The sequence below is a fragment of the Chamaea fasciata genome, unplaced genomic scaffold, assembly GCF_029207755.1.
Source record: "Chamaea fasciata isolate MVZ Bird 193981 ecotype frontalis unplaced genomic scaffold, bChaFas1.0.hap1 SCAF_5, whole genome shotgun sequence".
In the NCBI taxonomy this organism is placed as follows: Eukaryota; Metazoa; Chordata; class Aves; order Passeriformes; family Sylviidae; genus Chamaea; species Chamaea fasciata.
In genome coordinates, this window is record NW_027094090.1 from 41,138,735 (window position 1) to 41,210,823 (window position 72,089).

The window sequence follows — 72,089 nt, forward strand, 5'->3', positions numbered from 1 at the left end:
TGTCTAATTTTCAGCTACCTGACAACTGCAAATTAGTAAAACCCTTAAGAGGCTGGATACTTTTGCTATTGTTTATTTGTTCATAACGTAGTTTTAAGAGAGAGTACTGAATATTTCTAAAGCTGAAAGCAAAATTCCATGTTTCTCTCTTCGGGTGCAGTGCAGGTTTAAGCAATTTCTGCTCTTAGCCCTTCCTTCCTGTCTCCACACCACCACATTCATTGTGCCAGCACAGCTGTTTGTGCAGCTTGTGGTGAAAATGGGAACCATCTGAGAAATCTTGGGGCAGCAGAGAGGAATCAAAATCAAAAGGAAGCTTATAACAATGTGTGAATTAAGATGTATGAGAGGCTAACCTAGCGTTGTGACATCTATGAGGTCTATGGAGGCCTTGTTGAACCTAAAGGATCTGAGGTCTAGGGAAACTTTTAGAGTCTCTTATGAAATTTCAAAATATGTCCAAAGAACCCTCTTACTTATCTAATTCAAAACATCCTTCTCTGTCTAGTGACCTTAATTTTTAGCTGTTTGTTGCTTTGAAGGTTCTTTATGGAGCAATATTAAACTTATTCAAAAATAAACCTTCCCGAGGAGTTAAGACAGACCCTTAAGTGACAACTGTTCCCCCTCCTTTTTGCTCTTCTCTCAGAAAGTAACAAGAAATGTAGCTAGATACATGCTTATGTAAACATATAGGTAAAGGGAATGTGTACACATAGTCTTTGCAACATTTTTGAAAGCCTTTTTTTGTGTCAGGGAAGCAGTTTGTCTGGTTTTGCTGCCTGTGGGGGAGCAAAACATTCATGACAGCTTTCTTAAATACAATATCCATATAATCAATCACAGTTTTATTCAAAATATTTCATACTTGAACAAAGTTGAACATTTAATTTCTGCAGTGACCCATAGACACTGATGTCTCACCCGTCTGCTGGGCAGCTTCTCTAGAGTGCCTCAGTTCCTTCTTTTTCTGATAACCAGGGGTTCTGTCACACTTAAGTCTCACACCAAAGTTGCCCATTTATAGGCATATAATTTTGGAGCACTTCACTGTCCAGATGCTTTGCATATGGGAGGCTGGGTATCTGGTTTCCATTCCAGGGACCAGGCAGTAAAATGCATATCATTTAGGTGCTTTGAGATTTTGGCTAATTTCAAGTCTGTGAATAATGTTTGGAACTATTCACATCCTTGATGCTAGGCAAATGCCCAAGAGATTTACTAAAATGTTAAATCACAGTAACACAATGGTCTCCAACTCAGAGCTTTTAGTCACAAACTCATTTCTCTTTACCTCATATTCTCATACATTGAGTTTGCTGTGCTTTTAAGTAATTATTTTTCTCCTTAAGCCTTAAATGCGTGGCAAAATTTCACTGCTATTTTACCCTGATAGTTTTGTCTTCAGATCAGACAGCTAAAATGAAGTAATTTTGGAAGGCTGCATTTCCTTAACATCTTTCCCCAGAACATCTCAAAATGCATTATGAAATATAATCAAGCTCTTCAGTATGTCAGAGACACTTGAACACTTGAAGGGAAATTAATTCTGGCACAGCTCAAGTCTTTCTTCCCAGCCTAGAATTCTCCTGTCCTGATTCATTCCTCATCTCTCCTTCTCCTCCTATGCTAACGGAACTTCAACTCCCTTTGATTCATACCTGATTAACAGCTGTATCTTACTGCAGACTGTTGCTGCTAAAGGCTTGATTACACCATATGTCACCGCCATCAAAATTTGTTTTCCTTCTGAAGTCTTTTTTTTCCCCCCATACCCCTTTATCTTTGTGATCAACTACTACCTGTCCAATTTACACTTTGTCATTTTTTGAATGAGTCTTATTCCCTCAGTATCTTTTTCCTTTCTCTTTTAATGTGGTCCATTTCAGTTCCACCCCTTTCATCAATCTTTTGACATGCTTCTTAATTCTTTATTTGCAGGATTGCAAAACTGACTCTTTCTTTGTATGTTTCCTTTTTGCTTGAATCAAAAACCTGAAAATCAACTAGACTTGCTTTGAAGGAAATTTCTTCTGCCTTTTCACACCATTCTTATTTCCACTAATCAGTTCATCTCCTTTCAGTTATGAGAGTATCTCACATCTTTGAACTTCTAATATTGGAAAACACTCTTCTTTTTTCACCTGTTGAGTTTGGGTTGGACATGAAAGATTCAGAGGGCATCACAAAATCAGAAAATGACATGGGACTGAATAAAAAAGGAACAATATCTACATTTGTTTTTTCACCAAATATATTCTTTATCTTAATGCCCTAATTTAAAGGCTATGCCATAGGAGTTCTCACTGCCATTCTGTGCACTTCGCTGGATAAAAATCACTTAAGACACGTACTGATGCTGATTTCAGACAAGGTGGTTTTGTTTAGTCTTTTTCACTCATTTAGTTGTCAGTAATGATGAATACAGTATAAATGGAGGACACAATGGTTTTGTCAGAGCTACTGAGAAATGCTTTACGCCTTCCTTACCAAAAGGGTTAAACAGATGCCCAGGGCACCTTCACCAGCTGCACTACTCTTAAAATGGTACCAGATATCTCAGCAGCTGCCTTCCTCAGAAGCAATATTGCAGGGTAGAGTCACTCCTTCAGCTGCTGCCTCTTTCAGTGTTCCTTGCTACCTCCCCAACACCTTTCATCTACCTCCTGGCAACTTTAATCGTTTACTGATGATGATGGCAGTAAGCATTGAAGTTCTCAATATAATTATCGGTCTTTGTTGTAATATTAGTCAGAGATTATCTTAATCCACTAATTTGTCAGCTGATTACTTTGCTAATTTAAAAAATAAAAATAGCAAGTAATAAGATATTTTTAAAAATAATAAAGCATTTTAGAAAGTACTGTTTCAAAATATTGGATCAAGAACCTACTGCTTACTCTCAAGACCCAAAAGTGTATTACCTGGCAATGGGATACTGGCAGCTTGGTTTCACTTTTGATAGCATTAAAAATTTGGGGGGTTTGAAAACGAAAAACCCAAATATGTATGAAAGCTTTTGAAGGAACAGATTAACAAAGTTCTGAGGTTTAGCAACACTATGATCATTCAGAAGTCTTGTCTGGATAGAAAATAAAAAAATTTTGCCCTGTTCAAAAATCCCAAGCATTCCATTTCACCAACAGACATGACATACGAGCACCATCAAGTGGCAAGGCACATAAATTACAGCTAGTATTTCGACTTCTTCCTCAAACCACAGAATAGGCATTTAGATGCTTGTATCATTTTTTTTAATTTGCACAACTGCCTTTCTGCTAACTTCTCAAAGATGTGATAGAAGTAAAAAGCTTTTTTGGAATACTGTGCATGTCACCTGAACAGGACATTTGAGTGTTCCATGGTGGTTAATATAGGCAAGTATTTTCAGTGTCTAAAATTCTTTTACAAACACACCCTTTTTTGTCCTCTGTTACTGCTATCACAACCATAACTATTTCCTCCCTAGTGTGACAAGACTCCTGTTCCCCTTACGGCAGGATAAGGATTTATCAACTAAACTGTATCTGCTGCTTCCTGAGAATAGGGTTACGATTGTTCAACTTTTTCCCCCTTTTCTCATGCTTACATATATTTCTTCCCACCCTCCCCCCCCCATTCTTTTCCTTTTCTTCAATGCATGATACTAAGGTACCAATAAAATTATGATCCATCAAAAAAGACTAAAAACAGGCATCCAGACTGCATGTCTATCCTGCACTTCACTGAATTTGGGAACCTCCACTGAAGAGTATGGAGGTAATTATGTGGCTTTCATTTGTGCCATATTAATGGTGACGGATTCTTTTAAATTTCTGCAGCAAAATCAGATCCCAAAAATAATATTGGTTAGAGGAACCTTATGCCTTCTGCAATAATTATACTGGTAATCTATTTTCACTTTCCACATGCATGATTCTGTTCTTAGGCCATTTCCTAAGAACAAAATTATCTAAGACTCTATTAGGATTTTCTTTAATTTTAAGCATGACTGACTTTTGCAACGGTCTCTTCCTTAAACCACCCCCCCCCCCCCCCCGATTAACTGTAGCTATGACTCACATGACACACAGACATTCTGGCTTTTAAGTAGATAAATATGAAACCTCTCTCTTCTGCTTTCTTTTACTACTTTGATCCCAAAGGTGAAGTACCAAAGCAGTGTAAACTACCTTGGCTTTAACAGCAAATGCATGTACAATTTCTTTCTTCACTTCCGTAATTCTCTCATTAATATGTAAGAACCTGGATGTCACACTTCACAGTAATTACTTAGAGATTTTTTATAATCTTCACATCTGGATATTTTTTTTTGGTTTTGATCAATACTGCTTTTTTATGCTGGACAGAGTGTGCCTTTTTAAGAGACCATCATACTAAATCAGAGCTAAAGAACTTTTGCACTTGATTGTGTTCAATTATAGTTATTATAAAATTATGAACTGAACATCTGACAGTAGACAGGACATGCATTCTGCGCTTTCTCAAGACTGAGACATTTCATGAAGCCAAGATGATGTGCTAACTGAAGTTGACAGGAAGCAACCAATAGAGAACCAGTGGTTTAAATGAGTGGAAAATCTTAATACTTATTGAAAGTGTTGAAGTAAAGAGCAAAAGGGCAGACATAGTCCCCAGCAGAACAATCTTCAGCGCCCAGCTAAAGCAGCATTAGCCCCCTTTGTGATGCAAATAACAGAAGCAGCTATTGCACTTTAACAGAAAGATCTTGCTCACATTCATTTTAAGAGCTCTTCTGTAGCAACAAACATTTGACCATGACTCCACATTCAAAACTATGGTTTATATAAGTGTCAGTACAGGTAACTCATCTCTAACTACAGAATTCTTCACTCTGTGGACTGGGCACAGAGGGATACCTGGCAACTACCCCTAACAGTCACTTTAGAAGCCTGATGTGGTATGACAGCGGAAATTTGCTGGTGCTCTGCCACAGCAGGAGTATTTTGTACATGCTTGCTCTGTCTCCAATGGTGAGCCATTACATACAAGCTAATATTGCCAATACATCATTTACAAAAGAAGCTGCTTAAATTATGCCAGCTCTACCCCACATGTTCCAATAAGGGCATTTTAGAGGAGTTGTTTAAATGCTCTTTTAGGTGCACAATTTCTACCACATGTGAAATAAGCCTGATAATTAAATACAGCTTTTTGTCAACTAATGCTACTAGTTCAACTTTCTGATGATTGGAAGTTATTTCAAAAACCCTCAGGTTAAAAGTGGAAAATTACCCGAAATTATTCTCCTGCGACAAAAGTTATCCATAACAAATTTTATCAAGTTGCTAAAGAGCTTTGGCTTAAGATTCTGCTCCTTTCCATTTATTTGACATAGCTTTTCCATACTGACATGCTCAAAATTGCAGTCTTGAGCCACAAGGCTTCAGAGACTTGTATTTACCTCAAATAAATTAATCTGGTTCATTGATGCTGGGACAATGTAAGCAGGTTCTGCCCCTTTGCTTATTAGAGGTAGAAAAGTCAGAATTGATGCCTAATTATAAAACACTTTAAGGTAAGGAGTAGATCACGTACAGCTTCCAGAGTATCCTGCCAGTTTACAATGCTACATCACCTCCTTTATTAAGAGTAAATGGTCCTGTCCAATAGTTTAAGGTGACTGATTTTTTGTTTTCAAGTTCTTTTAGCATCTCTATTGATCTAGTAAATGTCTTTCTTTCAGGTAGTCCAGATGAGGCAAAAGCAGGGTGTGTTAGAATAAGTGTATTACGATATCACAAAGAAAAACTTTATCAATCTCTTTATTCATAGGTTAAAATGTAATGCCATACAGTTCTTAACAATTACTGACTGAAAAAAATTATCTGCATGAAACAGAAGCAAAACTGAATGAGACTAATTTAAAAAGCCATCTTGCTTCAACTTTTGAAACCATTACATACAGAATAATATACATATTTACATTACAAGTATATTATATAAATATAATATATATGTAATCTTGTAACCACAATAAATATCAAGGTCTTTTTTAGGCACACAGCATAGAAAAAAATGCAGAATCTGCACAATCCTTAAGATTCTTGGAGTGACTCACTCTAACATTGTTTTCACACTGAAAAAGCAAATATTTTACACAAAATATACAGCCACAATTTATGCAGTCCCCAGTGAACAGGGAATCTTTGATCGCTTTCCTATACGTCTACTCCTTGATTTTCCAATACTATTGCTCTCTACAGCTATTACATAAGAAAATAGTTTGCAGGTTTGTTTTTTATTCAGCTAATAGCCTAAGTAATTATCAGTGCTAATAAAGTAAGTACAGCATATCTACATAAGGTATATACAAGTGTTTACACAAACACAGGTTTGGTGAACTACTACGGAGCTCACCATTAATACTTGGGAGTTAACCTGAAATTCAGCAGAAAAAAAATGGATTTTCAATGATATAATCTCAGAAATATCATCTGAGCAAGACCTGGGCTTCAGAAATAGAAAGGTTTTAATTTAGAAGTTAATTAAAAAATCAAATTCTTGGCTATGCTGGCAGATGTAGGCTGCCATTGAATTTGAATGTTTCCTTCAGTGCAAGTAAAAACTCAGAGAAACAATCCAAAGGGAATTTTCTCAACCAACACGTTCAGTCGTGCCATTTTACAGACTGTCACTATGGAGCACCTGAGATCGCACCCTAGTAAGTGACGCTGACCACTTCTCATAGCAGGGCCGTGATCAGTGAGAGAAGAAACGAACAGCACTTTTTTCCTGTGGTTACAAATCAGACTCTGGCATGTCAGGCATATCTGCCATCAGGTAGCCAATACCATAACGTCCGTTTGGAGCCGTGTCCAGGGTCGGCGATCCAGTTTGTTTCCGATATATGTTTTTGCCAAAATTTGGAGATGGCATTTCACTTGGACTCTTCCCATGAATCAGACTTGTATTATCTCCCTCCAGATTAACAGGTTCCTTTATTATCCGCCCTCTTTTGTAGGACACAGATGCCAAACTACCAGAACTGTCATCAATAAGGTTGCAATGGCGTACCATGAAGACTATTGGGACTGGCAGTATGGCCAACACCATCAAAGATATACAGACAATCATTCCCCATGTTGGATAGCTGTGGAACTCTTCCATAGCCTGAGAAATACAATAGAAAAACTATTAATACATCTTTATCAGAAAAATAACAAAAACCTGCAGTCCTCACTGCAGTCAGTAGTTTTCAAGCACATACTCCACTGCACTCACAGTGTAGGCACCACTACAGATTTCAAATTTGAAGAGTCATGGAGATGTAGGATTGCTATCTTGCCGCCAGTGGAGCAGGACCAAAACACTGTTTGAACAGTTTCTGAGAGCACTTCAGCTGCACACAAATCAAGATTTTCCCTTTCGGCTTTCTGTTACATTCCTCTGTAGTTGCTCCCTGATCCTTTAAAGGGTGTCCAGAACAGACAAGTGTGCAGTGTTATCTGTAACTATGCCTGGAAAATTGTTCTGTAGGCTAATAGCTGGTCTAGACCGGGACCATCTCAGTTATTGCACTTTGCATAAACTTCAGGTAAACTATAATGCTGGGGCACTGACTATACCCCACACCTGTACTGCATCCATGTATCAATGGCCAGCAGGTTCCACTTGACTAATTTTGTACATAGGAAGGAATGGCATGTTTGGTATTCTATGGTATTTCTCTTTCCAATTTTTGAGGGCAAGAATCAAATATAACAAAAGCATTTTTCTGAGAATCATGTAACTGTCTGGACAGAGGCAGGCATACTACCTACCTATAGTAAAGCCAGCCTCTTGTGTTTATCCTTTACCTGTCTTTGCTGTGATTTCCCCTCGCCTCCCCAGCTAGTTTGGGAAAGTTTCGTTAGATGAATTTCTCTGACATTTTCTCTCTCTCTCCATTTTGCATTAAAAGCCTGTAGAAAGAGCTGAAGGCTCATGAGCCTACAACTAGCCAAAGTCTTCGGAGTTACCTTGACTGGATCTCTTTTTGAAGTGAAAGCTCAGAACCGTCTTGCCACTTTCCCTGACAAGTTCTTATCAGAGACAGCTGCAACCTACATTGTGGTATGTGTTCCCAAAGGGAAAAAGTTATGACATGGCTAAATCTCAGTATTTAATTCCACAAAAAAACTTGATGTGATATCTGAAATTATGGAGTTATCACCTGTTTTCTGCAGTAAAATAAGACTTAATGAACGTGCACAACCTCTCCCATCATTAAGAATTTCTTTAGCATACATTACAAAATAAAAGTCACCCAGAGCACAAAGGTTTGTGTCAGTTATAAGTTAAAGTAGAACTACTCTAAAACTAAAAAATTGTTGGTTTTACATCACTTGAGATAAAAGCAACCATGTCATTATTTATACTGATTTTGAATTTCTAATGGTAATTCTTTTGTCTGTTCATGTGTTTCTCAAATGCTTCCGGTACAATCACTATGATGATGATGATCATCATCATAGTGATATCACATCATCACTATGACGATGATGATGGTATCATATACACATACAAACCCTACAAACCCTACATCATATACACATACATACTATATACATACCGTGTCTTCAATCCAAGCATTGTAACCAGGAGGACTTAATCCCATTTGGACAATGCTAGCTACCAGTAAACACAACAATACAAATGGTGAAACATACTTCCACATGTAGTAATAATACTTGCTTGGAGAAAACCCCAGCATATCCTTCAGATCCTCCATAAATCTGTGAAGAGATTAAAATGTTACTGTTAGTGTAGACACTGAGATTTTGAGCGCTATAGCGCCTAACCTGAGGGAATCAACAGAATGGAAAAAATGCATATAATAGAAATAGCTGTAGTTTAAGTTACTTGTTGGGCTGAAAAATACAGTTTACACTAGTAGTGCAGACCAGATGAACAAAAGGAATCCCTGCACAGTGCAGTGACTTAGTAAGCTGCTTGCTGGACTGTGCTGGAAGATATTTAAACTCACTTTTATTTTATAAGACTCTTTTTTACATTTTCTTGTATTGTCTACAAGGTTTTTTACTGGCACATCTTATAGATTGTGCATTATTAGTTTTGAAACCACACACGTGCTGCAGTCTAAAAAACTAACTTATGCATAAGCTATGGTTCGCATCATATAAGCTGCTAAAATAAAACTTTGCCAAGCTATAAAACTGCCTCAAAATCATAATTTAAGACTTGAATAAAACTCCTATTTCTGCACTCATGATGGTTCCAGAGCCAGTAGAAACAGAGAATGCTTCTAGAAATAATTCTTTTGGAGTGTGCACAAGCAATGGTTGTTTTAAGTCCCTTGCGGTCCCACTCCCTTTTGAAATGTGAATCTCAGAAATGCTCTTATAAAAGGATGTTTTCCAAGCAGTTACACATGTGAAGCTTCTGTCCTGTAAACTATCAGGAAAAAAAAATTAACTGCACAGCTTAAGGCATTCTATTGTTTGTTTACACTGAAATAAAATACATCATTAAAAGAAGATGAATTTACAAATGGACTGTGCCCTCTATAGATAGCCTTCTCTTTCTGAGATCTCCAGTTCTTATTCCAGTTGAACATGAATCTGTTATCTTTACTTTAAAATCTTCCATTGTCTCCATCCTACTTATCTTCTTCTAAAAGTCTCCGTTAGCTCAAGCTCCTTATAGCACTGATTCCAGCATGGGAGATTTTCCTTCCTGACTACAGAGATTCACAGATTGTCTCTTCTACAGCACCCTTTGGATGCTATGCTTTGATGTTCTACTATCAGATCAAAAACTTTGTGCCTAATAAGACATTTATATGGAATTTCATCTACAAGGAACCCTTGGTACTATCACAGCCAATGGCAACCTGAGGCTGTTGATATTAACAGTTTTTGCAAACTGAATTGCTAGGTTCCTGAAGGATATTCTGAAGAAACATACATCAGAAGAAATAATAGGAATACTCCAGAGGGAATACTGAGGTGGTCATTACAAATGAGAAACTTGGCTGTTTACTTTTCACTGTATCCTGTTAGAACCCCTTCTGAAAACATGAACTGCCTGCACTGAGAATCATAAGCAAAGGATTACCATCTTTTAGCTATGCCTAAATATCAACTTCCTCACAGGTAAGGTGCTGACTTTTGGCATGTACATTCACAGTGGAACCTGGACATTAGCAACCTTATAACTAGGTCATCTGTTTTACCTTTTGGTTGCATGTGTAAAATAATCTACGTGGTGTTTTTGTATCTAAATGATCAATTATAGGATTATACATGTGGTCCAAGTCAGAATTCTCCCTTAATGAGCAAGCAGACAAAGTACTACATGCATAAACCAGAAACAAGGTCTGGAAACCAAAAAATTAAATATTCTTCTTATATTTTTGTTTAATTGTGACAAGGGATTGGTTGATTACTCAGATAAAACAAGTGAAAAGTCAAATGAAACCCCACCCATTCTATGTCACACTTTTTCTTCATGCAAAGGAATTACAGACATTTTAATTACTGCAACACATTAATACAGCATGCTCTTTTTGACCAGTGCATGGCATAAGTTATTTTTGATACAAACTCTTCCATTCCTTAAGCGTGGCACATATTAATCTTACTTACTGAACACAGTCTGCTGATTTTGGATATAAAAGGAATTAAACAAAAAATAAGAAAAAAAAAAAAAGAGGGATTTATGGTCATTCCTCTTCACCCATCCCCAACAGGTCACTTTACTGTTGTCAACTGTGCTGCTTCCAAGTAAGCTTTGAGCCTGTTTTTGCTATTATCTTCTCTCTCATAACTAATGCAAAGAAAAATTAATTACTATAAACACCCCAAACTAAATTTAGTTCATAAATTGAAACCTTTTCTTTTTACTGCCACTAGAGTTTGCTTTGTTTCTTTCTCAGGCTGCCTGGAATACTGCATTGAAATACTCATCCTCATCTGTTGCTTAGACCACGGTTATTTTTGAAATCTTTCTCTTGATGTCTTTGTTGATACAAATTCCCTATACTTTCCTATCCAGCCTCCTTTCCAAATCTCTAATTTTGTATCTTTTAGTGCATTCTCCTCTTTTTGGACCTCTTGCAATCATTCTTTGGGTTTCAGTACACTGTTCTGATGTAGTGTATCTTGCTTCAAACCTGTGCTTAATAACAGAATAGATTCTTGACCAGATTGACATGCTAATTACTTATATTTCTGTGCATATTGCAAATGCTTCATAAAATATAATTAAAATAGTAATAATTATTGTAAAGAATGTTGTTGATACGGTCATCGAGATACATTTCCTTCACTTACTTGTCTATTCCATAAATTCGGATGACTGCAATATTCTCCAAAATGACCACAATAAGCAGGGGCAGAGTAGCTGAGTAGTCATCAAACATTGTCACAAAATAATTTCCAGAGCGCTGCACAAAGATCAGGCCAATAAAAAATGCTACCAAGCAGCAGATGACTGGAATAAAGGACAGAAATGTGACCTATAACTACAACAAAGTTCCACTGACAAAGAGGGACTACGACATTATTTCATAGAAGTCAAGTCAGTAACATTCAACTATTTAGCCGGTCTCAATTTTAAGAATATTAGTAATCCCACCTCTTTCCTACAAAATGGAGAAGTTATGAAATTAGAATTACTAGAATCACTGTATCATAGCAGTCCCGATTAAGCAGCAGAGATTAGTGAAATGACTATTTCTCACATAATGCAAATAGCAAGGGGAAAATCAACCAGTAGGCAAAACATCATACATCACGTTAATTGGACACCAGCTCACTTTTTGGAACTCAGAAGTGGAAAGAACTTCTAAGTGAAAATATGGGGGAAAGAAATAGTATGAAGAAGTTTCTATGATTCTAAAAAGACTATGATTCTAAAAAATACAAAGGCTCAATAGACTTCCCTTAAAAGATCATTCATGGCATAAATTTAAGAATTTGAACTGGGTTCCCTGAACTCTAAGAGTTGCAAATGTGCTAACAATTCTGTAGAAGTTGAAAGCTTTTGTCTTGTAAGCACAAAATCTATTGCAGCCATAATCCTTCTTAAATACCACCAGTACTGCATGAAAATAATCCAGATATTTCATTTTTTACAGCCAACTAACAAAACACCACCTCAAGCTGTAATCTTTTGAGTACAGATGAGTTTAGCTAAAATCAAGCATGCACAACACTTTAAAAAATTACAAGAGCAAGGCAATTCTCGAATATTCCTTTACGTTAATTTTTTTTATAATCAAACAGAGTAACAAGGAATTACTGTAAAATACTCCATTACATCAGTATAATGACTATATATCATGGTAATTGCATACATAGTCAGGAAGAACAGCTAATTTCTAATTGCTGCACTGGTTATTTAGCAAGAAGTTAAGACCTAATTAATAAAATCAAAGAGACCAAAAAGTGTTCAATATCTTAGGACTTCGGAAAGATCAATTGATTTTATTTTTTAAGATTTTGATTTTATCTATCAAATGTAACTTATTATCTCAGTAAAGTAAGGAAAGCAACTGGGAAAAAAGCAGTGCTCTGCTGCATCAGGGGTTAATTCTTATAAAATGTAGTATTATTTCTCTCAGAGAGTTTATTATTTTCCTCATAGAGTTAGATAATGTTAAATCACCTTTTCTTAAAATTTATTTTCTATCCCACCTTTTACAGGCACTGATATGAAAGCTGAATTGGTGTGTAACACACCACATCCCTTGCAGCTGCCCTGAAGGTTTTCAGAATCCTAACTTTCACACCTTTGCTGGTGTTTTATATTAAAAAAAGAAATCCCTACAAGTCAAAGCTACATGAACACCTCAAATAACTTTGGGCATTAAAGTAATAAAAAAACCCCAAACAAAACAACTAGATGTCTTGTTTAAGACTTCATAAGCATTTAACAGGGAAAAATATGGTTCTCTAGAGAGCAACTGTACTGATTTTAACATAATAAAAATTTCATCACAAATTAAGATTTCATCTGGCCTGCTCAGTAATAGTTTGTAGTAATTTGCAATGTTTTTTCATTCCTCCCTTTTTCTTTGTTTCTCCAATGTGTGACACAGTCTGGAATAGAAAGTATTCTGAAACAGCCCAAAAGGACTGACCATACAGAAACTTGTAACAGAAATTAAATTAAATTTAAGTTTTAGGGTTTTCATGCTACTGTAAAAAGAAAAGGTTTTACTGGCAGATATTAAGGTGCCTGTGCATGGAAGTACAGTCTGGAATATAGTGATTTACTGCTCTGTAAAATGCTCTGTAAACTTCTATGTCAAAAAAAAAGAAGAAAAAAAATTCATAGTCTCAAAAAAAATTTAGTTTTCTGCTCTACAGAGAGAAGAAAGTTTGTGTAACTCACCAGTAAGAATTTCTTTCCTGACCTTGAAGGTATCAACAATGGGCGTGATAATGCCTTCAATGGTTCCAAACATACTTCCAAGTCCCAAATTTACTAACATGAGAAAGAACATGACTGACCAGAAGGGAGAAGCAGGGAAGTGGGTCATTGCTTCTGTAAATGCAATAAAAGCTAAACCAGTTCCTTGAACAGCCTGTCAGCAAAAAAAAAAAAAAAAAAGAAAAAAGAAAAAAGAAAAAAGAAAAAAGAAAAAAGAAAAAAGAAAAAAAATCATTTATTATTCATGATTTTTTTCTTTTTTTTGGTATTGTGACAGTCTGACAAATCTGACTTGGTGTTCATACAGTGTCACTGATTACATCTTGAAGGCAGTGGGAAGTTGCTATCCAATATGTAATTCTTCCAATTAATACTATTTACTGGAACATAAGAATTTGTAAATTGATTTGCATTAACACAATCCTTTCATAGAATCATAGATTACTTGGTTTGAAGGTGTCCCATGGATCACCTGGTCCAAACTTTCTTGGCAAAAGCAGTCTAAACAAGACAGCTCAGCACCCTGTCCAGCTAAATCTTAAAAGTGTCCAGTGACATGGAAACCACCACTTCCATTGAGAAATTAGTCCAATGGCTGATTGCACTCATTATGAAGAATTTTCCTCTTGTGTCCAATCAGAACTTCTTTCTCTCTTTCACTGATAATTTTGCATGACAGCTACTACGTATAACTACTACAAAATACACTCTCTTTTCTCCAGTAAGCATATACAGGATTTAATTTCTGTACTTTTTTTTCCAAATTTAAACAGCAGCCATAGTATAGAAACTTCAAAAGTCTAACTCATCAATTTCCTATTTTATCTTCAGCTGCTGGTGCAACTATATAAAAGTCAGTGTTTCAATCTGCAACTGCCTCTCTAAAGCTGGAAAACTGTAATTTCTGTTACAGATTTGGCTTACTGTAAAATTAACTACCTAATAAGTAGATAAAATAACTTTTAAGTTTTAGTGAAGTAGTATTTAACACTAGAATATTCTGCAGTCTGAGACACTGAATAGGTAACACCTCTGTTTAGTCTTTGGAAAAACCCTCATGCTCAATTCTTCTGAAAAACAGAGCTTAAAAAACTTACCACCTCCTGCGAAGAAAGATGTAATGAACAAAATATATTATAAATCAGTGAAGACTATATTAAGACATCAGAACTGAAAGTCCTCAAGTGAGCTGGAATGCAACCATGTTTTCATCCAGATCTTCATAGGTGCATGGCTCACAGATACACTGTACTGATACTCCGTAGGTACACTTCACATCTTATTTCAGGCTTACAAATATTCATTTGTTCATAATCTCCGTATTCAAGACTTAATCTCACCTTGTCAAGTTCATCTTCAATTTGACAAGACTTCAGACCAAGAGAATCAAACTGTTCTTCTGTGACTTTCTGTATAATGTCATAAACTAAATTGTAATCTTTTGCTGTAATGCTTGAGAAATTGATATGATGTGGGATCATATCTTGGCTGAGATTGCCCATTTTCAAAAGTTTTAAAATCTTCTCTGAATTTCTGTAAAACACAACAGAACAAGAGAACAAACTCAGTGGTCCGTGTTAGTTCATGAATGAAATAAACCATAAAAAATTTTTTTTAAAAAAATGGATATTCATACTGGGTAACACATTTTTCATTTATGATATTGGCTTTGAAGCCCAGAACTGCAAACACCACCAAAGTTGCCAGCACAGAAGTGAAAAAATTGATGAAGGACACCAGTACAGCATCAAAATGGCAGTTGTTGTCTCTCTTGTTGTAGCTTGAAAAGGCAATGACTCCACCAAATCCAAGCCCTAAGGCAAAGAACACCTGAGTAGCAGCTTCTCTCCAGACCTTGGGCTCCAGCATTATTTCAAGCTGTTTGAAATTAGATATAATATATGTCAGCTACAAAATGCATTACTATTATATGAAAAAAACAACAGAATAAACCCTACATCATAAAATGCTAATACTCCACTACAACCATATTTTCATTATGATAAAATGAAAGCTGAATGCGACCCCTGAAATTGGCAAACTTATGAGCCAGAATTTCCATTTATTTTATATTGTCTAAACATCGAAGAGAAACATGCTATACACTATGTTCCCAACAACAAGACACTACTGGAGTTATGTAACTGAAATAGCAGCTAGTTATACCGAGAAATGAACACACTTTTTAATTTTTTTTACAGTATTAGCTGTCTTTTATTTACAGTATATGTACTGACTTCTGTTAGACTTAAGATATATTTTAGATTGATCAAACCTCTTAATATATGCAATGAGTATCAATAAAGTTGCTTTGTTGCTACTTTTTAAATGCACAAAACAATGGTGAACATGAGATACACATGCTTAAATGGAATTCTATTACATGCAAATATGTAAAGCAAAATGAAATATATGAAATGAACGCTTGCCTCCAAAAGCTGTATAGTGCATAAGTCAAGTCTCTTAAGTCAGATGCCTTGAACTTAACCTTATGTTAAATGGGTCATGTACTTCAGGGGCAACTAAGCCTTTTATCAAAAAATTACAGTATTGCTCACTCAGATCAACTGCATTGCTCCTTCAAAAAAAAATAACTTTGTTACAAAGGTATGAGTCACCATCTGTCTATCTCAAATTCTTCTAGATACTGAATCACAAAAAAAAAGTAAAGAAGTACATATCAAATTTAAACATCAGATTTGCTCAACCTGATTCAGGGCCTCCATTAATGCAAGTAACTTATTTTCTTTAAACCCTATATTTATTCATAAAAGTAGAACTAAAAAAGAATCAGCATAGATGTCAGCATTATTAGACTGACTGTCTTACTCTGAGGAGAAATAAATCTGCTATTGTTGTATTTTGAATAAAATGTCAGTTTCCCATGGAGATAAAATATTTATTACTGATAGGGAGCAGAAAGCCTCTTTATTCACTCATATATAAGCTGAAATACCACATAATTGGGAAAAGGTGTTTATGACCATAATCATACTCCCGACTTGCAATTCAGATTGTTATTACAATGCACAAGTGGCTATTGCACATAGTTCTGACTCCGTATCACTCTGTCGTGCCAGAGCTTTCCCACCAGAGGGAGCATGAGGAACGTTCCTAACTGCACCAATCTGTAACTGGTTGAAATAGTAAAACACTTCTCACTTCCCATAATATATCCTTTGGTACCATCGAAAGTAGTGTGGTTTTGGATACACGTAGCCCAGACCTTCAAAACTGACACTAGATTGATTTCCTATTAGGCACTCTACGTGAAGTTTTGGAGTTTCTGTACTTCAGCTTCATATAATTCTACAGTTTAACTGCAGCAGTTGATTTAAGTGGGCTATTCACACACTTTTCTTTAGATTTTCCATTAAGTTTATTTAGAATTTCTGCTTTGTGTAAGAGCCATGCCAAACAGAGAAATTCTCCCCTTCTATATTGGTCTTGCACTCTCACACCTGTGTGCCAGTCCTCTCATGTGCTGGCATAACTCATGGGAATTTGCTACGATTGTCTGTGCTCAAAATGTGATCATTTGCTCAGCTAATTGGGCCAACAAGACGCTTCTTTCTGCCTCCCTTCTCACATCTATCTACCTGGGTAATTTTCAGTAATGGTAGATTGGTTTAGCACTCCTTTTTACAGCCTGGGTGACCGAATAAAATGTTAGCACAGTGGAGTGAATGAAACAACAGGTGGGAGAGTCTGAATTTCTTCAGGTAGTCTCATATGAACCTACAGTCCAAACTAGTGCTCAAGTACAAAAAATTATAATGCAAGTATTTTGTAAGGTTTATATTCATATATACATGATATGCAGGCCTCCTAACTTCACATTTAAACTGCAACTTAAATTTTGATACAGAACTGGAAACTGCCAGAATAAATTAAGAACCATTTTTCGTTCGATATCATTTATGAACAGCTGAAACAATTGTATAATTAAGTATAACGTAACTGTAAAGTAAGCACCAGCTGCAACTTATTTTAAGTCTAATTCATGAAGTAGTGAATACTGAAGAGGTGTTGGTATCCAAGGGGAGTTTATATGTTTATTTTCCCTCAGTATCTAGTGGTACTTCTTCAGCCAAAGAAAGTATTAATACTGTGGTTGAGAAACCAAATTATATCTTATAGAGGTCTGTATTTCACCTCCACTTTGGACTTTCTCTTGTTAGTAGCATGCCATTTCTCTCTTCCTCAGGTTTCCCAAATTTGCCTGAGCAGCCTGCAAGCTCCTGCACAAGCATCTGAAGTCGTGACAGTGAGTGAAATGGAACACGACTGCATCAATGTGACAGCTGACAAAGGTCATGCTTATAGGATGACAGTTCTCCAGACTCAAAACACCTGGAATCAAAACAACTGACAACACCCTGTCATCTAGCACTAGCCACTATGTGCATTGATTTTGATTATCTTATTATTTAGCTTTCATTTTTGAAATGATAGTCCTGTTCTTCTCAACTGTACTGTGAAGTGGACTTGTCAGAAAGCCCATTTCACAACACAAGATGAAGCCCACAGTTACACATTCCTGACTAGGGCTCTGACTATTGAAACATGCTGTTCCTATAGTACAGATGTAGCTGCACGCATTTGAGATAGGTGTGGGCAGAATTTAGATCTTCAAACTAAACACCTCCACAGTTAAGACAATCTAAAGCTGCGCAAGGCACATTTCTGGCAAAAATATTGGCAGTAAAAAATATATGCTTAGAACTGTTGCTATCCTGGCATGTCATAAGAAAATTGATAAGGAAAGCTGAGCGGCAAGTACTAGAGCTACTTTATTATTAAACACAGGCCACCTGTAATTTGGGCTACTATGTAAACAGCTTTGATTTTTTCTTTTCTGAAAAGGAGGAAAAATAATGCTCCTTTTCAAAAGGGACAAGCTAATTATGTATGCCATGATAGTTCAAAGTAAGGCACCGACAACCCAGAACTAGACATTTCAACATCTGAAAATGGAAAACTTCTCTCTCCAGTATTTAGAGCTCTCTAAACTTCCTGAATCCTCTAAATTGAACTCTCAGTTGTTGTAGTTTTGTCGAGGCATGTAACCTCACCTAAGAGAGGTAACTCTACAGACCCTTGAAACACCTGGAGCCTTTAGACTTTAGGGCTTGGTATTGCGCCACTGAGATAAACAAAAATTTTGCAATTTAAGCAAACAGAAAAACAGCCAAATATTCTATGAAAACAATAAGCTTAAATGAGAGCATTCATAAATGGTCAAACTGCCACAGAAACTTTAATACCCTGCAAACAGAAATTAAGTACATACCTTAGGGGTGAACATGTGACGAATTCCATCCACTGACCCATTAAGGAGCAGTCCTCTGATCAGAAAGCATAAAAGTACCACATATGGAAAAAGGGAACTAAAATACATGATCTGAAATACAAGAAGGTAAGAAAAAATGTAACATGACATTTAACATGGACTTTCTTTTCAATAGGTTCATTCACTACACAATATCCTTTGGATTGAATCATATGCTCTAAGAAATATGCAGAACACTTCCCAGTCCCCTTGTCTCTGCAGAAGAAAGCAAAATCACATGACTGTAAAAGAAATTAAATTCTGTACTGTACAAAAGCAATACAACTGCCTGATGTCTTTGTCTAAAAGATACTAACTAATTTTACTAACCAATAAAGAGCCACTGGACTCCCAGGGAAATTCAGCATTAACTCAGTGAGATGAAAACAAAGACAGAAGTAAACCATTCCAGAAATGCTTCTCTTTACAAAAGCACCTTGACTAGGGATAGCAAAGGTATGCAGTGTGAATAGAAACTAAGTTTGTCTTCAGAAGGAAAGGGGACAAGAATCAATAGAAAATATATTAATAACCGATGAATTCAATTACTAAGTAATGCTTACTGTCAAAACAACAAAAAATTGTTATCAAATCTCATCTTTCATTACCCATCACTGAAAATTTATTCTGTAAAGTCTAGTAAAATGATTCACTAGTTGAACTACTTATTTCTTTAACTGAAATGCCCCAAGGAGGTCACAGAAATTGCCATGGTAGTGCCAAACTTTTTAAAAGCAAAGAATTTTGCTACTTGGACAAATTATTTTTCTGCTGAAAATCTCACCAAGAACAACAGATCTAGCAAATCTTTCACCAGCAAATACAGCTGTCTGCATGCAAAGGAAAGATGACAAAGTAACAGTGCTCAGATGCAAAGGGTTGCTAAGTCATTTGTCAAAAGAAACAATCCAGAATCCTGAAAAGCAGCTGTGTTAATACCAGAAGCATGGATTTGTGAATACACTGCAGCCATATGGTGAGTACACATGGAAACTTATTTCCTCAGACACTCAAAACACAAACACTTATGCTGCACGATAAAGCAGACGTACAGTTACATGCAACTATTATGCTGTTGAGAAGCAATGATTCTTCTTCAGATCTCTATTTCCATTAAATTACTACCAGTTCCAATAAACTTGACAGGATTTTAATGCTTAACTACTTATACTCCTCTACTTGAGATTATACAAATGCAGGGGTGAGTCAAAGCACTTAACCTGCTCCTACAGATTTCATGAGTGAACAGAGGGTTTGGTGAACAGAAATGTCCTGAAATGCTTCAAAATAAAACAATGTCATGCAGGTAAACAGTATACTCACTTTGCCTGAAGACTGAATGCCTTTGATCATGGCTAAGCATACCATGACCCAGGCAGCCAGCAAGCAGATAGTCATCTTCCAATTTAAACCCCCACTCTCTGACAGAGAGCTGGAAATATTCAATGCTTCTCTGTACCAGTAATAAGTGGTTGCAGAACTTTTTTCACACTCTGGCTCCACAACTGTCAAAGAGATGTTAGCAAGTGACGAATGGGTCCAGGAGAGGTTATTTCATAACAATGTTCTACTACTTCTCAATATTTCTAAATGTGCCATCATCATTTATTAAGAAACGAAACTCAAAAAACAGTCTTAACACATTGTCTAAAAGAAAAAGTGACTGCTATCAGTGAAAGTTTCTAGGCATATCTTTTGAAACAGCATTTTGGGATTATGTTTTCCTCGGCATTATGGCTAATTCTACTCCAAGGTAGAATTAATTTCTCACTTCAGAGCTAAATAGTACACAGGTTTAGATGAAGACATACATTCCATTAATCACACATAAAATTATATTATCTGCATATGATACTATGATTACATACTATGAAAACTATCTCTTTGCAATGAACACAAATTTGAAGACATATGGAAAACAAATCATTGATTGTGTCTGCTTTGATACACTCAAATAAACAGGGACTTAGGTACCATTATAAACAAAAAAATAATAACATAATGATACCAAAGTGATGAGAAAAGGAAATAAATGGTTCCTACACAGGTACATTTAATGATAGTTGCTATGTATATTCCAGAAGTGATTCTTTGGATCGTACTGTAATTCTGTTATAGTCATGTTATCAAACAGCTTAAGAAACTGTGTATCTACATGTAAATAGATCTTTTTCAGAGAAAATATTTACATTAAGTTCTTTATAAATTATTAATACCTGACAATCAACCATACATGTAAGCATGTCCTGAGTGAAGACAATTAACGAAAAAAAAGGGGAAAATACACTATTTTTAAGAAACCTAACACAGATGACAGATCTTCATTGAAATAACCTATTAAAAATGGTACGATGTTATCAAATATAATAGTTTTCTTTTTTTAAGCTTAGTTCAGATGGCCTCTGCTCAAGTTAGGGTGACACACCATATCTTAATATTTAGAAAGGGTAAGAGTACATAAACAACCACTGCTGCTCAATTAATGGACAGTAGCTTGTGGAATACAGTCAGTCTGACTGTGTGTCAACATTCACAAGTACTGACTATTTCTGTATAATAACTGAAGCAAGCAACTCTGGAAAAGACACTACAAAAAGGTACAACTTTTCAAACATCCCTGGTTGTTTCTTTATTCAAGTGATATTCAAAAGATAATTAAACAAAATTTCGGATCTGAAATAAAAGGAAACTAAAAGAAGAAATAATTCATATTTCAATAGCAGTAATAATACAAAATGTGTACTGTTACAAGGTAACCAAACCCAAGGGATAAAGAACTTTTCATGCTGCTATAGAATATGCCCATAAGAGATTATCTCATCACAGCAAAAATCAAAGGACTGCTTATCTCATTTCTAATAATTTACAAAGAAAACAGTGCTCTTATCACTCCCATTTCATTGATATATACAGCTTTCCATTTTCTCCTTTGTTAGTAAACCAATGACTTTTTGCCAGGAAGTATCCTACTAGTTAAAATGTAAAAATATCCTTCTTTCACCTTTGTTTTTTACCACGTAAGTGTAAAAAGCAGTATCAACATCCAAAAAAAAAAAAAAAAATACTAAGTTTTTTTTTCTGCAACACACTAAATAGCATTCTCCTAATTGCACTACTCTTTAAAATGCTGGTGACAGTGATGCTTCTTTCCAAATACAGCGCAGCGCATGTGTCTTAGATTAAGCTTTTGTTCTATTTTTTCAAGTATTATAATGTGACATCTTAATAAGACAGAAAACCACTTTTGCATAGAACACTTTTGCACACAAATATCTTCTTGAATTGTAGTTTTTCTCCTTTTTGTTTGAAAATCTAATTTTATATACTTTATACGATTTTAAGAACCTCATGTTAACACAGACTTACAGGTATGAGATGCATTTTTAACTAAAGGACATTGGTCCCATGGTAAGGGATGCTGAAAAGACTGGGAAAAGTAAAAGAGGCTCCATCCAATAATGACATTGTAGTACAGGGCCACAAAGAAGCACACCTAGTAAAAAGGAAAAAAAAGAAAAATTAAAAGGCTACATTTATGAAGTAAATTTAAAAATTTCTGCAGAATATCTGCATATTTCTGTACATTAGTCAATGAACCTAAGTTTAATTCAACAAAATCAGAAGAAAAAAGGAACAACTTGTCCTATTAAAGTACCTGACATTTTCTAAATTTTCACTTTTCTCCATACTTATCATGTTACTCCTATACTTTTACAGGCATTTTTCCTCCAGACTACTCTGTTCCACAGTTCCTAGTTTCAAAAGAATCACAAAACACAAGTTGACTGACATAAAATATGCATATATACCAACAGTTTTAATGGATCAATTCAAGTTCTAGGATCTTCGAAAACACTGTAAACTGACCTTGATGTCCAGCTATAAACCAACTGCCTATTCCTGCAGCAAAACAGGAAGTCTAAATCATAACATCTGAAAGCAAACAATGTTAAAAAACTTACTACACAGCTTGCAAATCCAATTCCTCCAAGTTTAGGGCTGATATAATTCCACACACCAATACTCCCCCGACGAATCCTCTGCCCCACGGCAAGCTCCAAGAAAAAGAGTGGAATCCCTATTATCAGCAGCAAGATTAGGTATGGCACAAGATAGGCACCTATGACGGGAACAAAGTACAAAAGTAAAAATCAGAGTAAATGGAAGAAGAGTCAGAACTTGACAGAACAAATATGAAAATTTCAAATAGCTTCAAATTTGACTTAGTGTCCTTCATTGATCACATGCTTTTTTGATCACATGCAAGAATAATTTTAGCTGAACCTTGGTCATAAGTCTTTTAAGATATCAAAAACCCAAAGACACCTGACTTATAAAGCACCGTAACATGTTTGAGGTAAGCCTCACTGCAAGTGAGATATTACTGAAATGAGTTATTTGTTTGAAATTTTGGACATTCAGTCAAACTTTTAAAAATACAGGATCATTGGAGCTGAATCAACATTTCTTAGAAAACCTTACAGCTTGACTTGTAACAGAGCAGCAAGACTGAATATAAAGGAAATAGAGAAAACAATCTGTACACAACATTCGGAGTGAGTTTCAATTATAAGAAATTTCAGGAGATTTCTCTGAATTTCTTCATTTCTCAGATGCTCAAAAAGGGGACCTCATGCTGTACATTAATAATGATGCTACCCAGCTAAGCAAGAAAACTGCATCAGCCTGTTGCTACAAGGCTCCAGACAGAAAACAGAAACATAAGGTGGAAGCAAAATGGCGTATTGTAGATCTGTATCTTGCAGTACTCACCAACTCTCTCCTTCAAGTCATATTTGAAAATGCAACTGCAACTTCACCTTTATGTAAACATACATACATAAAGCAATTTCTCTTATTTTTTTAAGGTCTTATTCCCAGGAACTGATCATACACAATTCTAACTTAAGTATGCATCTCCATTTTCAGGAAGTCTGACTGCAAGCAAATATATCCATAGACTAAGAGCACTGACAAGTTCCAAACTTAACTTCCTCCTTGGTGTTGTGGAGTATTTAATACCAGAGCTAACAAAACATGCAGGCACCAGCAATAAGCAACGTGGCACCTGACTCTGTGGCTCTTACGCTGCAATATAGACCACTGTGCTGGACAACCAACTCAAAGGCCTTAGAACTTCTGTTTGAAACTATTATAAGGTTAAGGATAAACATTTGAGAGATGCAGACTGCAGCGTGTTGAAGCGAGCTACAAAGCAAAGATCTAAAGACCTCAGGAGCTTAGATTCAGAGCTGCTAACTTGTATAATCAATACCTCCATCCTGTGATGAAAGAGAAGCTGAGAGAAGTTCAGAAACCAACTTGGCATTTATCCTCAACTCCAGCTAAGTCCTACTTCAAGCTCCTTCATCCAGGGTCAACTTTCTAGGGCTTTTTTAGGAATCTATCAAAATGCACTGGCATTTTCATATCCTTAGTGGGCAATTTATCTCATGGAATACACTTTATGTTAGAAAAGCTGAACTTTCCTAGGCTGTGCAGGAGGTCTCAGATGTTCTGGTAGCATTCACTTCCATTTAGGTCCACTTGCTATGTCCTTGCTCATGAAGGACACACTAACTTGATATCGCCTTCCCATTACAAAGATCTTACGAAGATATTAATCATGAAGTAACTACAGTCTTGAGTTCAAGACTAGGGGGAAAAAAAGAAGAAATAAAATCTAGGAAAAATGGGAGCCCCAACACAAGATGCTGACTTCCTGGAATGAGTCCAGAGGCACCAAGCTGGTCACAGGACTGAAAGACAGACCTGGGAAAGCTCAGTTCCTCAGTCTGGAGAAGAGAAGCCTCTAGAGAGACCTTACATAACCTTATAGCAGTACCTAAAGGGGACCTACAAGAGAGCTGTAGACCTTTAGTAAGGGCATGTAGTAACAGGATAAGGGGAAATAGCTCTTAGATGAAGGGGGGTAGATTTAGACTAGATATTAGGAAGGAATTCTTTACTATAATGTTGATTAGGCACTGGAACAGGTTGCCCAGGGAGGTTTTGAACTCCCCATCCCAGCTCCTATGTAGCTCCATGATAGTATGCTATGCAATAATATTGTCTGACCGTGTCTACTGAAGCATTGTTTTTACTGAGGTAACAGCTACATTCCTATTCAATACTTTGGTGTCTCTCGCAGTTCATTTTCTATGCACACATAATGGAGACATAACTTTCTATTAAGAAAAGAGACAGAAAGAAATAAATGTAAGGAAAACTGAGGAACAGAGCAACAACCACATTCAAAAATGAGGGGAACTATCAGTCTTAAAAACATACAACACAGAAACCATTAAATATCCCTGACCGACTCTCAAAATTTCTCCAAGATAGAATTTACATTGCAACTGAGAAGCTTTGGCATCACTGTCTTTAAAAAATCTGCTCTTACAATTAATTGAAAGCCAACAGTACACAGGTATTGTATTATATAACGCTACTGTAAATGATACCTTGGATCTTAATTAGACAGACGTGGCATAGCTGAGCAGAGACAGACCTACACAGCTCAAAAAAATTGGGGCCTAGTGACTTACCCTGTATCCCACTGGATGACTGTACTAGAGCAGGAACTGAACCCAGCTCTTCAGTGTCCCAGTCCACAACCTTAATCACAAGGCTGCAAAGTTAAGCACATGTTTAAAGACTGGGCTGATGTGGGTGTTTTATGGTGCAGTATCAATGTAAATTGCAAGATTTATCACTTAGACTCTACTAAATGAGTTAAATAAGTGTGGTGTTACATCCACATTACATTAGACATGACAACCCTGTAATTCAGTGGGTAGCCAGACAGAAGAGTTCACCACTATACTGCTAGGTTTGTGCAAAGCACCTGAAGTGCTGGTTCTTCTGATTATTCGAAGCTGCTGAGCTTGCTTCTGATCTTGTTCCTGTTGCCAAAGTGAACATAATAGAAAATGGTGCATGTGTGAGTTTCAGTACAACAGAGCTTGGACATAGCTGGATTATACAACTGTATCACAGCTACAAAGGGATTCTGGGCCCCACAGTCAACATGAAACCACATCATTTCTGGGCAAGTATTTTGCTGAAGTCTTCCCTTGAAGCTAGACATACTTTGAAGAACTCAGACATCCTCACTTCATCTTGAAAAAGAATCACTATGGAAACATCTCAGTATGTCTCTTATTTGCCTGTGCACAGAAATATGGGTCCTTGCAGTTACAGCTTTGGATAAGGACCGTTCTAATTTGAATTTGGATAATAAATTGGCCTGGAACAACATCCTACAATCAGTTTTCTGCTACGCCTATCAGCTATTCTGCCTTCTGAATATTAGAATTCTGTGCAGTTCAGGATCCCCAGGTCTCCTTTCTGCATTTACAAAATTATTCAACTGTAAAGTCACTTTTTTTTTTTTTTTTTTGCCTGTTTTGGTCTTAAACATTGGCTTTCATATTTAAAAACTCCTCTCAATAAGAAAAAAAAAAAACAACCCTCATCTTTCTTCACTAGAATGAATGAAAAAGATATAAGATTTCACAATTGTTAAAACTGTGCCCAGTACTGCTTTGATTTCCTAATTTTTTTATTTAATCAACCATCAGAATGGGATAACTGGTGAATTGCCTTTCTTGAGATTACCATAAAGCACTGCATTTGGGAACATGAATGACAGAACTGGAATAATGACATTGGTTTTGATTTAAGCTCTTATAAATGCTAAAAAAAATTCATAAAATTATATGATTCATTAGTGATTAAAGAGTTGGAAAATATTTTCAAAAGCAATTACACAAGGCAACATAACCATTACCACCTTGATACTACAGAAGAATTTTCTTCTCCTAGCAATTCTTGATGTAACCTGAAAAACATACTAACTTTCCACGTTTGTTACAGCTGCGGCTGTGCTAGATTTCAATTAAATGTCTGGTGTTTGATTTAATTCTTATTCAATCAAGGTGAAGTTTACTACTGTCTTTAAGAGAGATCTCAGCAGTTATCACTTACTAGACACTTACTAACAGAATGCAAGCAAGAAGCTGGCATTCAGATGAACTTATTTTCAATATCAAATGCTAAAATTTTCAAAGTTATGGCAAGTGAGCAACAAAACACTGTAAGTTAACAGTATACTAAGCTTCAGTAAGTAGAATTATTTACCACTACAAAATATAGGCTGCTTTTGTCAGGAAAACCCTGATAAATGGTTTTATGTTTTATCTGTAGGTTTACAGTCTATCCTGATAGGATAGTCTTCCTGTCACTAGTTTCAGTATGTTCAGGTGTTTACAAAACTGTGCTTAAAGGGTGAATATCACCCCAGCCATTTAGCTTCACTTAAGAATTACACTTGTAAAATAGAAACAAGACATTTTCAGTACACTGAAGTACAATGTAATTTTGAGTCTGATAATACCAAACTCAAAAAATTATACTGTAGTCATCAGTAAACTCAAGGCACTGAATATAAATTACTGATCCAAAGCTACATAATAAAGCCTCTGAATCCATACTCAGGTATTGGAATACAAGGGAATACTTGCTTTGCTCCCATTTCTCCTGTATTAGTTGTTAGCTCTTAACAGAGGAAAAAGCACAACTGCTCTGCTTTTTCATTGAACTACAGAACTTTAATGTCAATCTGCTGGTATTTCAGCAAAAAATTCAGACTACTTAACTGTAAAAACTCACTGACTCTACCCAGGTCGATCTTTACAAAACATAATGACACTATCATCTGGTACAATTTTTCATATATTGCTGACAGCTTATATCTACAACTGTTTAATAGTTCTTTTGATTTTTTAAATAACAGAAATATTATAAAAGACTAGCCTTAAAAAAAAAAAAAAAAGGAAAATCAGAAAAATTAAGTTAATGCTCAAAAAATGCAAAACAAAATCTTTGAGCATGTAGTACCTTGCAGACTCCTCATTTTTCTTCAAGGTAACACTCAATCATTTTAGCAGAAGAGCTAATTTAATTTTGTCTCATTACTACTAATTATGTAACAGTACCATTATACTTCTGCTAATCCTAAAGAAAAATTACAACCAAACAGAATAAACTTTAAATATTTTCTTTGTTTGAAAATATTGAAAGGTGTGCAAGCTGCCCTCCAAAAGACAGTTATGAGCATCAAGAAATTATAAATCTAGTCTGTAAGATTTATGAGCATCTTGGCAAGACTGGGCAGACCTGAGCAGTTCATTTTTAAGGCTATCAATCAAAGGAAGCTGAGGCAGCTCTGAACCTATGTTATGCTAACAAAGATTATGAAATTATTACACAGGTACTGTGCTTATCTGAACAAACACACATATTCACCTTCATGCAGCAAAGGAGAAATAAACAAATCCTGCAGTGCAAAAAAGAAATTGAGCATACTCAGCTCCAGTGCAAATTGCCTTTATCAAGAATCAAGGATGAAACAGCCTTTTATCTGTTAGGCTGCAAAGGGTGGAAGAGGTACCTGCCAGATGGGGTCTGGGCATTGCCTGCCAGGGGTAAGAAGGGCCTGTGGTGAGGACAGAGAGATCTACAGTCAGTTCCTCTGAACTTTACTGAACATCTTCAGCCCCTATTCCACAGAGCCTAAAACTCCTTTGCACCCTCCCTCTCAAAGTCAAGCAAACCATCACCCCGGAGTGCTCTCAGTCTCCTCCCAGACTCTTTTTTCCACTCGATACATTCAGAATTACAGCTACGTTAGTGTGGATCCAAGCACATCCCAGCTGCATCCTAGCCTATTCTCTCACCTCTCCCAACATCCTTCTGGGAATAAGACAAGTGTGAAAGTCATCAAAGAGCTTCCCAGCCTAGCTGTAACTTGGTGAACTTTAAAAATAGCAGATATTACTCTAAATATTTATGAGTTGCTGTGAATTAAAGCAATGGGAGTAAGTGTTAAATAATCACAAGAAATAAATTGAAAGAAGTTGGTTTAGTGGAACAGAGCAGACCCAAAAACAGAGATTGTAAAGATATCTACAGACATCCAATTCTCACTGCAGTGTAGTGCTAGTCAAGTTACTTTTGAAGATGGTATCACAGGTATCTCATTGAAGCTGTAGAGAGCTCTGACGTTAGCAGCTTAATTATACCACAGGCCACAGCCATAAACAAACTAAATCTCTGTTGAAAACGGGGTGGGAAACACAAAGTTTTTTCTCCACAAAATTATTGAATAACATACCTATTTGGGCTAACCTTGCTGTGTCTTATCTGTTTATTTTGCTGTTTTTGCCACAGAATTTTTTTTAAAAAAGATAAAAATGAATATTACTACACAGTTAGTATTTGCCTTTTCTTTTACTGGTGGCTGTGAAGGAAACTAATGAGTAACTATGGCTTTTTCTTCTTTTTGGTTCAAACTGGAACTGGTTTACTACTTTTTAATATACTTCCCTCCCCTCTAATGGTACTTTCCAGATATAAGTTCCTAAAACACAGGGAAGAAAATGAAGGTCTAAACTGAAGGGAAAGACCCAGTCATACACTTCTCAGAGAAAGTCTACCTTATACCAAGAGAGTTCAACAGGTATTTAAAATAAAGCTTTGTCAGCAGAAGATAACAGAAAGCTCTGACACTGATATTTACATGGGTTACATAAAACCACTCTAATTTTGCCTAGACTACTTATTTGAAATAATACGTGTAGCAGAAAACAGAACCTCATAAAATGTGTGCAGGTTTTCTTACCATGTGAAGTTTTTACTCCCTCCCCCTATTCTTCTATGCACTTGTGAGAATTATCTGTCCAGCTGAACACACATACAAGCACCAATGCACCTTACGTATTTCAAAAAGCTTTGGGTCACCTTCTCAATCTTGCATTATGATTAACTTGAAAACCAAGCAAGCTTCAGCTCTAAATGATCAATTCCTTTCTCTGATGTTCAGAAGGCTGCTATTTGCTAAAATGGTGCAAAATTATTGTTAAAAGCCAAATACACCCCCTCTCAGCACATACAGAAGACATTGTATCTCCAGACTATGCTAGACATCCATTTTCCTGCAACCACAGCACAGGAGAAAATACTTAACTACAATCTTAAGTGACATCATAGTTACTTTTCCAAGTTTGATTAATAAAGTGTCATAATCCTTGAAGATTGACTGATTTACTGTTTTACGAGGTTTTTTTTCTTTTTTTCTGAAATGTGAAATTATCAACTAACTTAATTCATTTTTATTTGACCAGAATTAAATTTACCCTCACTGACAGAATAACTTTAAAAGGAACTGAGGGCATGAAACCAATAGCCCAAGGAGCACACCATTGGAACCCTTTTTTTGGTTCAAGGGAGAATCCAACTTGCTTGTAAAATTCCTAACTTCATTAGACACAGACTTTCAAAGAGACACAACTACACAAAATAAACTGCTGCAGTCCATTATCCTTGGAACTTTATCTTGTCACCATACTTTAAATCAATGATTTAATGACTTTCTCTCCAGAATAAAAGAGAAAAAGAAACTTAAATGATACTGGAAAAGTCAGTAACTAGATATAAAAGAATTTAACTTATCAGAAAGATAGAATATTTGAAAGCATAAACTTAATTTTTAGTGCTTGAATTGAGAGAAAACAAAGAACTACACTTTTATCATATTCTAGGCTCATTTCTATACTCCTCAATTACATCAGTTGTATCATTCATCTTTTAAAAAAAGCAGCAGGAGTAGAATGTTATTCTTCACTTTCTGTACACATTCACTTTCAGTATCATAAAAAATGAAAGGTTTGTTTCGAATTCAGCTTAGCAATTGGCCACAACAGAGTATGCACTAACAAAGTATAATTGGGTATGGTATAGCACTGGATGAAATACTAATCCTGCATTCATAGAGGAAGGAAAGTCTCCAGCCTCATACTTCAAATTGCATTCAAGACCACAGATGGTCAACTACCAACAGCTTGATATTATTGCTTTAAGTGAAAGGAAAATCCTTTCCTTGCCATTGAGGAAAATAGTGAACTGTCTAACAGTACAAAAACAGATGCAGTCCCTTAATGTAATGATTTAAATTACTTATAATAGTAAAACCAACCAACCAAACAAAAAAACAACAAAAAAATCCCACAACCTCTTCCCTCCCAGAATATTTAAAGTTCTTTCCAGAAGTAAATCATGATCAAATGGCCAGGAGCTAAAAGCAATTAGAAAGTAAAGGTAAGAAACTTAGTACCCCTAAATACTAAAAGACCGAATGCTGTTTTGGTCTTTAAAGTGGATAGTTTTAATGCCTTCATTTATTGTCAAAGTACTATAAAGAACATTTAAGCACAATACCAGGTCCTAAACAATGCAACCCTCCCTATAATTATGTGTTATGGGTAGCCACTGGTTCAAGTAGCTAAGGCTGCATCAAGAGCTTTCTACCCTAAAATGAGGAAATAGCATCTTAGAAGAATTTGCTACTTACTTTAAAAAAATGCATCTTTCTAAATAAAGAGAATGTGGGTTTTTCCTGATAGGCTCTAGCAAAAACTAAAAGAAAAACCTGACACGCTGGAGCAGGTCTGACTGTGGCTCTCTCTGCTAACTTTGATTTCTGAAAGGTTAGCATCATCATCGAGACACAACTAGCTGTATCACAAAACTTACCTCCACCATTCTTCTGACACAGATAGGGGAATCGCCACACATTCCCCAATCCCACAGAAAATCCAACTTGTGCCAGAATATATTGGAGTTTGCTATTCCAAGCAGGTCTTTCATCTTCCACATCTGAACCTTCTTCAACATCTACATCTTTTTCTTCCTGATCATCAACCATAAGTTCACTCTTCTTGAAGGCATCATCGGAAGAGTCCTCATTAGAGAGTAGGTCTTTAACTGACTCAATAACCTCATCATCTAGTTCTCTTTTCACTACCTTGCTGTTCTTAGGCATTTGTAATTTGAAACAAACAGCAAGGAGATGATGTTCAGCTACGTTCAGTCTACACTGAAGTAGACTCTCCCTCTGCTTGGGAAAAAATACTGAATAGAAAGACTGAAGATGGTGCCTGATGAGTCCTTGATACCAGGGAATCAAGAGTAAGGACTTCTGTTTCTGAATGCTTGTTCTAATGAAAGTATCTGTGGAAAAAAAAATTAAAAGGATATTATATTATTATGCAGAAAAGACTTAATTTTGAAATCATGTGCTTTGTTTTACCCATTTCTGCATAGCTCAGTGATTTGACAAGAGGAGAAAACAAGAAGAAAGGGATGTTAAACCACTTTCAAATAGTAGGGAGTAAGTCCACTATTTAGTCTAAAAGACTTCATAAAATACTTTTCATTCACTTGTTAAGGGTTTTGTTTCGGTTTAGCTCCTAAGGACTGGCAGGTTAACTGCTCATACTTTGATACCATAATGAGTTCTCCTTATCAGGTATAAAAGGGTATGCTCTTTACATAAAATGTAGAAGCCCAACTCCATTACTTCCAGACTTAATAGCTGTACTTGAATTTATTAAAAGTATATTTTAACCAAAGTAAATTAAGTTTTTCAGACCATTTCAGAAAGTTGTGCAGCAAATAAAGTTTTGATAGAGAGGATGCACCTAGTAGTTCAAAAGCAATGGTGATTTATTTTGTTATTCTTCATCCTGGAATACATAATCACAGTCATAGTCTGAAAGGAGAGATGCTCATCTCTTATATTTAGATATTTTTAATTATCTCCTGTTTCTAAGAAATTATCTGAAATATTAGAAAAGCCAAACTCATTTTAAAAGCCTACTGTTTAAAATGCATATGTACAGAAACAAAAACGCCTGCGTTTGAATACATGTTTTTCTTAAACACAGTCATTTAAAAAGACAGACAGACTTGCTTGCAGCTGCCATACAAAAAGTAACCCTAAGATTTTGGGAGGAATGTTCTTCAATAAATTCTTCACTAATCACATGGGATAAAACTAGTGTGTGCAAAGCCATCTGCACAATTAAGAGTCTTAAAAGGGATTTAGATTATGTGTTAAGCTTCATGAAAGCTCTGCAGAGGGCTTCTGTAAAGAATACACAAGAAGACCAATCAAGAACTGCTAACTGACGAGAATCAGAAATTACTTCAGGAAACATGAGACCTTACAGCTTTTGCTTATGGACTTGCTGCAACATCTGGTCCATAGTATGAAGGCTGCACCATGTCCTGACAAAATCCCATGCAGTGGAGAACTGTAAGGGATGTTCACAGAGTCACTGAGAGATCAAGCACCTCGCAGCTGCTTCCGTGCCAGACCCAAAGGAAAGACGTTAAGCTGCTGGAACCCAGCCCATAGCTTACCAAGATGAGGCTTCACAGCACCAGAAATAAAACCCTGACACCACAATTACTATCACCAGCCTCCTAGCCAACAGGGCAACTACTTTTCTCAATAATTTCCAAGGATTTGGAAGCTGAAGTTCACTCCAATTGCCTACTGAACTCCATCGTAACCTCTTTTCATTGATTCCCTAGACTCCGGTCACGGTCTTCTCACTTTCCCTTCTGTTACTGCCTTCTCTCAGCAACTCCAGCTCTGGCAGCCAGCCCAATTCTTTTAAGCATAGTAGAACCTACTTGGCTTGTGATCTGCTTCATGTTCACCACTGCCACTGAAGGGTTCAGGGTCCCATAAAGCTTCCTTCTGACATGCAGTGGGACTAGCACGAGGTTTAGCTTTGACTGATACCAGTTCTTCCAAAAAACAAAACAAAAAAACACACACACAACAACCTAATAAAAAAACCCAACCAAAAAAAAAAAACAAAACCAATAAAAAAACCCAAAAAAACCCCAAACACCTAAAGTGAATGAGCTAGACAGAGAACAGTAGACTAGGGAAAAAGTTGTTTATACAAGAGAGAAATCATAATACTCTATCCTGTATATCTGGGCTAAACGAATGCCTGTGTGGGCCTCTTTTCATATGTTCTGTCTTTTGCATTGCAGTCTTCAAAGGACTACACCCTCTTCTAGTTCATACATGATTCAGTAGCTCTTAGTTCTCACTGAGATACCTATGTAAACTTAATACGTTAAGTTGAAGCATTTAAGGAGTCCTAATGGAGTTTTGGAACCATGAGCCACAGCATCTGGTACTACAAACATTACTTTTAGTCACATTTCAAACTTTTTTCCCCTCTTTGTTCCACTAATGCAAATTAAGAGAGCAGCTTCTCAGTTCCAGTAATTAGTAATAAGTTCAGGGAATACATTAAAATGAAACAGCTGAACATGTGAAACTACATCAGTATTTGTATGTCTGAAATCCTTCTCTAACTGTAATAACGAAGAGGGATTTTCAGTCAAAAAGACACAAGCCATCCATCAGTATTTACTGAAATGTTTTAAAAGGTCATACCTGTTTTAATTATTTTAGATAGAATAATTTGCAGGGCAGCAACATGATTTATCTGGAGCTCTCACTGATGAGTCAACTCCAACAAAAATTGCATCACTCTGTCCTGTCATGCATTAAACACTGCACTGCTACACTTCAGGGTAAATGGGCTTGAGACTTTTACTCCCAGCACAGTTTCATCATTTCCCTTTCATTAATCTTGCATTAAGCAGTATGTTATCCACAGAAATATCACTGTATAGACTTGCAACATTTGCAGGGCTTGAGAAAACATGGGAGGCATGCTCAGCAGACTGGTATATGGTTCTAACAGTACTGCTTTCTGAATTTAATACATTATCACTGGCCAGACTGTACCAAGGATGGAGGACAGTCCTTCTGGACACATCATAAATCCAAAGGCACTCTCCAACTGTCAAACTTAACGCATCTCTGTATCAAAGGAGCTGGTATTAAAGCAAGTAAGGAGTCTTCTTCTCAAGAGATACTACCATCAGGTACAAATGTTTGAAGTGTGGTCCCAGCTGGTTTGTGCAAGGCGTCTACTGCTCCATGCTCGGCGTTCCCAGAACGCAGTCAGTGACATGCACAGAAGCCTCTCTTTGATCCAGAACAAACCTGCACAGAAGACTGATATCAAACTACTCAGCTTAAGCTAGGTCCAGGCACGAATGCTCCTGCGTGAAGGCTGAATAGGGAGAAAGAGTAGAATTATTCACCAGCACTGTTTAGCCAAACATGAAGCACTGAACAAGCTTTCTTTTCTTTTTCCTCAGAGTATTTAACTCAAGCACTTCACCATATAAAATGCTATTCTATGTTCCCACACTATTTGGATGTATTCCAGTATTGAAGTTCATCAGCATGACACTAGGAAATACCACACCAAATTCTGTTAAACATCTTCAGTTAGTTTCAGTGCTTGTTACCTTCTACACTGCCTTGTACAGAAATACAGCACTATGTGATAAGACAGATAATTTTATAAATTCTTAGTAAAATGGTCATTTGTTATGTAGATTTTTAAATGATACTTAGGAGAAACTATCATTATATAAAGACTCCAAGTGCTAAATCTTGTCAGCTATTTTGAAATATTACTATGATATTACCAGTATTTTGGATTAAAAGTAAAATGTCTAAAATATAATTTAGCCTTACTAAAGCTGTTTGCTTGTAGGTCGTACTTTATTTTCTGTCTTGGATCTAGATCACAGAATTTGAACAACTGATTTAGTTCTCAGCTTCTCATCTTTTCATGATCCAAATGAGGTAACCTGTCAGATGAAAATACTGAAGTAAAATTTTTTATTATCACATTTATCGGAGAACATAATATTTTTCTGGACTTTTCCATGACTGAAATGAGCAAGTAAGAAAGGCCTTCCTTTTTTATGTAAAATTCCATTTATAAAGAAATCTAAAAATACTCTTAAATAGACTTAACAAGGGTCTGTATTGTTTGATGGAATTTAACAGAACAGAAACTGATGAACAGTAAACAGTTCAGTTAAAAGAATATTTAGAAAATTATTCTGTCACTGAAATAAGAGCAATCAATAATCTGAGTCGGCATAAACAAATTTTGCAAAAAAACTTACTAAATCAAACATATGAGCTAGATTTTAATTGTCTTACTAGCATTGTCCTTGATATGCTAAAATCTATTTCTTTCACATACTGAAAGATAAAAGAGTGAATTTTTTCTGACTTTTTTGATATCAATAAACTGCAGACCCCAACTTTCTCTCTCAGAACACAGTGGGAATTTCAGGGTTTTTTTTCATGGAAAAAGAATCAACTCAATGCACCAGCATGCAGAAGTAAAGTAACCTGATTAGACCTCCACATTACTAACAGATTAAGCAATAATAATCCCTTGCAACAGGGAATTCAGGCCCAAATTAGCTCCCTGGGAGATCCAGGCTCGATACAGAACTTTTACTTCAGCTTCAAGCCTGCATTCAGAAATGCTGGCACAGGGAGATAAGACTTGCAATGCCCGCACTGACCAAACTTGCAAGCGTTTGCAGTAAGACCCAAAGGAACTTCATCAGTCAAAGCACCAAAAGACATTGAAAAACTTTGCTGTATGTTCTTTTCTCACAATCTTTTTTGCATGGAATGCCTAGTAAGGGAGTTGTCCTGCTTCTACTGAACACTGCTGCTCCTCTTCACCATTACACTGGCAATGAATCTTACGTTGAGCTCCTTCCGATGCACCTCTATCACACAGATCTGTGTGGCAATCACTATGTAGATGCCTACTAGAAAAACACTGTGCTTCTGGTTCTCTCAGCTGTGTAATACCAATAAATAATTAAAAGTTATGAGACTGGAGATTTTCCCAACACGTACAGAAAAACAGACACAAAAATACCCCCTCACTTATGGATTTGGAAGTATAATGAGTACAGCTGCCCCATGTTCTTGAAAATTCAGCACAAACCTCTATAAAAGCCATTTGTAAGGCAATTTCATGTTTAAAACATCCCACAGTACTATTGCAACGATTGATATAACTAAGTATTAACGAACTTCTAGCAGTGTTTTACCAACATAAATTAGAACTACAATAATTCATACACTGTGTTTCTTTTTAAAACCAGCACTCCCCTCTGAAAAGGAAAGCCAAAAATACTTTTTTCTAACACAGTGTACTTTTTTCTTTTATAATCTTATTTTTACTTCTGATGGAAACATAGCAATTTGACAAAATTATTTAGATTTCATTTTTAATGTGTTACAAATAATCCTCAATATCTTTTTAGGTTCAATGTTTGCCATTGAAGGGATTAAAGAGATCAACATTCTGTTCTTCAGAACATGCTGCTGTGAAGGTGGTAAAATGCAATAAAAAGGTACAGCCAGTTCACATCACTATAATCTCAGCTTTGAAAGTAGACTGTCCCAGTGTGGTGCACCAGTCCAGTCCCACAAGCTTGTGTCTTATGTTCCTGTTCACCAAATTTCCCTTGGCTCCCAAGGAAGAAACCAGTATGGTTAAGCAGAAGACATGGAACTAAAAGTCAGGATTTTTACCATGACACATGTTCATGAACAATCTTTATTGATATTCATGCCAAATGTTTCAGTCTGTATGAAACCACTGGAGGAAAATCATATGCAAAAGTGAAGAAGAGGAGCCTGGGAAGAAAAAGCATGATGGGAACAACCAATACAGAAAATGAAAACCAAAGGTTTAGGAGCAACGGACTGCTGTAAGTCTGCACAATAGAAATCTGAGCAGACAGGATGATGGGAATACGTAGTGACCATCATATTTGAGTGAAAAAGAGAGGAAGAAGACTGCAGGAGCAAACCAGGTTTCATGGGAGTACTGACTGTGAAGAATGGCTATCACTGTGGGAATCTGTGTATAGATAATTATTTCAGGAAGAGTTACACTGGTACAGTACTCATTGCACAGATTAAACTACTGCTGCAATGCAGCATTGTGTTCTTTGGTGGAAATAGGAATACGCACCATAACCTTTTTGCCTAGTCAAGCCCATCTCTATCTGTGAACTGAAACAACCATTACGCTGCTCTTCAGCATGAACTACATGATCTAGCATTTTTCCTTACCTAGTTTAATACAGCCCGGCAGTAAGATAGAGACTCAAGAGGTGCTTAACTCAATTGCAATTAAAGATAATTATATTCTATACAATTATACTTGTATTAGCATGTCTCAGAAAATATCACTGAAGAATGTAAAGAAATCTGTTAAACATTCCTGACACTGTAAAAAAATAAGTGCTCTGTGGGCTATGGGAAACTTAAAGGCAGTAGAAAAAGCTTTTATTCTGGTGTCTACAACAGAGTTATTCATACTATAGCGAAACTATAAAAATGCAACACTAAATTCACACCTGCTGCAGATACAGGTGGTTATACAGACTTCAGTGACACTGCATCTATCTCATATTGCTGGGAAATTTGTTCTCCATTCCTACAAAATTTTGTTCAGGGCTTTATCCTACAACAAAACCCTGCACAGACCCAAATGCAAAAAATTTAAGGTCCAGATTAATCTCCTAAATTTTAGTTACAGGACCTACTACTATTATAGAACAAACACAATAAACTGACAAAACCCGCAAAGTTTCTTTTTCAGGATTGCTCATTATCAGCAGACTTGATCTTAACAGCTTATATGACTACTGCCAAATCACTGGCCCAAGAGAAACATCTAGAGACAGAATGTTACAACCTAGAGCTCTTAAATGTCAATTTTTCTTTTTACTACACATAACCTCTAAAGAATTAATTTGCCTTACTGTAGTTTCTCAATTCTGCTTTCACAGGTTTCTCAGTATTTTCTTCTCAAAAATCAACCTCACTGAAAATACTTCAGAGACTTACAGGATGAGCTAACTGTAACCTCCTATTCAAATGGAGAAAATATATCACTTACTCAGTAGTTTTTTTCTTATATGAACTTTATTGAAGGAACAAATTCAGTAGTTATAACTCCTTCAAGTGAAGCAATCTCAGCAATTATGAAGAAACTCTGCCCCTGGTTGGTCAAACTCAAAAGGTGTAACTACTGGCAACTTGGAACAAAACCTCCATATTCTAAGCTCACCATGTAAGATACAGTAGAACCCTGAGTTTATTGTACAATTTTATCACATTTCTCAGAAGTCAGAGGTTATAAACATATTAAATATTTCAATAAATTAATTATTTAAATTGCAAAATCAATTACTGAAAATTAATTATTACCAGATATACAGTTGCCCTGAGACCCTAATTCTCTGACCTCTGTGCTTTAGAATGGATCAATAAGTAAATCAAGTTGTCCTTGGGAAGAATTTATGTGACTACTTCCTCCTCTGCGTTTTTTACATACAAGCAAAAAGCCGAACTGAACACATGGGTTACTTCTCATCACATCTGATTATTCGATTTCATTACATGAATCACGCTTTCAAGTTATGCTACAATAAATGCCTATGTCTTTAGAAAGAAAATTATTAATACCAATTCTACTACAGAAAATCAAACACCGTAAATGTCCTATTACAGTTTTCATCCCTTCTCCATTTTGGCTTAGGGAGAGCATGCTGAATTACTAATATTGCAGTACACATTTCTGACACTTGAAATGCAAAACTGTCCTTTGCCAGCAGCAAGAAACTCTTTTCCCAAATAGACTACTGGCACTATGACTCGAGGCACTGCTGTCCACAGCATTATACAAACTTCTTCTTTGCTTTCTACCATATAAACAAGGAATCCCTACCTTAGGAGGGAAGGGTAAGAATGCAGAGCTCTGTTTCAGTGTAGACTTACAGGAAGCTCAGCTCAGTTACTGCCATTGCCTAATGCAACCCTTCTGGCAGTTACCATGGCATTTTCACACCACTTGGCACCGTCTCACCAGGATTTGGGCTTCTGGCTTTTCAATAGAATAGCATTTGGTTGTCATCTGTCAATGATACTTTTCCTAAATCATTTCAATACGTTTCCTGAGTACAGACAAGGTTACTTTGAATGAATTTTCAAGGACAAATGGAGTTGCGCAAGTTTTAATCAGCCACCTGCTGATAGGTCAAAGTTATTCCGCAACTGAGAATTCAGAGATCTCTGAAGTCATATGGAAAAGCTGCTACCACTGCTATTATGCTTTTGAGACTGAAAACTGTTCTTCCAAAATCAACAGGTACTTTGTCTTTAATTAAGAGCATTATTCATGAAGATGAGTGAAATGGTCAGAACAATGGAAGTAATCAGGAAAACAGGTAAAAATATCCTTAATGTTGTGTACACTTCTGGCACACTACTCTAGAGATTTCCAAAAAAAAAAAAAAAAAAAAAGCTTCCCAGAAAGATTCTACTACAAATATCACTTGAGTAATTCAATACCACTTGAGCAGTGACTACTCTTTAAGAATGTAACAGAATGTAATTTAAATCAAATGGAATAGCTGCAATGAGTAGAATGTGTTTCTGAATAAACTGTGATTTTTTTTCTGACTAATTCAGCATTTGAAAAGTTTTGTGCATATGGGCTTTATGCAATATGGAAAAAAAGCAAGTGCAAGAATGACAAGAAATGAAAGGTCAACAGGAATCAGATTAGGCTATAAAACTAGTTTCAAGATACCTTTGCAGTTTCACACACTCAGTTCTCTGTATTGGTGATACATCTGAAGAGCTATGAAATGGTTTGGTTTTCCATGTCCAGATAAAAACCAATAGGATTTCTTGTTCTTGAGTCTAAAGTGCAGAGCTGAGCCCAAAGGGAGTGTCTGATACGCACTGCATGCGGCTGTGATTCTAAGATTATCTTAATATGGGGTGTGGGTAAACAAAAAAACTTAATTATTAGCCAAAATGAAATTAAGCAATCTTCCCTAAGTATTTTTCACAGTTTCCTTTCTAATGTGACACTGATAATGGGAAATATATTGCTAAATAGAAAGAAACTGATTATGTTGTCATTGGTTTTAATCAAATGGAGAAAGCTGCCCGCGTAGTACATCCAGCATACATCTGTATGGCATCAAATAACAAAATATTTACTTTACTTACACTTTTCTTTGTAGGGGGAAATAGGGTCCACATCCAATGGTATGCCACAGTGACACAGATGATAGGAAACATACTATTTAAAAATTATTAGGCTTATCTTAGAGAACAGTACTATGGCAGTGAGCTTGTTATGTAGCAGTATCGCACTGAAGATAAAACAGTTGATGATAATGTGGCCTTAAAGTGCAATTTACTTCAATAGATGAAATCCCATAACAACTCTCATGTGTGCCAGTCAGTGTGACTGTGCGGACATATTACAATCATTTCATTTACTTCCACTACGAAAGCGAAGAAATTCCAGTTCGCTCTAACACTAGCAAAATGAGAACAAAACCAGGCAATACGGGCACAGAAAATTAGAAGGATTAATAAGCAAATCGAAGAGAAAAGGAATCACTAGGAGAAAACTGTAGGTATGAATCTACCCTGTCGACATGCCGTAGTACACGGCGGGCTGCAACCATCAAAATCCTCCACGGAAAATAAATCCAAGACGCACGAGGGTTGGGAGAAGGTCCTCATTACCATACCCACCCAAACATGGCTGACACCGGGGCGCACCAGCCCCCGGCTGCGGGGGGTTGCCCCCGCCTTGGCGGGGCGAGAGCCGCGAGTGGCGCGGCGCTGGGAGGCACCGGGCGGCCCCGCCGGTCGACGCCCACGCTCCGCAGCAACAATGCAGCGCCCGGGCCCGGCCCTCGCCCCGTTGCGCGTCCGCCCGCGGCACATGGTGGCGATGGAGCTTGCGGGCCGCTCCCGACGGTACTCAGCTCTCTCAGCAGCTGGCTCGCCCTGCTCTCGCCGAGCCCGGGCTGGTCCGTGCGGCGAGGCACATCACCGCGGTGCTCCCGGGGGGAGACAGCCCGCGCCCCCGCTCCTCCCGGAACACGCGCTACACACGCATCTGCGATTTTTTACGCAACGCACGGGCGATGAATGAAATCTCTTTCACTGGGAAAAAGATACAAGTTCCTCACCCTTGCCAGTAACAATAACAATAATAATAATAATACCAATTAAAACAGCCCCCTACATCCTTTTAACCTACCGCCGAGTTAAAAACACATGGGCTCCTTTTAACCGGCGCTCGCTATTGTTTCCCGAGGGGCCGCCTCTCTCCCCGCCAGCGAGAGCCTGGCGCCAGGGCGAAAGCAGCCTCCCCGGTGGGGTGGGGGGATCCCCGACCCGCAGGAATACGAACACCGGGCGGAAAGAAATCCCCCCCCCCCACATCCTGCCCCTTCCCGCCCGGCGACACACGCGAGGCGGCCCCGCTCCCCCACCGCCCCAGCCGCATGGCAGGGCTGGGAACGCGCGGGCCAGCCGCGTACCCACGCCCAGCGCCGCGCCGTGCCGTGCTCTGCCGTGCCATGCCGTGCCTAACCTCCGCCCGCCGGGCGCCAGCTGCCAAAAGGGGAGTCCGGGTGCCCCCGCGGGCGGGGATGGCGAGCGGGACCGTGCGGGCGTAGGGCTCAGCGGAGGATGGGCAGTAGCAGCCACATGTGCCCAACCCTCACTGCGGCGGCGTTTAAAGACAGACATAAAAGCGGCGGGGGGAGAGGAAAGGGGAGGGCAGCGCCGGGCCGGGGGAGCCGCACCTCCTGACGCAGGGAGGAGCGCCCACCCACCCGCCTGCAGCAGCATCTCTCTGCCGGAGGCGGGCGGGGCGGAGGCCGACGCGGCAGCGAGAGGACAAGGAGGGAGGGGGCTCCATCCCCGCCGCCGCGCTAAAATCCCGGCGGCCACGCTTAGGCACCGCGGGTGCCTCATTTCTATCCTCATCTTCATCTCCTGCCGCCTCTGCGCCCAGAGGCGTGACGGTGCCCCGGTCCCCTGTGCCGCTCACGGGCTGCGAGCGGCCCGCCCTGGCCTTCCTGTCGGTGGGGTAGCGGCATACGGGCGGGGGGCGGCCTGGAGGCGGGACAGGAGGCACACAGGTGGGAGCTTCCTTGGGGAACACGTAGGTCTTCCAAAAGAAGGGGATTAGTGGGAATTAGGGGGTGGGACCCAGGAAGGAAGAGAGGTCGGTCGGAGGCAGGGGGGCGGCCGCAGCGAGTACACCTGCTTGCTGGAGGGCGGGAGGTGTCGGAGCAGGCTTGGGGGCTGAAGGACGGAGAGAGACGGTGAGAAGAGTGGAAGGCACAGACCATCCCCGTGGTGATGGTGCACAGGTCTTGTAGCCCTGACAGCTCCTTCAGTCGCAGGAAGGTGATGATTCGCTCCAACGCCTCCCCTAAACATTCTGTCATTAAGTGTTCACTGGCCTTCAGTCAGTTTTTTCTCTGCTTGCATTTCTTTTTGGGGAAGAAAAAGAAAAAGGCAGATCGATCCTGCTAGCAAGGAAGACTTGTAGTAGAGATGAGGAAGTGAGCTGCTCAAAGGCGCGGCAGCCAGGTGGGAGAGGCACATTGGCTTTGCTAAGGATAGGCATGATCAGATGGAGAATAAACTGGTTTTAATGTTCGCTCTGTGAACAATTATTGCAACAGCTTCAGTCTTAGCATACATAACCTTATTATACCTTGTGAATCCGGAGATTTTCCTTCAGAGTAGAGAAGATAGTCGGCCTAGATGGTTTGTATTTCCTTCATCTTTTACTGAGAAACCTGTGGTACAAACTTACTTTCATTTCTGCTTCCTTATTAAAAGTAATTCATCACAGCATTGGGCATTGCTTGCTATTGGTGCTAGTTCACTTAACTAATAATTTCCACAATGCATTTCAATTATGTATAAAAACAGCCCTGTAGACAATGGATTTTGTACTCATTGATTGAATATTGTTTGCAACTCAGGAAAAATGAACCTGCCTTGAGTATGTTTCTAACTGTGAATTAAGTTTCTTTTATACTAAGTACTAATAAGAGGAAGAATTTATGCTTTCATTTACCAAGTCATGAGTAATACTTTTATTTAGTAAATTAAGTAGTAATGCTATCAGATGACTGCATAGTTAAGTGAAATAGGAAGAGGTTATTTCTGGATCCCTTTAGATTCTGTTAGTGGTGAGCTTAGATCTGAGGTAGGGATCTACACACACACACAGACACAGAGAAAGGCTCGTTTGCTGGTCAGACTCTTCAAGTGTCTCTGCTTGTGACTCAGGAGATTTGAGGATGGACAGAAAAAATGTAAGTGGAAAGCATGAAATGCCAGCAAGACAAAAATCATTATCGTAAAAAGCAAAGCCCAAATGCTGATGTACAAAAGCTCTACACTGTTAAACTTTTAGAGAAAAAAAATGCAGAAGAACAGAAAATGGCTGGAAGAATAGCATAACTGGTTTTCTGCTAGGTTTTGCTGTCTTGTCACTTGTGTAGAGATTTTAAATATTGTGAATTGGAAGAGACCCACAAGGATCATCGAAGTCTAAAGTCCTGGCTCTGCACAGGAAAACCCCTCACACACCATATGTCTGAGATCATTGTTTGAACACTTCTCGAACTCTGTCAGGCTTTGTCCTGTGACCACTTCCCCAGGAACCTGTTTCCGTGTCCAGCCACCCTCTGGGTGAAGAAGCTTTTCCTGATATCCAACCTAAACCTCCCCTGACACAGCTTCAGGCCATTCCCTCAGTCCTTCACTGTACACCACACAGAAGAGATCAGTGCCTGCCCCTCCTTCCCCTCACGAGGGAGTTGCAAACTGCAGTGAGGTCTCCTCTCAGTCTCCTCCAGTCTGAACAGACTGAGTGACCTCAGCTGCTCTTCATAGGACTTCGCCTCAAAGCCCTTCATCATCCTGGTGTCCTTACTCTGGATGCTAAGTGCTTAGTGTCTTTCCAATATTGTGGTGCCCAGGACTGCACAGGGCACTCCAGGTGCAGAGTGGCTGCCCCAGTGCAGAGAGGGGACAGTCCCCTCCCTTGCCTGGCTGATGATGCTGTGCCTGAGACCCCCGAGAACAGTGTTGGCCCTCCTGGCTCCAGGGCACTGCTGGCTCATGTTCAACTTGCCATCAACCAGGACCCCCAGGTCTTTTTCTGTAGTGTTGCTTCCCAGTATCTCATTCCCTAGTCCATACATCCAAGGTTGCGCCATCCCAGGTGCAGAATCGGATACTTGGGCTTTTTGCATGCAAGTATCATTAATATTCTCAGTGCACTTTTTCACATGCTGGGTAAATGTGGAATTAGTACTGCATTTTACACCTTTTGAATCTGTCACTTCTGTTAATATTCTCTCTTTGTCTTAATACTAGCTCAGCACTTAATTTTACCTTACAATATTGCACTCCAGAATATTGTGGATTATAAACTGAGTTATATCAGTAATTACCAGCTATACTAGTTTGTGTAAGAAACAGCCATTCCTTTTTTTTCCATATTTTTCAAAAAGCTTTATGATCTAGTAATTCTGAATCACTTATGATCCTTTTCATTGTAATTTTTAAAATTTTTATTTTATTAAATGTAGCCTCTTTGGTTAAGAACTGTAGTAATCTATTCAAGACAAAAAATATGCTTTGTTTTCTGTAATAGCAGTAGGATCAATTAAAAAAAAACCAGAGAGTAAAGATGTTTTATATAAGTTGCCTCTTATCACTGATTTTATGATAATGAATATGTTGAGGAGCTGCAGCTGAACAGAACAGAACCATTGACAAGTCACTGTGACTTCTTATTGCTGCATCATTCTGGCTGCTCTTAGTTCTCTAGGAGATGGCGTCTCATCAAGATTCTGAAGGAGATTTTGCCTTATTGCTCGAGACACAAATTATCCCTTTGGACATAGCAAGCATAGTAAGCATGGATTTCCTGACTGCAGCACCTGCTTTTGTGTTCTGGAGACACTGAGGAAAGCATCTTATTCTTCCTAGGCTGGGGAAAATCAGAGTACATTGCAAGCATTGGGCCATACTTTTAAAATAGTTCCAGTTACACTGTCAGTTGAGGGTTGGTTAGTTAGGGTTTGAGATATGTGTTTGAAGTTTAATTTTCTCTAAATTGAAAGTTTAGTTGTTATTAATGGATTGGTATGGTGACCAAAATTTCTTTAGCAGAATAAATTAAGTAAGTACCTTATTTTACTCAGAGAAGAAAGAATTTGCATTCAAAATGTTCTGATAGATACAAAGTATCATGTAAAGTGTAAGTGTAGCCATAAACATATGACTTTTGGTTTTGAAAGTAATGCAGAACCTACTGCTTACTAAGAAATGCTCGCAGTTGTTATGTTCATCTATGTAACACATTATGAGAACCTCAGAAGCTATATTCTCTGAAATCCAGTGCATACCATAAAGTCATAGCAATAAAATCATACCCAGGGGAAGTTCTTTCTGATCCCCAAAATTCATTGAACAGAAAGTTTATAGCATCTCAAAACTCTGCATAAGTTAAAAATAATTTCCTCTCATGATGTTTTCTATCTGAGAGGATGCATTTTCCAGAAAATTATTTTGGATGCATTTTTTAAATAAATTAATACTTCTATGATAGAATTAAACAAGTAGAAACTATTATTTCAATTACTACAATTCAGAATACCATGTAACTAACAGATTCTAATATTAAGACAAGTGAAGAGCATTCATTTTCAGAGATCCCCCAAAGACTTCTACAGATTTAATCAATGATAAAATAATTTTTGTGGTAGCAAGGAATAAAAAACCATTGGATGTTCAGTTGCAAGACATCCATGAAAGATACTTAAATGTATTTAGGCATGTAAATGGACGTTTCTATAGTGCATTTGAGACCATCAAAGGAACCTCTGAAACTGTGCTAAGGCACATGGAAAATAAGGACATAATTGGTAATGGCCAACATGACTTCACTAAGGGCAAATAGTGCCTGACATCACCTACCTGGAACTGTACAAAGCATTTGACACTGTCCTCCATGAATTCTAATCTCCAAACTGGAGAGACATAGATTTGGTGTTGGAACACACAGTGGATAAGGAATTGGCTCCCCAGAGTTGCAGTCAACAGCTCGACGTCCAAACGGAGACCAGTGGCAAGTGGGGTTCCTCATGGGTTGGTATTGGCACTGGTGCTGCTTAACATCCTTGCTGGTGGCATGGACAACAGGATCAAGTGCACCCTCAGCAGGTTTGCAGATGACAGCAACCTGTGTGGTGTGGTGGACATGCTGGAGGGAAGGGATGCCATCCAGAGGAACCTGGACAATGTGACAAGTGGGCCAATACAAACCTCATGATGTTCAACAGGGCCAAGCGCAAGGTTTTGCACCAGGGTCAGGGCAGTCTGAAGTGCAGGTACCAGCTGGGTGGAAAATGGATCAAGATGAGCCCCAGAAAAAGGACTTGGGAGTCTTTGTGGATAAGAGTGACATAAATTGGCAGTGTGAGTTTGCAGCCTGGAATGCCAGTGGCATGCTAGGCTGTATCAAAAGCAGTGTGGCCAGCAGGGTGAGAGAGGTGGTTCTGAGCCTCTACTCAGTTCTTGTGAGACCCCACCTGGAGTGCTGCATCCAGATCTGCAGTTCCCAACATAAGGAAGGGTATTCTATGGGGCCTCCAGGAAGCAGGGAAAATCGCAAGTACTCTGTTCCATAAAGTAGAAGAAAAAAAAGGTCTCAGCCATGGGTATCATTGCTATAGCTGAGCTAAAAAATACTTACTTTGAAAATTAAGAAGCCAGCAGTTTACTGAGTTATTTTCTCTGCATCAAAACTAGATCTGTATTGCAACACAGCATTCAAGAAATAAAATGTTTACATAGGAATCTAATATTTTCAAATTGTCATATACTCAGCTTTGACACAGTTTAAATTAATATAAACCATTAATATAAACCATTATATATACACACAAATAGGCATCAAGTAATAGTTCAGCATACAGATGATCACAGTGATCTGTTCATAGATGTACTATGTCCTGAATGAAGGTAAAATTATGTCAGGAAGTTCATTCCTTTTTTTAAAGCTTGCAGAGTAGTCATGTAAAAATTATTTGTGCTTGTAGAACACTGAGTCACATTTTAAATATTATATATATACACATATATTATACTGAGGTCTCCATTCAGAATGGCCATCATGTTAAGTTCTTGCCTAAAAGTGCACATGATACTCAGCATTGGTCCTTATGTTTGAGCTAGGTAAATTATTTTCAATATAAAGTTTTGCTGTGTTTTGTGGTTTTTTGTCTTTGCATAAGGAGGTGAGCCAGAATGGAACCCTAATCTCAAAATGAGTTCTAAAATTCATGGATCTGGGATAACGTGATCTGTGTTAATCTGTACATTGCATGAAGAAAAGTGGTTTAAAAAAAGTTGCAAAATGTCTCTGACTGTCTTGTCTCATGAGATTCCAGAGCAAGTCAGCATATTTTAACGTATGTCCTGTGATGATAGGCTTCTGTGTTGAGAAAATCCAAGCATACTTCTTAATCCCAGGACTGGCTAGGGCAAATGTAAGGCTCCACTAATGTATGCAACCCTGTGAGTCATCACTGCCCACAGAAGCTATCATTCTCTACTTGCAGCCTAATAACTGTGTTATTCTATAATAATATGAAATCCACGTTAGATTTTGCCCCTGTCTCACACACACTATGTCATTTTTAGTTATTGATGGGCAAGGGTGGAAATTACTTTTTTCCCCTGCATGGAATTTTCTTTAAATTCTGTGTACAAGGGACTGGTGTATTCCCTATGCTTCAAGCTGAAGCCCTTAAAAATCAACCACAACTTGACCCTTGTGACAAAAGACACAAGTAATTAACGTGAAATAATTTTAATACATTGCAGTCATAAAGCAATGAGGATATGTAAGCCTGTAGTACATTAATAGAATTAGAATTTAATTGTTGGCCATCAGTTAAGGTCAGGGAGTGAGGATCAGGATGTGTGTTTCATTCACAGGACTAAGAAACTGGAGGGGACAACTGGCATTAGCAAATCTAGTTCGGTGATATCCTAGTTAACCTGTCTGTATAAACCTGTCCCTATATTTATCATGTTCATTCTTAAAACTAAGGTTTCACTACTGCTTCTTGCTGATGTTTCTCTAGAACTTCTCTCCTGCAATGGTTTGAAACCTTCTTTAAATATATAATCACACAGTATTCATCATTATTTTTTCTTGTGCCAAAAGGTTTTTAAGGCTTTCTGCCTTTCTATTTATGTGTTATGTATTTTTGGAGGGTAGGCCCATTGTTCCCTCCCTTTCTTTTAGTAGGGTATAAAACTGAGGGATTTTAGAGCAACAAAACATGATACAAAACTAACCTCATTAATATTAGTCATGCACATCATGAAAGGTGTTAGCTTGAGTCTTAACAGGAGCAGGTGTGTGATAGTTTACCCCAATATTGTGACAAGGAAGTGTTATCCCTGAGTTAATCTATTATATCTGTGTGAAACAGCAAGTAGCTCCCATGTAGCACAGTACAGTGCCCATATAGTACACATTGTTTCAAGTGAAATACAGGACCAGAACAAAGGTCCATCTAGACAATATCTGTGTTCATCAGTGCTATATGCTAGATGTTTACAGAAAAGCACAAGGAACAGTGCAAGTATGACTTCTGATATTATACCAGATGTTTAATAAAATTTCCAACAGCATTTGCTGTAATTAAAATACTAGTTTATTCAATAAAAATATGAAGCTAGTATGCATGAATTATCCTTAGCAAATCCATACAGAGCTTACCAATTTTTATCTCTGAATACTTTTTATTTCAATTTGGTTGAAAAATCAGCATATGATTTAAGTCAAATAAGTAGTCTCACTGTTTATCTTAAATAGATTTATTTCCAGACATATTTACAATTCTTAATTTATTCATTGTCAAAAATTACTAAGGAAAGTCTTAGAAATGTGTGTTAGAATCTATTATGCATAGTACTTCTTGGTACTCTGGGATGGAAACCATTTGGCTTTTTCCTCCCTTAATTGTCTGAAGCTACACTTTCAGAAATGGAAGTTTTATTATTGAGATTTGCTTAATTTTAATCATTCTCATTAACAAAGCTGCCTTTGCCAGTGGAGTTACATCACTAATTTTGCCTGAAGACTTTAGCAAGCTTTCTAAATTTTTGCATATTTTACTTAGGGACACTCTATACTTTCTTATTGTGTAAGTCCACAAACTTCTGTAATAAGTTTCCTAACTTCTTACTCTTGGCTCCTCTGAAACCAAAAATGTTAGTTGCAGAATTACTTAACTAACCTCAGTGTTTATGTAGACCAAGTTCAAATTTGCAATGGAGCCTTTAGTTTGGACTAGAAAAATTAATAATTCCTTCAAATATCAAACTAGCTCACTCATTAAATTCAGCTGTTGTGTTTTGGGGTGCGTTTTGGTTTTTTGGTTTATTTTTGGGGGGGTTCTGGGGTTTTTTAGTTTGGTTTTTGTGGGGGGGGTTGTGTTTTTGTTGGTTTGTTTTTGTTTGTTTGTTTGTTTCTTGGGTTTTTTTTTGTTTTGGTTAGATTTGGTTTCAGGGGGTTTGGTTGGATGGTTGGTTTTGCTGTACTAAATGCAAAAATACATATTAGTGTTTCACAATTACTTCACAGACATGATTTACCTAACACAATGTCATCCAGCCCAACATCTTTGTTATTTAGATTCCTCTGGGGAGATGTGATAAATTTGTGGATACCTGTTCTGTCCAGCATCTGAAAAGAAGAACCTTAGTTTAATCCAGACTCTTAATTTTGAGGCAGCTGAAAAAACTCCATTTCTCACCCAGGTATCATAGGTAGAGATATGAGATCCCAAGTCGTTAAATTGGTCTCATTATGACAGAAATATTTTGACTTGAGTTTGAGATCCAAGCTAACTAGTTGTGCACTTTGACTAAAGCCGTATAATTAGAATTTGTGATGAAGAAAGGTTTGAAAATGACAGTGTTTGAATGACTGTTTACCACTAGGCTATGTAAAAATGCTAATTTAAAAATAACAGGCTGTAGAAAAATTGACTTTGGATTCTAGATATTGTTTTGCATCCTATGTATTATATTATTATAAATATTAGAAAAAGACTATTATGATTCAATTTGAGCATAAAACTTTCTCAAATTATATTTTTCTGAATATGCATTTACAAATACTGGAATTTTTTAACTCTTATTTGCCTGAAGATAATCACTATTTTCTGTACACAGAAATCAACATAAGCAATATTTACACTGATGATATTGTAGGATGCTTTCTTTACAGAATGCTCCAATTTGGTTTCCCCTTACTGCTAGACAAATGATATATCAAGGAATTTATGTTATTTTGGTAAGAATTTTCTTTGAAATGTTACCCAGACCTTGAAGAGTCATTTAAGCAATGCAGTTTAAACTTTCAAAATTAGAGACATTCAGCTATAGAGGGCTTATGAGTCAAAAGCAAACCTTAAATGTGATTTTCAGAGGTGATAGTGAAGTTTGTAGGGATGGGGTGACAGACCAATGTTTGGAGTCTGTGGAGACCTTGTTAGGTTAGTTCTTTTTTCCAGGCTGTTGCTTTAGCTTGGACACTACTCTGCACCTGAGAGTAGTATGGGGTGTTCTACTGTGGGACTGAAATCACAAACTAATGAGTAGACTGATAGCTTAATTCTCTGTACATGTGCTTTTCTTATGATACTATCTGGTTTACAGTGTTCAGGCCTATGACAGCTGGGATTGATCCTGTCCTTAGTAAAGTCAATGGCAGAATTTTCATGGTAAGCAATTAGAGTTTCCCAATCCTTAACAATGTTACAATATACAAGAACGAAAGCTTTACTTTGCTGCAGGTATGAACTAGCAAAAGATAACTCCCCAGAGTAAGAGAAGTAGGCAGGAATGTGCGCCACAGCCATGAGTGCCTCAGGGCACACAGACACAGTACTTGTAAGTTCTGCTGCTTTGTGCACCAGACTTGCTTTAAACCAAAAGCTCTCAGGAAGTCAGCACGCGTAACCAACATTTCAAGTGGTAACTGACTGAGAAAGTTTGTCAAGATTGATGTCTGTATGATCATATACTAGATGAAGTAAATGGTTCGAAAGACAGAAAACTTCCTCATATTTACACGTTTTATTCACAAAAAATAGTATGTTCAAAGTAATGAATCTCTTGCAAATAGGTAGAAAGACAATTAATGCTGCATGCACTACATGAAAGCACCAGTTAGAAAGCTGATTTTCCTGGTCTCTTATCTTTAAAATACAGTGGCCCTATTTAAACACGACAAATGAGGACAAGACCCTGCAAAACAAGCTTTGTCTAGTTCATTGTGCTGATACCATTGTTTAATCAATGGAAAGGATGGATTTTGTTTTAAAAAGTGAAAATATATAATAGATTTCCTAAGGGATGCCAGTGAAAAATCATGCATGCTTCAATAATAATATTGTCGTTTAACCTGTGAAAGTAAGATGAATACAAACAAACTTAAGTTCTTAATTATGAGAAATGCTTATTCATATTGGGGGGCAGAGAGTTACAATCATGTTTACCCAATAAAACTGATAAATGCTATTAGATTCAACTGAGTATTTTTCCAGCTGCTTTACAGAGGATTATGTGTTTTCAAAAGCTTTTCATAAATCTGTCAAAATCTGGGGAAAAAGTTAATAGAGAACAGAGTGTCTCTAAACAAATAAGCTCATTAATATGCCAAAAACTGGGAGGATGAGGTTGGGTACATACTTCAAGGTGGCAGCTGGAGTGTTGTGTAATTTTGGCGGTCAGATACATATATGCATAAGGCCTCTGATGCTTGCTGGAGGATTAGCACAAATTGTGGATTTGGTGAAGCAGCAGCACCAAGAGTTCAGCTGAGCATTTAGTGGAAGAGTCAAGAGGGGACTATGTTGAAGAAGGAGATTCAGCTTAGCAAGTGAAGTTCTTCAAATATATGTTTACATGTTTCCACATTTGTGTAAGGTCTCTACTCAGAGCCCTGTTTTATTCTATTTTGTGACAGTATTGGGGAAATAGAAGACCACCAACAGAGCGGATCTTCATCCTTTAGACCAGAAAAGAGGTCCAGAATTTAATTTTCAGCTGCCAGGTTCAAGGTCCTGAACAAGGACTCTGGCAGGGTGCACTCATTCTGCAGTGCCATCATAGCAAGAACAAGGTTCCTTTTGTGATACCAAAGAAGGTAGCCACCTTCCTCACCTGTCTTCTCACCACTGGCTCATAACTTCTTTAGTAATCAGTGGGGAAATATTCAGTTTTTATTCAACAGAAGTTACATCCTTGTTTTTTGAAAACAGAGAATTGTTAATAACAAAAATTTAAAGACAAAGCTTTAAAAATCATAGATAATTTAAATCTGTTATTATTTTAGCCTAATTATTTTCTGAATCAGTAGAAAAGTTATGTATTTGACAATTTAACTTTGTATTTAAAAGAGCAAATTATCTGTTGTATCATTTCATTAAGCCAGGTCTCTTGTTCATGTAGTTTGAATTTGGCTAGGGTTACAGCACATTACCTGCTTGAGGGCTTGGCATTAGAAACTAAAATGGGGTTAGAGGAGGGAAAGATGACTTCAGACATTTTAGCTTTGCATATTTAAACAGTTTATTAAAACATAATGGCAAACAAACAGATATTCTTAGTTTTGCTATGCAGTGATTTAGCAGATTTTATGTTTGGTTTCTTTAAAATTTTCTCTTATAACTGAGCCACAACACTGAAATCTCTTCTATGTCATCTCCTTTCATGTGAGAAATAGAAGGATTATAAATTACAAAATCCCTGCAAACAGAATCTACTAAGTCCCTTGGAAAAAGTGTGTAAATTTATTTGGATACACCACTGTGAAACTGTGAAACACCAAACTGAAACATCTTTCATTGTAGGGAGAAAGAAGAGAGAGCTCTCAGTACCTCACACCAGCCAAAGGATGATAGCTCTTTTGTGCAGAATGCTTGGTGGGAAAGACTTAGTTTTTACACAGTTTACCAGGTAAAGGGAAAAATTGAAGGAAAGCATTGTTACTAAATGTTTCTGTATAAGGTAAAACACCTGTGGCTCATATTCAAGTTCATGGAAAACAAATGAGCCAATAAGCATGTAGTGTTTTAATTTAGCAAGAGGACTTTGTTTTACCATGGGGGAAGAAAGAGTGTGACTCTACATTTTTGGTACGTAGACAGATAGCGCCAATATTACTCATCATCATACCATTTGCTTTTTATTGCAAGTGTAGCAGGAATAAAATCAATCATCCTACAAATGATGGACTAACATGAAAACAGCTTCAAACTTTAACTCTTTTTGACCGACAGGTGTTCTTATCAGATAGCACTTATAAAATTATACATATTTATACTGGAGCTGACATATATTCTCTTTCTGTAAGAATGCATACATAAACTGTTCACCCATATGTGCACACCTGTATATATACATTTTCAGATAAATATACATGGGTATCTTTGTGTGCGGGTATATACATACATTAACCTATGGATAGATCATATCTTAGAGAGAGAGAATGAGAGAAAGGGGGAGAGGCAGAGAGATGCATATCCATCTATCAGGTCCTCCAACTCCCACAGCTGAGCATTGTTTGCAGTAAAGACTGGGGCTGACAAGCTGCTGTTTCTAAGCACAAAATGGATTTGCTTCAGGAATTATGTGCTGACACTGACAGTGGTGGCACTCACCTGACTGGTGACCAGCCAGGCCTGAAAGTGTGATCAGTGGAGAGAGTTAGTCCAGGGGTGGCATCAAATTTGGAACTCAATGTCTTCTGGATGAACACCTTTCCATCCATAACCACAGGGATCCGGGAGAGGCTGTGCTTCCAAGAAAGGGCATGAGGATAAAGTAGTGCATGGTAGAAATGCTGTATGCTTTCCATATCTGTGTGAGTGAATTCTTGTGGGAATAACTTAAAAATGGGTCAAAGGAGGGTGATGGTACAACAGCATGTGGAAAATCTACTTAATTGATATATTTGCTTATTTTATTTGATTGACTTAATTCATCAGCTAATGCCAGTTTCTAGACCATATATAGGATGACATTATGTCTGTTGCATATAATCAAAAGAACGATATCCTGCCAGCTTCCCAGTTGTAAGCCATAAAATTTGTCCTCTGGCTACACAAATCTCAAATTTAAAATGTTGCCCTAACTTGCAAATATGTAGAAATTATTTACTTTTTGCATCTCATTAGACTAAATATAAACTAGCATTTATTGTTCATTATCCAGTTATTTCTTTTCCTGAGGAGTAGAAGAAAGTCATTCTGAAAGCTTTTGGGGGTGAAGATCAGTGCCAAATGAAATCTGAAATAAAATCATCTGAAACAAGCAGTAAAATTGTACATTCCTCTGCCATATTTTGGTATACAGATAATTATCCTTTCCCTTAGGATATAACCCTGTTCTCCTGACAATAGGTATTTGCTTCTGGCTATGATTTCTAAAATCATAAGTAAGTAAGTTACTTCAAAGTATGATTTTTATCAGTCTGAAATGGAGGCATGCTTCTGAATTATAGATATACTTAAAAATTTATTTCCTTCATGTTGGTGACATGTACTCAGATTCCCTAATATATGGACACAGACTGCTTTTTATCTTTTTACCATTTCTACATATGAGAAAATGGGTTATGAAATGGAAAAATATACTACAAATACATGTTGAAAAAATGGACAATGAGGAACTGCCTTAGGGTCACAACTCTGTGGGATGAATAAGGCAATCCACAACAGGTTGGGAAACCTTGGAAGCATAGACTAGTCAAAGCAGTCTGTCTCCCTGATTATTTCACATACACTCTACAACAAAACAGTTATTACTCAGAGCCCAGTTTTATTCTCTTCTGTGAGTGACAATATTGGGGGAATAGAAAAGCACCAACAAAGTGGATGTGTCATCTTTTAGACATAAGAAATCCAGAAAGGAGGTCCAGAATTTAATTTTCAGCTGCCAGGTTCAAGATCCTGAAAAAGGACTCTGGCAAGGCACACCCATTCTGCAGTGATAGCAAGAACAAGGTTCCCTTTGTGGGACTGAAGAAGGTAGTCACCTTCCTCACCTGTTTACTCACCCACACTGGCTCATAACATGTCTTTAGTGATCAGTTAAGAGTGGGCAAATTCACAAGTGCTTTGTGTTTTCATTGGTTGGGGTTTTTTTTTTATGCTTTAACATCTTGTTAGGAATATTTCATCATGTTCAAAGCTCTGGGCAACATCACATGTTACTCTACATGTCTTAGCCTGGCTGAAAGAGCTTTTTGTCTACATTTTTTCCCTCCCAGCTAAGGGAAATTGCCCTTGCTCCTCTATTCCATAACTGAAAGTATGTTTATGTTTGGCTGGTGCTGTGCGTTTTGGTAGCAAGAGTAAACTGGTTTCTTTTACAGCTCCATTAGTAGTGGTACAATACCAGATGGATGCGTGTTTCTCCGGTCTCATCCTCCTCTCTTTCATTCTTTTTTTCTTTGCTTATTACACAATTTGTTTTTCAAAGACCTACCTTAATATTCAACCTCTGATGTTCAAATCAAAATGAGTACTTAGAGCACTTTCTGCTACCTGTGTGATACTAAGTGTGTATTGAGAAATGATGCCCAAAATATAGAATAAAATTTTGCAAGTTTAGGTGGTTTATAGAGAGGGAGAGATCTGACATCTAGAAATAAAACCAAACCATGTCACTTTCAATTTTGAGCACTGGTTTAACAGTATAGAAATTCTACTTTTTAAATTTCACTTTTAAAATCATATTAAAATACCAAAGGTGCTAACTACATAAACACAGGTATTGAGTTACTACATAAACACAGGTACAGACTACTCCTAGAAAACTAGAGTTTTCAATTTGTAACAGAATTTTGGGATAAAAAAAAAGTTGTTTAGACATCTACTTCAACATGTTTCAAGCACTGAAGCAGACTCAGTTATTGCCGCTGTTTAACAGAGTTTCATGAATTTTAATGGTCTTCATCAAGGGAGATGGATATATGATGTCAAAGTACAGCTAAGCTCCTACCCTAAATGCTTGCCTTTTGCATGGGCAGAGCATGTGGAGAGCGTGGGGAGGCAGCACAGTGTTGTTCCTCATGGCTCTGCTGCGCCTGTGGCACTCTGGGCCCATGGCCACCAGCGGTGTGACTGCCAGCCTGCCCATGGGCACCCATGGGGCCTGCAGGCAGATGGACCAAGGGTGGGTGTAGCAGCTGCTGGCACTCCCCTGCCTCCAGCAGTGAGCTTGCTGCTGGGGTCTGCTCCCCGGTTTGCACACATGTTTGTACACACACTCACACATGCGCCCCTTTTCTTACTCAGAGATGTTTCCCTACCAAGGTGATGGTGGTAAATATGAAAAACAAACCTCAATACACAGCCTAAAGCGTGCTGCTTCTAGCTCATTTACAACATGCCAGTACTCACTCTGAGTAATAGCACTTAGCAGTGAGGAGAAACAATTGAAGTATAACCTCTGAGGATAATTAAGAAATAACATAGTTTTTTTCTTTTGCTTTCCTTGACATATTTTTTTTACAAGACTCCATTCAACTTTAATTAAGTTTTGCTTTGAGGCTCTGAACCTGGAACAGTGCATTTTTATTTTCCTTATAATATAACCTTTACCTTGTAGCTGTCAAAAAATGAAGTCGTGGAGCTATAATCATCAGATCATAGAATGAAAGGATTTTAAGTTTTATACAGGCTAAAAAATAAAACCTTTGAATTAATTAGCATTTTATGAGTTTCAGGTACATGTGAAACATCAAATTAATAGGGCTTTTTTCTATTCTTATTTGGTGTTAGAAGAGTATTAAGTGAGGCAATGTAACTCATGTTCAGTTTAAGAGCTCTTCAAACAAGGAAGATGTTGAAAAGTGATTAAAGGCTGGGCCCTGAAAGCTTCACTAGCTTTAATAGTTTAAATTAATATAAGCCATAGGTTTGGGGGGTGGTTAACCTGAATAAGATGAATAAAATTCTATATCAAACAAAACACCCTTTTATACTGAAATATCTTGTCTTCAAAGTTACTTTTATATCTCTGATATGAGCACTATAATTTCTAATCTTCCCTTTCAGTGTAGGATTACAAAGCCTATACTATTGTTCATTATCCAATCCTGTGTGAGATGCAATAGAAACAAGTGAACTAATCAGTCAAAGGTAGATGTAGTTGCAGCTCTGAAAGATCACAGAGCATGAAAAATTAATAATAAAGCACACATTTTCTTGTATATTAAACAGGCAAATCATTCTCATTTATGCTATATATGCATGTCAAGCATTTTAAAGACAATTACGAAATTGTAATCTAATTTTGATTATGAAATATTTTATGCATTTCTACAGTTTTATTTTTTTGAGTCACAATATTGACTTTCATTGTTCCAACAAGCAAATATGAATTTCCAACCATCAGAGAGACTTATCTCAATCTAGGTATGAGAATCAGAGCTAAAGGTTTCACTGTCCAAAGCATAATCTGTTCTAAATTCCTGCACTGAAAATGCAAATAAGGAAGTATTTCACTGTACGTGGTAAGAAACTCAAACTAATTGTATAGTTTTTCTACTATGGGTATTATAGATGTCTTTGTCATGTAATTTCTGGAACATTTAATATCCCACTAGCATCCTATTACTAAAATGAAAAACATGGACAGATACTGATCATGCCAAAAAATAAAAAGCCAAACTAAAAAATAGTCACTTGAAAGAGTGCAGAAATGGCAAAATCAACATTGATTTCAGAGAATAGCCTGACACATTCCAAAAAATCCATTTTTCTGTTGCGCAGCTAAGGTTTATATCATATACCTTAATAACTACTGCAAGAAAGGCAGAGAGAAATTCTGATTTGAGATCACCTTGTTTTTGGAACTCTGCTCTTCAAGGTAAAAATTGGTAAGAGAAAGGAATAAGCACATCCCAAACACAGACAGTATTACTTCTTCAATGTAATTTTGATTTCATGCTGAAAACCCCAGGTCTGAGACAGAAATTTTGTCAGAAACAATAACATTAACTAAACTTTGTGCCCTTGTGCTCTGTTGCTCATGAACTTAGCTTCAGATCCACCATCCAAACTTCTCTTTCAGTGCAGCAGCTTGCTACAGCTTCTTTTGTGAGGGGAAGGTAGAGATCATGGAACAAGATAAGTGTTTGGACAAAATGGCAAGCTCACAGAAGCAGAAGAATCCTTCGGTATTTCAGTGTTTTATCTGGTCAGCTACAGAGATTTCCGAATCTTGCCGGCAGGTTAGAGGCCTATTTCAATATGCATAAATGACTACAAGCTACTTTTTAACTGTTAAAACCATTCCACTGAAAAAATATTTATGTATAACTTACACATTTTTCCCTCTGTGAAGATCAGCAATTATGCTAGTGCTGACTTTGTTTAAAAGTTAAAGTCATCCTCCTCTTTGTTCACTCCTCCAATCTCATTTGGCTTCCTTATGTGACTGCCAAAGCTTACTCTGACCTGAACATTACAATAACATTAGACTAAGACACATTTTGAGTTGGGGTATAGTATTTTTTTGATCAAACATCAGGATGTGATAAATAAGCACCTTTTAATGCAGATTTCTTCAGTGTAATCCGTGCCTCTTGACTTTCTCCTTTACTAAATCGTGAGGCACTATACACTCTGCTACATGTTGTTTGCTTGGTCAGGGCACCCTGGGCTGCTGAGAGGACAGCACCATAGCTCCAAACACCTCCTTGACCTCTTTCAGGATGCTGCTGATCAGGTTCATCTGGACCACAGGAGTGCGAATGTACTGAATCTTGTGAAGTCGAGGACAATATCCACATTGGCATCTGAAGAAGGCTAACCTGTATTTCCCCTTCTTTGTTCATAGCCATTACTACAAAGGGCAGTCAACACAGTCCATGCATTTGCTCGGCACCCCTGCTAGCCTTTTATCAAAGTGCTTCTCAGTTCACAGCTTCCTCTCCAATTTGCTGCAGAGGTGGAATGTGCATAAAATGGGAATGGAGATTTGGAGACACATGGTGAGGAAAGGACCATGGTAAAGCAGTATGCTCTTCCACTGCATAAAGCAACATGAGCACAAATTGCAGGAGGTTTTATGAAATGGCAGCAGATGTTTGTCTTGATTACACAGACTAAGGTGTTTTTTGTCCCCTAGCCATGTAAAATTAATATTAATGAGCAGAATGTGACATCTAATTGTACCAATCAATATGACTTTCTACACAGGCTTGAAGAAAAAGGACTTTGTTTAGAGCATTCAAGCAAAGAGAAAATGGGTTATTTTAATAACAGTATCATGCAGGTTCTTGTCCTGTTAAAATATTTTTATTACTACTAATTACTTATTCTAAGGGGAGAAACAATGGTTTCTCTGTTCATTCTTAGACTATTTCAGAGCCAGAGTGTACATGAGCCAGCTTGTATTTCTTAAAGTAAGTGCAAGCTGTAGTCTTGATGATATTTAAGGTGCAAGATTGAGTGAAGACTTGGCAAGTTCTCTGTGGTTTTCTCTGCAAGAAATTTCTCCTATAACATTTTAAGTTTATTATTTATACATTTCACATAGTCTAAATAACAGATTCATATTTTTTAAAATTTTATGTATTTTCCAATAGGCTCATAAAGCTAGATTTAGAGGTACTTAACTTTCTCCACAAGGACCTAAGAATTCCTGAGATCAGTTTTATTTGGTTTAAAGGACAATATAAATAGAAATTTTGAAACTAGATGTACAGCTTTTAATTGGAAAAAGTCGAAATTAAGGGCTTTCACACTCTTTCTGCCATCTGTGCTCTTGAAGGTCAAACCTTGCTCTTGGTCCCTCAGTGTTTTTCATTGAATGTTAGTAACCTTCGCAGTGACACCACCTCTGGCTGGTCCCTAGAAACACAATCTGGCAAGGCTGATGTCTGTCTGTCCTTGCTGCCTACTGCACTCTCTTTATGTCTAAGTGAGACTGAGCAGCTCTTACTGTTGTCCTTTCCCCTCTGTAGTTACCATAGGAAATATGCCACATCCCTCCAGACATCCCATCTGATCTCATTTTGTCAACTATAAATAAGGCCTAATCAAACCAAGACCAAGAAACCAATGTTTTGCAGCATTATTATTATTATTATTATTATTATTATTATTATTATTATTATTATTATTATTATCTGTATTTGCCAGTCATTTTTACTTTGTTACTACTTAAGAGCAGGTCTTCGTCTCATTGTGCTAAATACCGCATGAACATAACTGATGAGAAAGTCTGTGTCCCTAAAAGCTTTCAGTCTGAAGGAATAGAATATAAATAACCAATGAAACAATCAAATCAACTAGACAAAACTGAGGAAAAACATGCTATAAAACCAAAACAGAACAACAATCCACAGTTTAATGCATTCTGCATCACAGCCACAATTTTCCCGTCTGTTTCTGACTGATAACAGACTGAAAGATACCATTTCCCGTTACTGCTTAATTTAGTAAAACATTGTGCTAAAAAGATGTTGCCTCTCTGAGGGACATTAGTGAAATGAATACAAGTGAATACAAAGCTTAAGAGGTTTTGGCCTCCCAATTATTACAAAGGAAAATAAATGCAGCGAGCATCAAGGTGATTTTTGCTGCCCTATACTGTCAACAAAACTGGTAGTTATAATAACAGGCAAGTCAGAGACGCAAGTATTTCTCAGTCTTTCAGCCTTTATGTGTGTAATCCCACCAATGCAAGAGCTGTACAGGATAGGATTCAGCCATAAGAGGTTGAAAATATTTTTTAGTTTAGGAAACAGATGTAAATAAACCAAATCGAAGTGTAAGGAAGGAAGAGATTCTTTTTCCTTTAACTTTTCAGAGGAAGGAAAAATCTTTGTAAAGGTACCATCCAGCAAAAGCAAATCTAAGCAAATTTTGCTTAAAATAGCTAAATGCATATTATATTTGAAACCCTTTTACCACTCTTTTAATATAGTCCCATATTTTTTTCATCAGTTGAAGACAGAAATTTATGTCCTTTATAATTATGATTCACAAAAATTTATTGTCTTAAAGAATTTTGGCAAAATTTGCAAAGGATAGAAAGTTAATAGAAAAATTAAAGGCAATATTTCTATATTTATTCACCTTAGAATAAAAGATAAATTTTGATATGGTAACAACATCTAGACCATTTTCCTTTTAACATAAATCTTAAATTTTAGGTTTATATTCCAATGTAAAGAATTTATTTGAGTCTTGTTTAGCTTCATAAGAAGCTAAATGGAGAATTATTTGAGTCTTGTTTAGCTTCATAAGCAATATTTAAAGGTTCAGTTGTATTTATCAAACTGATTCTTCATTGATTTTTTCTTCTGCCATGCAGCTTATTGATTATTTGTTCTACTGAAAATTGTCTGTCAGCTGCTCGATTCGGCCACCTGACTTTTCAAAAACTTAATTAGGAAACAAACACTTCAGCCTGGGTTATGGATGTGAGAACTTCTGGCAGAGGCAGAGGCACACATCTGGGGAAACTGCTGTTTTCTAAGTGAGCCTGTGTCCAAGCCCAGGTTCACTGTGTCCTTGTGCTGCCACTGAAATTCTTCCCTTCCCCCGACCAGTCGTGTAAAGATAATTCAAGCTCCTCTGTCTTGCACTGTGATCCATAACATGATAGTTATAATACATTGTACAACAATTATAATATATTGCACAATAATTTACAATCATTTTGGTACAACAATTTATCTACATTTCAGAGGACTAGGTGTCTTTTGTGGTCCTTTCATAGGTAAGAGGAAAAATGTAATCCCATCTAGTAATGAATTTTAAAGCAAACAAGTTTTCTGGCTGCATTTTGAAGTGTCTTCACTTTTTCTTTTCTTTCTTCTCTCTGACCTGATCAATAGTTTTCGATTTTCCAGTCAGGCAATCTTGTACTTGGCTGCTAATTTAGAAACTTCTGGAAGCAGAATTTTTCACCTTCAGTTTTCTATTTTACACATTCCAAGCATCACTTCTCAGGTAACATGAAAGATAATTTCTTTCTCATCACAAGAGAAAAGAAAATTTCTAGCTATTTTCAAAATTATTCTGAAAGGATGGAAGCTGTCTGCAATTTTTTTCTGACCATGTTTCTTTCTTTTGGTTGGTTTGAGAGGTTTTTCTTTTTTTTTTTTTTTTTTTCCCCTGGAAGCCCCAAAACTGATTAAAACTCAAGCTGTTGAGACAAAGTAATTTTGAAAGATTAATTTAATGACTTCTATTTCTTTCATATCCTTTAACTAACCTTGGTAATTAAAGGATTCTAAAGAATTATAGGACACAAGTTACCCAATAATATACTGAATAGCATAAACTACACCCATGGGAGATCTATGAAGAAATTATAGTCTTTGCTTCCTTTAATTTATTTTTGCTTTTGAATATAGGCAGGGTGAAGACAAAAAGATTTGTGTAGTTCATAAATAATTACAATCTACAGGACTATTTTTTTCAAGATTTTGTTCCTACTACCAGAAAAATGGGATAGAAATCATAAGGTAAATAAATATTAGAACATCTGACCAAAAAATATCTGCTAGAATGTTACAAGAAGAGAAATAATAAAAGATGTAAAAGGGATAGAAGGAAAGGAAAATCAGGAACTAAAGTGAGCTGAAACACTAAAAGAAGAAAATAATGGTACAAGAGTAAACTTGCCTGTAATTTCTTCTCAGTCTTGGCTTACAGACTTTGCTTTTAAATACTGTTCCAAACATAATCATTTAGATATATCAGATGATGGTCTCAACAGAAAATAAGATTACCATATACCACTTCACACATCAACTACTAATTTCCAGGTCAGTATAGATCTTCTATTTTGGAATGATTCACTGATCTTAAGTAGAGATTCAACATACCATTAAACAAGCATACAATTAAATTCTGGTCCCTGTTTCCTTTTACATATACTATTTACCTGTCCTTATGTTTTAGTAGATTTGATTGTGTTACTAAGCGTCCTCTAATTTTTTTGGTAAAATATATAGATACATATATATTACTTTTTCCTGTATGTATTTTCTTGAGGAATAAGAGAAACTACATTCTAATGGGAAATTCATTATGAATTGGTCAACATTTTCATTTATGGTTCTGCCATCTTTTTGTGCTATATGTTTATATGGAACTTTCTTTTTGTTATACTTTAGAATTAATTGAATTCTATAAAATACATCAAAATTTAAAGACCACTAAAGAAGAATATGTAGCTATACAGTTTATCCAAAGTGTAAGTAAAAGGAAGTCTAATGAGTTGTTTTAAATGTATCACACTTCCAAGGCAAAGAAATGTGAATTTTTAGTTGGTATTAAATTATTTTGTAAAACCTTACTGGAATCCTTATTCCTGCTAATAATCATAATTCTTTTAAATTGTATGGCATTATCATATACAGTAAATAATTTCATCTTCACAGAAATTTATACTAGAACCTAAAAAAAACCTTTGTGTGAGGCAAAATTAATAGGAATAACCAGTAGCAATATTTCAACCTCTTGTCAGCTTGCAGCTGATAAATATTAATTCTTATGTCTGTCACAGAGAATTGAGATTACTGAGCTGCCACACTTAACAGGCATTATCAACTACTAAATATTTCATACAAAATGATGTATCAGATCAGTGCTCTTAGGAGTTGTTGTGGGTTGTGGGTTTTTTAGGCATCACAAATCAACATATCAATATTCCTAAAGAAGCCAAGAAGTTCCATGCTTGTTCATGTGCAACACAGAGCATGCTGCCACTTCACACTAAACCATGGGTATGGGTGCATTGCTCAGGCAGCTGCTTTTGAATTGCCACAAAAGACAATCTGACACATTACAGAAAACTGAAATTGATGGCTGTTCACCTTAAGATGTCAGGCTGTAATCTGCTGTGGTCATTATGGCTTTAAACTGAAAGAAATTAAGTTTAGAATCTTCAGTGAGGGTGGTGAGTCACTGGTACAGGTTGTCCAGAGGTATTGTGAATACCCCATCACAGGAAGCATTCAAGGCCAGGTTGGATAGGGCTTTGAGCAACCTGATGTAGTGGAATGTGTCCCTGCCCATGGCAAGGGGCTTGAGAGTAGGTTATTTTTAAGGTCCCTTCAAACCCAAACCATTCTGTGGTTCTTTGATTTCAGAAGCAGCTGAGCAGCCCCAGAACCTGCCTGGTACCTGACAGGAGCAGAGAGAGGCAGGTCAAGCTCCAAGCTGTCAACACAGGGGACAAAGACCAGATGATGTCTGGGACTGCCACACTCTTCTGTGGATATATATATATATATTTCCTGTGTCCTTTCGCCCTTCACTGGATAGCCACTTTTGGCTGCTATAGGAGAGATGTTACTCTTCTGTTACCTACACTTTCAAGTATAATTAGAGAACTACAGCAATACTCCCACCAAGTACTGCAGGTATAGGGTTAACACTGAACTTGATTCTTGGGAACTGAAAACTGTAGGAAATTACTGTTTCTGTGACCTGAAGACCTTGATGTTTTAATTACAATCCTTCTAATTACTGCTTTCATTCTGACCATAATGAGTCACATGCCTCTCTGATCATTCAGTCTTTGCTAACTCTATTCCGCTTCTCTGCACACTGTCATTTCTGTGTGCTAACTCATGTCATGTCAGTGATTTTATACCCTGATTAAATGAATTACTTATTGAATGGAGACATCTCTTCTTCCTGATATTTTCCCCTTTACTCAAACCTGCAACCTTCTCAAGAAAAAGAAAGGCTTCTGTGTTCCATGAACCACACAGATGGTGCACATGGTAGTCTCTGAAATGATATTCAAGTACAATTGAGTCCTTGAAGAATATTTAGGCTCTTTCTCAATCAAGAAATATCTTTCAGATTAGTGTATTATGTTGCTGGGCTTTTTGAATTATACTTGTGATAGCCTCATTTCTAAAAGTGACTGGCCTTCTGCAATTCTAGTATTCAGAAGAGTATATATCCCTTGACAACCTACATGTGATGTCAACTGCATGTGACTTTGCTCCTAAACTGAACAAATTAAAAAGAAAATTGTCCATGCCTATAGATTTTTATCTGTTGGTACTGCTATGTCTCTCCTCCACAGAAAGTCAGCATGTCAGCCGTAATGAATGGTTTGTACACACATGAGTTTTTCTTTGAATTCATCACTCTCTTTACAATGGAAACTGAAGCTGAGGTGTTTTAATGCCATCCTATATGCATACATATACATGATGATGGGTAGATAGACAGACAGACAGATAGAGCAAAACAAACACCCCCCCCCCTTTTTGTTGAATCAAAAATGTTTCTTACCTGTAGAAAAAAAGCAATGCACAAATTCTAATCTTCATTTACTCTGTGTATATTTGCACATTGCCGTTTCCTGAAGAAACACTTATCTTTTCTATCAGTTCATGAACCATCAGTCCTTTAAAAAGGAGGTCCCTTCTCTGTAAAATTCTGAATAATTGCATTCATATAAATATGGTTTCACAATTTTTTCTAGTTATGATAATCATTATATAAAAATATTGAAATGAATATTAAATTTTCTGTATTACACAGGAGACATAATTTGAAATTATACACAGAAAAGGATTTGAGGCTCAAATTCATCACAGTGCTTCAAATATTACTATAGGAAATGATGGGAAGGAGATGGCATGTAATAGTGCATCTGGAGTTAGATCACCTTTTTGTTCTCTTCTTGTAGTATTAGATTTAGGTAAATCATATATGAAAAATTACAATTTAAATCCCATTTTTAATAGAAACCACTAGACTCTGTAGAAAATTTAAGTGTTTTCCAAAATCCCACACAAATTTTCCAGCTTTTCTGCTACAGAAAGGTTTAAAAAGATGACCGATGTGTGCTGACAGGACCAAAAAAAGATGAAAATCACATACTGAAGTACAAAATAGAAGACAAACTTTAAAACTAATTGTATTTTTTTGGGCAGGTTATTTGTTTGTGAACATTTGGGGCTTTTACTATCATTTTCGTAATTAAAATATTTCTATTTATGGGAATATAAACAGTCCTGATTCATAACTGTTTGGACTGATATGCAGAAAAAAAAAGCAATATACATTATGCTCTAGTATGTTTTTAATATATCTGTCTTATCATAAATACTGTGTTGCGTTTAATTCAGATTTGCATTTAGTTTTCAGACAAGTGCATTCCAAGATGTAACTTTTCCATCACCTTCACGTAATAAAAACCCTGACCCCAACAGAGCTTTCATAGGAGCATATTCCTCCACTGTAGAACAAAAAAGAATTTAGAAATGTTAGGATTTGCATAAGGTGTTTTGTATGGCTGACAAAAAAAGGCCAGGAATGAAAGTCATTGAACCCCATAACCCCATATTACCATAAATTAAAAAATACATGAAACAGTTACATTGAAAATATTGAGGGGGGAAAAAACAAAAAAACAAACAAAAACAACAACCAAAAAAAAAAAAAAAAGGGGGAAAGAAATTTGTAATTTCCCTTTTAAATTTGTATGAGAATGTTAATTTTCAAGGAATGAATTAAACTTAATGATCATTCTACAGAAGCCAAACAGGAACATGACTAGGATCTGTCTCAGCACTATCCTTTAGAATTTTAAGGTCATTTTCACCTGATACAAAAATTACTTCTCTATTCCTCACCCTAATCTAGTTGTCTCAGACTGTACAGATCTGTAAGTTCATACAAATGGTGTCATATCTGTATCTACAGTTCTGAGACAGAAGTGTTTATGCACCGTGACAACATTTGTTTTTGATTTAGTAATGTCTTAGCCTGATTAGGACACATGAAATACTTATCTGCAACAGTTTTATTTGTAAGATTTCAATTACATTGCACTCATATTTATGCCAACTTTGCTCAATATTCACATGGAGATGTCATTTTAATTTCATATTACATAAAAGTGCATATGGGTATTTTGAATGAGAACAGAATACACATTTTCATCATTCACCCACAAAATGTTTATTCCTTTACTATGTCTCCATGACTCATGCTGAATTATATATTACCCCTAAATGAGTTCTGTAGCAACCCTTTGGCACCTTGCAGAAATAAGAAATTTAAAGGTGCATAAAGTATTTTGAAATGTCTGTAGTTCTTATTTTCTTAATGTTGTACTGAAATGGATATCATTTACCAACTATGAAGTACAGTGACCTGGCAAGAAACAGGCCAGAATTTACTCTTAGTTACCTGTGTTCTTAGTTCTTTTGGTGTTTCCAGGGCTCTGTTCATGCATGTGTGTATGCAAGTAGATACACAAAATTGTAAAAACTGCCAGGCTGTTCTGTTTACCCTCTACATGTTTAAGGATCACCAACATTTTTCTTTACTCAGCAAGTTTGATTCACATGCACTTCAGTTTGGTTTGTGTTGAAGAATCCAGAAAATCTAATTACTTTTTCAAGAAATCGTTTGAACAGAGATTCGTGAGACGTCATCCAGATATTTCTTGGAGAAGTTTTTAGAACCACCAGGAAACTTTTTGTGTAGATTGACTAAAATTTTCCTGTTTCAGAGAGAATGCCACTGCATTCATACAGGCATTTTATTCCCTTTTAGTTAAACTTTGGAAAAGGCATGCTAAAGGCTGTTGGTTAAGTGGTGTAGTGTTAGGGAGGGGGGAAGATGGTGTTGAGTGAGTTTTTGTTTGGTTTTTTTTTTGATTTTCCATTGCTGATCTGTAGTCCTTTTCAATATTGCTGAAGAGCAGTATTTATATCATGAAACTGTTCTGTGGCAAATTGTTTTGTATCTACAAGAAGATTGCATAAGCTGGCACTTTTGGCTGAGCAGCCTTTCTTTTTTGTGTTTTGGTGCAAGAATATGAACCAAGATAAAAAGAATTAGGTTTTTCTAGCCCATTCATGTATGAAAACTAAGAAGTCCAAGCCAGGGCAATGCTCTCCTGGCCTGGGCCAGTACTCCACAAAATCCACCTTCCGGAATAGTGGGGAACAGCAACATGCAGTATGGAGGCAGGTTTCAACAGGCAGTTCAGTGATTTCAGAATTTGGTTTAACTTAGCCTGTCTAAATTCTTCCTCATAATAGTGGACTTGTTGAATTATGTAATTACTGACTGCCTTGAGAACTTGTTCGGTGCCAGCATTTGTCACTGTAGCTACTTTTCTCTGACTTTGTTACTCTTTTTCAGGAAATGTCCTAAATACAAAATAGTATGCATGTGTCACTCACTCACTTTCCATGGCAAATGTATTCTAACTGACTTCTCAAAAATATTTACACAGATCTGTGGCCTAATGTGTGGATTAAAGGTACAAAAGATAATTGTGATTAATTACAATACATTCTTGGCGCATGAAGATACATGTTCAGGTAAATCTGCCTGCCAAAATAATTGAATGTTTCTTCTTTTATGCATTTCTAATTGAACATAATTTTCAGCATCTTAATACAGCTACAGTTCTTGGAAAGTTGCAGCTATACTTGTACATATAACATAGAAAAAGATAATATTTTAAAACTATCTCAACATTACGGTATAAATTTTATTCCCTTGCTTGACATCAAGATGGCAAGAAGCTGAACTTCTTACATCCATAAATACTCTGAGTACCTAAAAAAAAATCTTACAGATAAATCTCTTTCATCATTCTTCCTCTTAAAAGAATTTTATCTACCCAAATGCTAAAACAATTAAATGCAGAAAAAAACCCTGATCCTCTTGTTGCAAACTTAAAAAAAAAAAATAAATAAAAAAAAAAAAAAAGTCTATATTTTTTTGAGCTGGCAGAGAATAACATGCAGCTTTCAGGGACAGAAATGTTTTCTATTATACTGACAGTCCATTAGCAATCCCCATTCTGTCACATTCTTTCTTTTTTCCTCTGCTCAGAAACATGATACAAATGTTACTGTCTCAAGCCGTGTTTGTGACACAAGCTGTGGCAGAAAGGAAAGGTTAGTTGTTTTAATTTTTGGAGGGAGGAGGGGATGTCTTTTACAAAAATGCTAGAATTCATCCATGGGCCATCAAGTTTTAAACCGATTTTTCATCACACCATTTATTTAATTTGGGGACCTGTTTAAACAACACCAAAAAAAGCTTAGGTTTGGGGTTTGGTTTGGATTTTTGGTTTTTTGTTTGGTTTTTTTTTGGGGGGTGTTGTTTGTTTGGGGGGTTTTGTTTTGGTTTTTTGGGTTTGGTTTTTTTTTTTTTTTTTACTGTAGTGTATGCAGATTTTCATGTTAGAGTACAGCTCTCATGTCTGTTCCAGACATCACTGTATTCTGCTGTATTACGCAGGTATAAAATGATAAAGTCAAGAATATACTCTGTGTGCCTTTCCAATTCAAAGATTCAAAGATGCTTATTATTTCTTTCAACCATTTGGGTTCATAAGTTAGACATAAATTGTTTGTTCCCTTTCGAGTATTTTGAGCTGAGTATTTCTGTCATACTGTACTCTCTTAATTTTTTTCTTCATTTCCCCTGCAACAAAATGAGTTAAGCATTCTCAGACAGTGTGTCCACAGAAAAATATCATTCTTTAGCAGATTTTTTTTTAAGTGCTCTCCTAAGGTCATCTTAAGAATTCTTCATCCACAGTGCGGATATTCACATGATGTTCAACATTCCTCCGAGAGACCGCAGTTTAATCTCTCTCATTTGTTCCTCTGTGCCATTTTAAAGCATTTATCTTGTATAGTTATACAGGAAGGTTGAACATATGTAATACTTTAGCAATCTTGGAGAATGAATAACAAAAAAAGTTCATACTTTTTGGAACTGCATTTGAAAGACAGAGAACTAAAACTTTTCTATCAGTATCTTGCTGTTTAATCCATAACCATGAAACTATTTTCATGGAGAAAAGGAGAAGGGGCACTGTTCTCTCCTCTGATGACCAATAACAGGACCTGAGGGAAGTTGTGTCAGGGGAGGTTTAGGTTGGATATTAGAAAAAGGTTCTTTACTCAGAGGGTGATTGGGCACTGAAAAGCCTCGCTGGGCAAGTGGTCACAGCACCAGCCTGACAGAGTTCAAAAAGAGTTTGGACAATACTCTCAGGGACATGGTGTGATTCTTGGGAATAGTCCTGTGCATGGCTGGGAGTTAGACTCAATGATCTTGTGGGTCCCTTCCAACTCAGCTGTGATTCTGTGATTCTATAATTCTTATTTAAAATAAATTTGGAAATGTTTTTATGTTCTCATTAATCTTCATAGATGAACACTTCTGTCTAAGTTTTCCTGGTGCACTTATCCAATGAAACAGCCCAGAAAGAGGGACCAAAGAGCAGGACACAATTCCTCAGTCTAGAAAAATCCCTGTGATTGTGTCCTGGAGAAAGGAGAGGCTTTATACTATAGATGGCAGTTAAGTTTCTTCTGCAACTGGTGATCAGTTACTGTATTAAAAAAAAAGTGAAGCCATAACCTAAGCATTAAAGTAGAACTCATGATATACATAGCCACACAGTCTTTGTTTTCAAATCTAAACTCACACCTTCTAGGATATTTTATACTGCCTCTTTTAAGAAGAGAATTGTAGTTAGTAAAAATGAAATCCAATTGAATCAAAAGATTTCTTTTTAATACTTAGCTAATATAAACTATTTCTGTCATGTCTCCTCATACAACCTGAGCAGCTCAGACATAAGCACAAAAAATCCCTTTTGGAGACTAATTTATAGTCTGTTCTGGTGTGTGCATATGCATCTGTCAAAAGATATTTGTCACCTGATTACCAGGTTTCAACTACAGTGTAAGAATCATGTTTTCATTTCTGTCTTGAAAACTCCAGACATATTTATATGACAATGTTATTTTGCCATAAACTTTGTAAAATATGAAGCAAAAAAAAAAAAAAAAAAAAAAAAGATGCAGAACCAAAACCAAAAAATATTTATGAGACTGAGTTGTCTCAAGGCTTCTCAATAATGAGGGCAAAAGAAATTCATCACTACAGAATTGAGGGACCAAGATGAGAATGCATATGCCATGGTAAGGAAAGGAAAGGGCAGGAATAGAAGGAATAGGCATTGTTATACTGCCCTTGAAAGCATGGGATTTTTGGACTGGATGATTGCAGAAAATCCTCCTCCTCTGGTCTGGCAGGTTTCTTCAGCAATTTTCCATCCCACTTCCTCCTTTCATAGCTTACACAACAAGTAAAGTAAAGTAAAGATTGTTTTCTGACAGTTAGAGTAAACATTGATCATGTAAAAAAGAAAAAGTCAAATCCCAAAGGTTTTATCAGAAAATAAGTTAGTAAATCTGCATTCTAAATTATCCCCAGGGTAAAGAATATCTTTTGCTCCTGTCCCAGTCCCACTGAACTCAAATAGCAAAATTCCCATTGCATTAATGGGAAATAGTTCCAGAGTCTATTTCATAAGACAAGAAAGTGTGTTGTATTGAAATTTCGGTATGAATTTTCAAATGTAACTTCAAAAATTAGTTCTGCTATTGCAGATCGTAAGGTTTGATAAACACTCAGAAAGTTGATAATTGGAGGGCTATTGAGAAGATTTGAAAAAATAATTTAATGACCATGTAATTTTGCTCAGATGCTCAGGAGAAAAGAAGTGCTTCAGTGT

At 36.9% G+C, this 72,089-nt stretch overlaps 1 protein-coding gene across 1 annotated transcript; it reads right to left on the bottom strand.

The window, feature by feature from the left end:
• Positions 1–5,777: 5,777 nt before the first annotated feature.
• On the bottom strand, positions 5,778–42,103 carry SLC6A15 (solute carrier family 6 member 15). Its single transcript, XM_066183325.1, has 12 exons — positions 41,989–42,103; positions 31,328–31,804; positions 22,696–22,853; positions 22,100–22,226; positions 20,057–20,238; positions 18,695–18,805; positions 15,038–15,279; positions 14,742–14,934; positions 13,363–13,555; positions 11,298–11,457; positions 8,576–8,738; positions 5,778–7,134 (listed from the first exon to the last, which is right to left on the bottom strand). Exons 2-12 carry the CDS (start codon positions 31,614–31,616, stop codon positions 6,763–6,765), a joined length of 2,190 nt encoding a protein of 729 aa, XP_066039422.1. The 5' UTR covers positions 31,617–31,804; positions 41,989–42,103; the 3' UTR covers positions 5,778–6,762.
• Positions 42,104–72,089: the final 29,986 nt, after the last annotated feature.

Bases quoted from the DNA above. Each gene is read 5' to 3' on its own strand.
- SLC6A15 (XM_066183325.1), bottom strand. From the start codon at position 31,616: ATGCCTAAGAACAGCAAGGTAGTGAAAAGAGAACTAGATGATGAGGTT. The intron at 20,239-22,099 runs GTAAGTCTGTGT...TCTCTTTGACAG, and splicing joins TAAAAATGCATCTCATACCT to TTGTGGAGCCAGAGTGTGAA. The intron at 15,280-18,694 runs GTATGTACTTAA...AATTTCAAACAG, and splicing joins GTCACATGTTCACCCCTAAG to CTTGAAATAATGCTGGAGCC.